At 37.9% G+C, this 72,089-nt stretch overlaps 1 long non-coding RNA gene across 1 annotated transcript; it reads right to left on the reverse strand.

Moving 5' to 3' along the window:
• Positions 1–6,357: 6,357 nt before the first annotated feature.
• Positions 6,358–51,545, reverse strand: LOC133277227 (uncharacterized). The gene is made up of 3 exons (XR_009746139.1): positions 51,412–51,545; positions 42,250–42,348; positions 6,358–6,546 (listed from the first exon to the last, which is right to left on the reverse strand). It is a non-coding gene; the product is annotated as an uncharacterized LOC133277227 (long non-coding RNA).
• Between the last annotated feature and the right edge of the window lie 20,544 nt (positions 51,546–72,089).

The raw sequence follows: 72,089 nt of genomic DNA on the forward strand, positions 1-72,089 counted from the left end.
TCAAACAGTGCCATGCTGGAGCAGGAAAGAGCAGGGCAACACTGCACACAAGCAAATATGACTTGAAAAGTTTGTATTTCTCTATTTCCCTCTGTGCTATGCCTGCAGTTCCTACTCTCTAAGGCACTCATCAAAACATTACATATATAAGAGTAACAAATAAATATCCATCCAAGATACCTGATGTGGTAGTACATAAACATTCATTCTGCTCTTCAAGATTCACATGGTTTTGGAGTTTACTCAAAACCAAATCAATTACTAGTTTACAGCACATGAAAAGTTCCAAGTAGTACACAGCTATTTATTCATGAAACAATTTATCAATTTTATACTGTAAAGTTACACATTTACACTTTGGAGTTAAATATTTCTAGAAAGATATGTTACAGAAAACTTTCCAGAGACTACAAGCCATTTGATTTATGTGTAGGAATGTAACTGGTAGAAGAGGAGCTGCTGGAAAGCTTCAGAAACCTTTAATGTGTATCCCTTCATTATTTTTCCCATTTTTGAAATCTTACTTACTAGAGTAAAATAGCGGCCAATTGTTTCCATCAATCTGACAGGCTGTAACTTTCTGAGCCTGCCTTGGTCACAGAGGGTTAGGAAAAACTGCCTTACATTGTCCTTCCCTTCTTGTTCCTCTGTTTCTCTCTTTTTTTATCTTTCTTTTGAATTTAGATAGCTTCACAATTCTAAACTCTCAAGCTTTCAAAGCATTTCACATGAGTTTAGCACATCTTGTTAGCTTAATATCTCACAGAGAAAACTTTCTTTTGGAAATATTCTAGGTCAGCCTTACCACTACTAGAAGAAGTAATTTTTCTAAGGTCTTGGTTCATTTAAGCACCAAGTATCCTCAAATACTGATATCAGAATGAGGTCCTTTGTGGTTTCCCACTGGAAGCTGATAAAAAGAAAAAGAAAAAAAAAAAAAAGAATTTTGGTCCATTCCCATCAACAGGAATGCTGCCAGAAGCTTCCCCTGTGTCCAATGGAGCCAATGCCAGGGGGCTTCAACGAGGAGCTCAGAGGAGGCTGTGACCTTTCTCCTGTGGGAAGCCTGCACTGGAGCAGGCTCCTGGCAGGACCGGTGACCCCATGGAGAGAAGAGCCAGTGCTGCAGCAGGTTTGCTATAGGACTTGTGACCCCACCAGGGACTCACACTGAAGCAGTCTGCTCCTGAAGGATTGCACCCTGCGGAAGGGACCCATGTTGGAGCAGTTTGTGAAGAACTGCAGCCTGTGGGAAGGACTCACATTGGAGAAGGGACACCACACTGGAGCAGGGGAAGAGTGTGGGGAATCCTCCTCCTGAGGAGGAAGGATCAGCAGAGACAACGTGTGATGAGCTGACCACAACCCTTGTTCCCCATGTTTTGTATTATTTTTACACTTACACATTATGAAGACAGAACAACTCACTAAAACCAGCTGGGGAGAAAACCAGAAATTGCAAACTTGAAGCAATCTGAAGATGTTCAGAATAGAATGTCAAAATAAACAGAAAAAAAGCAGGTTTTCCAAAAGAATGCTTCCTCTCCCCTTCCCTGTCCCCCAATTCCTCTGTCTCCTACAGAGCCAGCAGCAGATGTTTCAGAAACCATACATTGGGGAGATACACAGTATTATCTGTCCCTCCTTCCATAATAGTCTCATCCAAAGGGAACAATCTAGTTCAAAGAGCACTCTGGTAGCAGCAAGTAGCAAACCTTCTATTCTAAATAGGTCTTACCTTTGAAAATAATTTTTCATGGATTAGTTTGAAAATAATTTTTCATGGATTAGTTTGAAAATTTCAAATCCAGAAAACTGTATCACAACAGTAGAAGAAGCTAAAGGATATTCTTGTCATAAGAACATTCATCTTAAACCATTCACAAGCATGTAACCTGTGAACATGATTAATTTAGGTAAAATATTCTTTCTTCATTAAGATCACAACAAAATGACCACAGAATAAAATCCTTGTGAAGAAATAATATTTTTATAAATTTAAGAAACAAGTGAAATATTTCACTCCAAAAGATAAGTGTTTTACTCCAATCCAGGAAACATATGTTTTTCCAGTATGCAAATGCTTTCCAAAAATGCAAATTTCATTTCCTCAAATACCTGTACTGATAAACACTTAATGGTAAATAGAATTTTTTAAGGAAAAAAAAAAATTATGCATGATTAACAGTAACACTCAAGAGAATGGATTCAGACATTGAAATCAGCATGAATAATTACATATGGGTTTGTTTCAAAATAAAATTATAGGTGAAAGAGGTCCTTCCTTCTATGTGTAAATGTAACAGGCAATATTTTTGTCTCTGAGTTTGGCTGCTTTTTTGTTTCTAAAAGCAGTAACGTTAAAGATGGAGTTCGGATTCCTGGTGACAAGTGATCGGGTCACAAGCTAGGCTGGGGAGAAGAAGAGAGCAATGCCCCAGAGAGATAGCACTGAAGCAGGGCTGGGATAACAATCTGGGTTAGCAACCCCTACCTTGTCATTATAACTGCAGAGTTTAAAACACCTCTTAGGTTGCTTTAAAGTACGCAGACAGACAGCTCTGCCCCTGCCTGGCCCAGGATCAAAGGACTGGAAAGGTGGCTCAGTGCCACTGCTCTCTCTGGCTCTGCTCAGCCTCACGAAGGCCAAATTCAGCACAGCTGAGAATCCATCCCAGCACGTTAATCATACAGCTTGGGTGGAATTGCTGTCATACTGGAGTTTTCATTTCCTCCATCTCTTGGATCCTGACTTTTTCGAAAGGACACAAGGGATGCTTTCTCAATTAGCAGACAACTTAATTTTGAAATGAAGCATTTTGGATTGGAAACGTCCTGTTGCCTGTAATTCTAGAAAGCAACTGAAGCTTGTGGAAGTTGAAGCACGTATTACATACAGAATATTCATGAGAGGAAGAAGAGATCATGAACTTGTTTCAGATATCACATGACAGTGATGTGAACACACCACTGGGAAAAAGAGTCCTAACCAAGCTGCTAAAAGTGTTTTCATATCAAGAAAAATATACTGCAGTTAATACAGATTAGATCTGCCAAAAGTGCAAGCTCATTTAAGCAGTCACTCTGGCGGGTGCCAGAGGGGCTTCTACCAGTACACCCTGGCACCAAGGCCAGGTGGGTTTCTCTGTCTTTTCTTTCCTTCACACAAAGGGAGACAAAGGAGAAAAAAAAATTACAGCCATTTCAGTGTGATGAAATAAAGTCACAAGATGACTTGTACATTCACAATGAACAAGTGTAGACATGATACTGGCAAAATTTCTTAGCAGAACCAAACACATTTCACCATAGCAGAGAGATAATTCAAATCTTTACTGTAGTCCAGCTGCAGTGTTGAGTTCAAGATAATTAGGGGTTCTTTATTATACTTATTTTTTAAAGGACTAAAGAACAGAGACATACCACAGCTCTGTTGCTCCACAGCTCCATTTATTCTGGAAAATGCGACTCAATATTTAGCTGGAAACTGCTGTATAGCATTTATAATTAATATCAACATAATGTTACTTAATTCCAGAAGTTGTTCATGGGAGTTACTACAGACAGGGGCTACTGTCTTCCAGCCATGGGGTGGATTACAGTTACTGTGTACACCGTATTGTGAGGGGACCAAAGCCATATCTGAGGTCACAGAGATCAAGGAGACAAAAGAAAACTCCCTGTAAAATTATAAAATATTTCAAGCTAGAAAAAGTTAGCTGGATTATGGAAATACAGTCTTTCTGAATACTTTTTTTCCCCTTCAAATCCTAGCCATCTTTAAAAGCAAGGTGACAGCTCTCACAAGAGAAATTTTTCTTCTTCTCTGCTGTGAATTGATTTAGCTCTCCTTTCCAGTGACAGAGAGACTGCCAGATTGTGTAAAGCCCAGAGATCTTTTCAGCAGGCAGTCCACTAATGACTCAAAAGTTTGCATAAGATACAGAGAGAGGCATATACAGAGAGAAAAGGGGAGAGAGAGAGAATAGAGGAAGAGAGCATTAAGCATACTCTTCATTCACCCATCATACAGGGCTCCCAAACCCAGAGGCCTGAGCCTGCTGACACGGCAGGCAGCAGCATTACTCCAGCTGGGCTTCAGGTCTCCCCAGCTGGTCATCTATCCATATATCCCACTGCCACTCCATTGATAAGCCAGTACAAACCACATCTATTCAAAAAGTACAACATATGGAAACTAGGAGTGTTTTCAGTGATTTGTTTGAACGGCTTATAGTTTTGGTCTGCAAAGTTTGAAAACTTTTTCTTTTAATAGAATGTGTCTCTTTTTCTTTTTTCTTTTCAGTATCAGTTGTAAAACTACCTAAAGTCATAGTCACATGTCAAAATCCTGACGCCTACATTTAATGATTTCCATTTCCATTCCCACAGTCTCATCCACTTACTGCTGGGGTACTACTGCTCCAGCTTTCACATGTCTACATTTTATCAGTGTTCCATGGCTTTCAGTGGAATAACTGCATGGTCATACACATACTCTCATGCAACTGCCATCTTCATTATACTAAATGGACTTCACTCCTTTGGCAGCATTAGAAGCAAAGAGGCAGTTAAGTAATTGCATATAAAGTTATACTCAAGAAAAAAAGGATAAGCAAAAACAGAATTAAGAGAAATTGTTTCTTAGAGTTTTTTTATAAGTTTTAAAATACAGACTATGGAGCAAGAAAATGAGATAATGGCTTAGTCATAAAAGCAAATAACTGTCAGGACAGCAGAAAGAAATTATTTTCTTGTGAAAAGAAAGAAATTTTCTTGTGAAAATATACCTAAAACAACCTTACTCTATGGAAACAGAGTGCTGTAACCATACTCCACTGGGAAAATGAATCCTCACACCATTAAGATAAAGAGATTTACATACCATACTTTGACATACTTAGAAATATGGCCCCAGGAATCAGAAATGTAGAACAGGTGGGTACAGAGCAGAGCCAGGGGAAGAATCAAATTAAGTCTGCACATAAATCTCTTGATTTCACAAGTTCAGAAATATTTTAACACAAAAAGTGTGAGCATTCACAAGATTATGAAACTATGTAAGGTTGTAGAAGTCTTAATTAGCTTGGACTCATCTCATAGGTCACCCAAAGAGACAAAACTAATGCACAAAAATCAGCCACAGCAAAGAGCCTGAAGTCTTTGTCTCCACTTGAAAGTTCCCATCACAAGGGTACAGTGAAACATGTCTTATCTCATAAAGTATCTCAAAGAGGCCACAGGTAGGAAAACATGGAACAACCTAAAAAGCAAGGAGGAGACACAAATGAAACCAGCTGAAGAGAGAAGAAAGGAGAGATTAAATTCTCTATATACTTTTGTGGGTCTGCAAAAAGGCATTTCTTCACAGCAAGAGTTTTAAAGAATTCTTTCAAAAATTCCACATAGTCCTAAGGAGGGTGCTCCCTTTAAAGCTCTCAAAGGTTGGCTATTTTTCATTTTCCTTCAGCTATTTCCATTTTTATCATTCTGCCTTCTGGCTAGAAACATGTACTTGGAAGGATTTGTCAGTTCTTACAAACAGTGAACATGGGGACCGCCTTGTCCTCTACTATGGACACATTCACCAAGGGCTACTGAACATTCACCAGCAGAGGATGGTATGAGATATAAAATGAAACCTCAAGTTAAGTACTAATTCAAGCTAACTACAAACTACTACCATGTATACCACCAGTTAAGGAAGTATTGTTGTCATATATCCCCTAGTGTCCAGTGATAACAAAGGATGTGTAAGAGACTTGCATATAAATGTTATGATACCTTTACAACTTTCTCTTTTCTGCCCTAGGGAGACATAATCCTGAAGGCTAAAGGAAGACAGGAGGGAAAACACTGAGGCATAGACTCCTAACTGGAAGGTCCCTGCCAGGTTAAGTTCCCTTTGTTTGATTCCATGACATCATTCTGGCCACGGAATTCAACCAAGGAAACCCAAAAACAAAAAAAGGAAAGAAAAAATAAAGGATTAGCCATCTTTTCCTTCTGTTCAAATATTCTACGTGCCACAAAAAGCTGTTATTACTTTTATAGTTGTTTTAAAAGGCTAACTTTTCCACTTCCTTAATCTGGCTTCTTTTACTCTTCAGCCGTTGTATTAATGTTTAACCCTTTTTTCATCAGATCCTACAGCCATCAGACTCTGGTTAAAGACAAAAAAAATTCCTTCTCATATTTGATCTACCCTTTGAGAAGAGGAAAGATTATAGCAAGGGTTTTGTGCAGTACAATTAAAAAAAAAAATTTAAAAAAAGACAAAAAAGTAAGTTTGGTTTATTAGCACATTTATTAAAAGCACACTTTTATATTTATCTCAACATCTGAGGAAAAGTCTCTTCCATCCATTTGGACTCATCCCACTGCTCTCAAGATGAAAGCTATCATGCTACAGAGCAATAAGGTACCACCATATCTCCTTAACTGAGAACTGAAGAAAGATTTCAATGCTAACAGAATCTCCTATAGGCCCTGTCTGAAGCACCTGTCCATTGCATTAGGGAACTGTGCTGTAAACTTCGTACGTATCTACAGTATAAATGACATTAAGAAGTTCATGTTTAAGAAGGAAATTAATAACATAATTCTCATGTTTAAAAATGCTTAAATTAAAAATGCCTTTTACTTTTTTCCATTACTTTTCTTGGGATTTCACAGCTTTAAAGTACCATTCAACAGTACTTTTCATTTCTTTGTACTAAAGTTCTTTTTGTAACAATATGATAACCACTGATCTTTTCTAATAATGAAATAACAAATGTTGAAACACTCCTGGGAAAGAAAAAGGGTGGGAAAACAATTCCTGGATTATGAGATATCCCTTAGAAAATTTCAGCTGTATGTAAAAGGAGAGGAAAAAAAAGAAGAGTGGTGCCTTGTTTAAAAAACAATGGCTTTCCATCCAGAATTATGAGGATAAGAGCTAATAAACTGCCTGACAAGCAAATGTAGGTAAAAGCTTGAGTTTGTATAGCATTCTGAAAAGTCCTACTACAGTTTAAGTTTACACTTGGTAACTGCTCATTTTCCCTTGAAGTGTAGTACAGTCAGATTCAGATTAATATAAAACATGATCCATTTTAGAGAAATTATCGTATCTGATGTACAGAACAAAAAGGACCATATTGTTACTTCTCAGACACAGTCAATAATCTTTTTCTTTTTTTTCTTCTGAGGCTGACATAAAGTCACCAGATGGGTCATAATGGAAACAGTATCTTCCACCTCTTTGTATCTGAGTAAATTACTTCCTTTCAAGATGAATTCTCCAGAAAGAAAATTGAATTACCTGAGTGCTGATCCACTTCAAAGGATGTCCTTTATAGGAAGCATAATCAGATTCTGATGCTTTGATCAAGGGAATCTATGAACCTGCTTACTTGATCACAAACTCTACTATTTGCTGTGAAGAGATAACTAATCAATTACAGAACATACACCTGCTCTGAGTAACGTTATTGATGACTTGTGAGAAGGAATGCATAATTCAAAGAGCAAACCTCTTTGGAGAGCTGGCAGTGGCTGTAGACTGAAGAATTCAAATGAGACAGAGGGTGGCCAGCCTAGAAGTAAGTTGCTAATAATTAAATGCGAGTATCTGCTGCGCCTTCATTTGAAATGGAGCTTAACAGCAAAAGTAAGGGACTCTTGCTCAAATCTGGTTAGTAGTATGGTCTGCCAGCACAAACCCTGCCACCCTTCCCTGCCCTAGAGCAAGCCTGGTCAGCTTCACAGCAGAACCTGATCATTTCTGCCATATCAGAGTAAGGACTCACTGGTCCAGGGAAGCTTATACAAGGGCAGAGCTCATTTGCCCATCTTGTATGCCATGCACCAGCCTGTGTTTCCGTGCACCATCTTTTCTCAAAGGGCCAGGATCTTCTAGACTTTTCTCAAACATGTATGTGGATGCCTTGCTCCTTCATGACTCCAGGGCTTCCATAACTAGTATTTTAACATTTCAGTGAGAAGCAAATTTCATTCATTCCAAAAACATCCTATGTTTCTTACATTGAAGACATTGTAAATGAGAAATTAAAACTAGCCTGAATATTTCAAAATCCAACATAATAGTTCACAAGACCTATAGTACTGGACTGTAATCACAACAAAATTAACTGTAATAATTACATCTATGTGCTGAAGAGTCTTTATTGCACTACATGAACGTCTTGGAGTATCTTTACAATTCAGACATATAGGAAATCTGTGTCATTAACTATATCTGAGTAATTAAAACTTACTTATTGAGTGCCTTCCAACTCTTGATTGAGTTATGCCCAGACCCACAGGTGCCCTCCTTTTAAGCCCAAAACAAACAAAAAACCTCTGCAAAACACATACAACCTACAAGTGCTTTTCTTCAAATTTTAAAATAGGCTTGAGGTTAAAGTAGGAAAGAATCTAAGTAGAAGTTTTGAGTGCTTAAGAGTACTGAAAAAAGAGACTGCAAAGTCATCTTTGTAACCTTATCTACTCTAAAAAATCCAAAGATCAAAATGTTTGTCTATTCAAAACATTGTATTTTCCTATATCCATTTTTAAAAAAGCAGCTTTTTCTTTTTTTCATTAAACTCAGTTGAATTGGGTTAGACTTTAAGATTATATTTCATTACATGGTCTTTGCTTAATGCTTCAATGGTCAGTCATGAGCTGACTTTATCCATTGCAAGCAACACAAGAGCTGACCATGGAGAGCTGAATGTAGCCCTTAGAATACAGTCTTCTGCCATTTTGGCCTTGAACTGTAAGCATACACAGAAGATAGAAAAATAAAGTGTCTGAGGTCTGGACAAAATTTTGCTGAATCACTCAGGTGAGGACCTCAGCCAAACCTAAGACTCTCCTGCTGTGAAATACTGCAAAGCTTTTGAGGATGGGAGCCCTCAAAAAGCCATGTTACAGCAGCTAAAATTCAGTGGCAGCAGTAACTGGCCACAGGTTTCTAAACAATCCAGTGAAGCATGTGCATCCCTTAGTCCTTCTCGCATTTTGAATTTATGTGAAGATGTTTATTTTATTGCCTTTTATTTCCAAGACGAAGGAAATCTATAGTCCACGACCAGAATTAATAACATTAAAAGAAAGAGAGGAAAAAAAGGCATGAGTCATTTGAATTCAGTTTTTATGTAGCATGCCAAAATAGGCTGAAGTTAAAAGTGAACGCAGTGCACTGAAAGAATTGTAAGGTTTGTTTTTATCTTTCTTATTGAACAGATTCCTGCAGTTTACTTTTTTGAGCATCTTACGGCATCTTTGGATTAGGTAACAAAGAAATTCCTTTTTGACACAGCATGTGGTCAAATGAAGATTCTGTTCAAAGTGACATGAAATCAAAAATATTGGCTATATAACAGGTATTGTCTTTTTCTATACCTCTGTTCTTCATTGTCAGTAGCAGCCATAACTGAAGAGACACACTCACAAAGAAGTAAGAAATGTTCAAAGTGGGCAACAGATGCTTTATTAGAAGGCAAACCTTTCTCTTTTCTCTATTCATTTTATCCTAACACCAGCAGGTTTCCAAGGGGGAGCAAAAGCAGCTTTGAAGCTTTTTTTTTCTTCCAACTGCTGTACTTTTTTAAAGAGGTCCTAATTTCAAATGCTTTACTGAAGTCTGACTTAGTACTCTTATGCTACAGAATATTTAATGCTTTAAAAGTAGGATCACTACCAGTTCCCCTTTATATTTGCAATTTTTTTCTGGTTATTAATGGGACAGACAAGTCCCAGTTATTGGTACTTGCAGAATTCTCCACCTCCAGGACGAAAACAATACTCATCTTGGGTGGCAGGGAGCTACGGGGGACCTTTGACCTGAGTAGTCTGGGAACAGTTCATGGGTTTGTTCCAGTGTCCTATATGAAAACAGGTTTTACCTCCACATGCATAAGAAACTTCTGATGTTACTTACAACAACTAGTGCATACTCAGGCTAACTTCTTAATTGAAGTCAGTTGGAGTTTTGCTCAATCACTGAACACTGAATTGGATTGAAAACAGCAGCAGATACTAAGCTAGGGTAAACCAAGCTTGTTCCACAGAAACCCATCTGTATCCCACCTCAGAGTTCCAAATGCCAATGTCACATGTTCAACAAAAAGTCATCCCTGGAGCCCTATTTCACACATAAGTTTCATTACACTGTGTTGAAACTCGGAGTTGTTCAGTCTAATTATAACATGCAAAAAAAGTAGGACCAGCACATTCTTATATTCTATGCTGTCGTGGTTTAAACCCAGCCAGACAGATCGTTCACTCACTCCCAGTGAGTGGTGCCAGGCTGGAAGCAGTAGAGGCCCGCGTCCCTCCCCTCCCTGGGGGCTCTCCCCTTCCCTGCTCCCGGAGGGATGGGGAGGAGAATCGAAAGAATGCAAATCCCACGGGTTGAGACAAGAACAGTCCAGCACAACACAACACAAATCACCACTGCTACCACCACTAACAACAACAATGATAAGAGAAAATAACAAGGGAAGAGAATACAATACCACCCACCGAAAAACGAGTCCAATCCAGAAGACCCCGTGTCCTTCCGTGTAACTCTCAGTTACCCCCTCGGGCATGACGTGCTGTGGTATGGAATACCTCTTTGGCTAGCTTGGGTCAGGTGTCCTGTCTCTGCTTCCTCCTGGCTTCCCCTCCTCCCTGGCAGAGCATGAGCCTCACAAAGTCCTTGGTCACGGTAAACATCACTTAGCAACAACTGAAAACATCGGTGTTATCAGCACTGTTCCCAGGCTGAAAGTCAAAACACAGCACTGCTTCAGCTACCAAGAAGGAGAAAAATTGACTGCTACTGCTAAACCCAGGACACATGTCAATGAACAGGGATGAACAGACATAAATAGGGCTTAATGCCTATTTATGGGACTATGTAGGAGCCATGGGGACTGGATATATATATCAGCATTGTGTATATTCTCTCCATGGAAGCACACAAATGGCTATTCAGTGCAAAAGGTTTGTTTATACCAGCAAAAGTATCAAAGTAACAGTTCACTAACCAGGCCCCAGAGACATGAAAACAGATGACATGTTAATAAAAGACTGCAGTCACTAGAGGTACTGGAATATAATTATGTGTATCACATTCCATTTCATCTCACTTCAAAACTGCCTTGTGAATTAGTATTTTAATTAATACCTGGTCAGGTTATACATTCTGTTCAATAGCTGACCAACAGATCAGCCTCAGACATTGCTCTCCATGTGACTACCTTAACGTGGTCTAGAACATCAGAACAACAACAGAAGCAGATCAGCTTTGGTTCTAAGGTTACTTAACTCCTACAGGGAGCCGGAAGCAATGAGAAACCAGTCTGACAAATAAGTGATCTGTGTCAAGGCAATTCACTGATTCTGACTTCTGCCTTCTCCATGAGCGCCTAACCTTTACCTCAAAAGGTAATCACCTGTTCAAAATCTCTTGGGCATCTCTTTTTTTTCATTCCTGGTTCTCCATTTTCAGGGAATTGGACAAAGCAATCTTTGGTGGTTTTTTTAATGCATCTCAGGTAACAGCACAATTATCTGAGGTCAGCTTTTGCTACATCGTACTTACCATTCCCTCACCTAGCAAAAATATAACCAGGCAGAAGTTTTAGCTAGAAACTTCTACCTGGAGAAGAATTAACTTAATTCTAAGTGGTAACTTAGAAATCTGTATGACAAAAAGGCTCAGTAAGTCTGTGATTCCTTTTAAAATAAACACCTGATAAACTTTCAGACTATCCATCTGCACTGTTCTCAGTCTTCTAAATCCAAGTAGAAGGCATACTGTAATACAATAGTATCTGTCTTACACAGAGCTGTTTTGTTATCCAAAAGCTGAATTTCTTTTTGGCAAACAAGCTGTAAGAGTGACAATTTAAAAATTACAATATATAAAATATAGAAGTAATACTTTCACCTGACCATGGTCATTATTATATTTTTCCAAGGGTATATTCATAACACCTAAGAATCCATCTCAGAGGAGCAGAATTAATTTTATGCTATTTTTTTATGCTCATAAGAAATAAAGATGTTCAGTGTTTATTGCGGATTATTTATATTTTTTGTGTTAAGCTTTGTAAAAATGTATCTGAAGCAACAGAATGACAAAATGACTTTAAGAAGTAGCATGAAAGAAAGCAGACTGTTTACAGAATGGGACCATACATTTAACTATTGAATATATATATGTATTGAAAGGCATCTTTCTGAAGAAAGTGAATGAACTTACAAAAGTAAAATCAGGAAAGCAGGATTACATGAGGAAAACAAAAAAGGGGAGAAGGCCAGGAAAGATCAAAAGAGTACATGGGTAGATGAGCTGGATTAAATGAACCTGCAACATCAAGGTTCATACAAAATAGACAGTTAAAAAGTCATAATTTAAGAAGGCTTGAAGTGATCCAAATGTGAAGAAATTGCAGACATTACCTTATAAAGTAAGATATTGAAGCTCATATCTAAATAGGTAAACAGAGTCCAAGGTTCTACTAAACACTAAGCTCTGACTCTGTTTGCATGATTTAGGAGGGAACACAAGGCAGTTGTCAGAGGAGGTGGCTGCTGCAGATCCCAGTTCCTGTCTTTCTGAAAATTAAGTTCTGTTGCCTTTCTAGTCTCCACATTTCTAGTGATGCAAGATTTATTTAGAAAAGGTTTTCAATAGAGCAGATGATGATTCCCTGGCGGTACCCCATCCAAGTACTAACCGAGCCAGATGGTGATAACTGGAGAAAAGAGACTACATTTTTACTCACCTGTCACAGGTAGGTTCAGAAACCACCTGTTCTTATCCCAGTATTCAAAACAAGCTTGACAAACTACAGTAGTAGCTGTTGTCCAATCAGCAGGGGTAGTTTCTGATGCTACTACCCCAGAGAATACCACAAACAAAAAACTTGGCAAGTACTGATAAAAGAAGTGGGAGCTGGGTGGTAAGGAGGACAATATATCATAAGGCAGCCATTATTCAATACACTGTGAAACATGGTGAACTTACTGAGCTGCTCCTTCTAACAGCCTAATAATTTGTCCTGCTAAAGAAGAAATAACATAGAATAAATTTTGGAAAGCAAGTCTTGAGTGACAACAAAGAGAGAAATGATCAAGCTGCAAGAAAAGTATGCAGCAAGCAGAGAAAATAATTTAGCTGGAATTTGGAAAAAAAATATCTATTAAGGCCAATAAATTAAATCCTAGACCTAGTAAATGGAATGGTTTGGGAAGTGTTGGTTTTAGGTTTTTGTTTGCTTGGTTTGGTTGTTTGTTTTGTTGTCTGTGTTGCTTTAGGTTTTGTTGGTTTCAGGGTTATTTTGCAGGGGGGCTGTTTTTATTTTAATCAGCTTCAGGAAGGCCAGCATTTGACTAGTCTATTATTTATTCACAGCAAAGAAGCCAAAAAGTCTCTAATATATGGAAGAAGAATCTGCTTCTTGAATTGCTTCATTTTAGTATCGAGTGGGTTTCCAAAAGCATGCACAGGGCAAGAATTTACTCAGATAACGGGATGCTCACTTCAGAATTTGTCTTTCCCTAGAAGCTTCTCAATTAAAGAATATTTCTGTTCTCATCTCTAAATCCATGGGCAAAAGCTAGTTGCATATACATATATATGTATACTTGTGTCCTGGGTTCAGCAGTAGCAGTCATGTTTTTTTCCTTTGCGTTAACTGGTGCAGTGCTGTGTTTTGACTTCTAGTTTTGAGAACAGCGTTGGTGAAGCCGATGTTTTCGGTTGTTGCTAAGTGATGTTTACCCTGACCAAGGACTTTGTGAGGCTCATGCTCTGCCAGGGAGGAGGGGAAGCTGTGAGGAAGCAGAGACGGGGCGCCTGACCCGGGCTAGCCGGGGAGGTATTCCATACCACAGCACGTCATGCCCGGGGTGGGGGGTAACTGGGAGTTGCCCGGAAGGACAGGGGCTTCCGGGTGGAACTCGTTTTCTTGGCCGGTGGTATCGTATTCTCTTCCCTTGTTATTTTCCCTTATCATTGTTTTAGCTGATAGTAGCGGTGGTGATTTGTTGCTGGACTGTTCTTGTCTCAACCCGTAGGAGTTGCACTCTCTCGATCCTCCTCCCCGTTCCTCCGGGAGCGGGGAAGGGGAGAGCCCCGGTGCAGGGAGGGGGGGGGAGACGAACACGGACCTTGATTGTTGTCAGCTTGGCACCACTCACTGGGAGTGAGTGAACAAGTTACCTGACTGGGTTTAAACCACGACAGTTCTTTTTGGCGCCCAACGTGGGGCTCGAGGGGTTGAGATAAGAACAGATCTGACTGGATTGATAGTCACTCGTCACAATGCTGATTTATTGGCTCTCAAGGTTTTTCCTCTTGATCTCACAGTTTCAGTATACCATATCTTACGTCCATCCGGTATTGGCTGTATTAGTGTTTTTCAAGTGTGGGGCTTGGGCTAAGGTTTTTATCCCATTGTACTTTATGGTAATGACTTGTAATACAATAGAATCATTGATCATGAAACTGATCTGGTTTATGTTCCCAGTGTGGTCACCACCTTTATACTTTGGGAGGTATATGATGGAGGTGCTTAGCAATTACACATCTTTTTTCTCCTTCTCAGGTGCTCAACCTGTGAAGGAGACATCCTTTTACCCTCCTAGTCGTCCCCCCAGACCATTTACATTTGAGAGTTTTGAATTTTTTAAATGGCCTTTTAATGCTCTTGAGACTTGTTTGCTGATGGTGATGGGAATCACCATGCTAACACGCATACAGAGTGTGTTTTGCCCACTACTGATTTCAAGAGTTAAGCAGAGTCAGGTTTGGGTCTTGTCTGGGGTCAAACGACGATGTAGGAGGACCGAGAGATTTTCCCAGAGGCTGGACAGCCATGAGTGGCAGGGTGTGTGGGATAGTATGGGCAAGTATCTAGGTCAGTGGGCCCCTCCAGTATTTTGGAATTTCACTACCGAACAACTGCAAAATCCAGAAGAATTAGTAAAACACTTAAATGAGGTGTGTGGTCATTCTGGCCATACCAGAGATGGACAAATCACGGCAACGTGCTGGGGCTTGGCCTATGCTTACAGGGCCTTGTTCAACACTATTCAGCACCTTCAAAAGGAAAAGAATGTCGGCGGATTTGAGGGCAAAGTGACAGTCGCTACTCAAACTTTGGCTGCAATGAACTGCGCAGCTACCCCAGTGGCAAGTACAGCAGCTGCTCAAACTTCAACTGCAACAGACAGCGCGGTTACCCCAGCTCCAAGCACGGTAGCTACACCACCCCCAGCAACAAGTACAGTCGCTACTCAAACCACAGTGATAATCACTGCAGCCAAACCAGAGGACCAAGTCGTACCAATATCAGTTGCCCCTGTACGCAAGAGAACAAGCAAAAAGGAGGCAAAAAGGGTGAAGCGGGATGAAGAACCAATGAATTCACCACCCGGTCCAGAATCTGATCAGGAGTCATCCTCACATGACGAAGAAGAAGAAGAAGAGGTAACTTCTCGACCTCGGACCTCAACCGAGCTGCGGAATATGCGAAAAGATTTTACCCGTCAACCAGGGGAGCACATCATCACCTGGTTACTCCGATGCTGGGACAATGGGGCCGATGGTCACGAACTAGAAGGTACAGAAGCCAAGCAGCTGGGATCACTTGCTAGAGAAGGGGGAATTGACAAAGCAATTGCAAGAGAGAAAAAGTCCCTCAGCCTTTGGAGGAGGCTCTTGGCAGCTGTGAAAGAAAGGTTTCCGTACAAGGACGATGTTACGAGTCGTTCGGCCAAGTGGACTACTATAGACAAAGGCATCCAGTCTCTGAGGGAATCGGCCATCGTAGAGATGATCTATCACATCAAGCCGAATAACGGGGATACACCTATAGATCCAGATGAAGTTGAATGTACACGACCCATGTGGCGAAAACTTACACGGAATGCACCGTCATCATATGCCCATTCATTGGCAACAGTGACCTGGAATGACATAGTACCACTAACAGTGGATGAAATGGTTCATAAACTCCGAGAGTTCGAAGACAATCTCACTCCTTCCATCATCTCAGCTGTGAAAAAACTGTCCCAGGACCTCGACAAATTGAGGGACGATGTATCTGATTTATCCAGCTCCTCACGTGTACCAACACGCGTCTCAGCTATTAACAAAAGACGTCCTATTGTTCAAGAGAGGAGATACAGAAGGTATACGCCACGGGGTACCCTATGGTTTTACCTGCTGGATCACGGAGAAGACATGACAAAGTGGGATGGAAAACCTACTTCAGCTTTGGAGGAACGGGTGAGTGAACTGGAGAGGGGAGCAAGGGCCAAGACTGATCGTCCCATGAGAGCTACGGCTTCAGTCTCTGGTGAGCAGTTTCCCAGATGGAGTGGAAGAGCTGATTTTACTCCAGCTCCTGTGATAACGAAGAATAATCCCTTTCAACACGACTTAAGTGTCCAATGCTGTGACGACCATTAGAGGGGCCCTGCCTCCAGCCAGGTGGAGGTAGGGGACAATCGGATTTACTGGACTGTGTGGATCAGATGGCCTGGCACATCAGTCCCACAGAAGTATAAGGCTCTAGTAGATACCGGTGCACAGTGTACCCTGATGCCATCAAGCTGTCAAGGGGTGGAACCCATCTATATTTCTGGAGTAACAGGAGGATCCCAAGAGTTGACTGTGCTGGAGGCTGAAATCAGCCTGACTGGGAGGGAGTGGCAAAAGCACCCTATTGTGACTGGTCCAGAGGCTCCATGCATCCTCGGCATAGACTACCTCAAGAGAGGGTACTTCAAAGACCCAAAAGGGTACCGGTGGGCTTTTGGTATTGCTGCTTTGGAGACTGAGGAAATTGAGCAGCTGTCCACCTTGCCTGGTCTCTCAGAAGATCCCTCTGCTGTGGGGTTGCTGAAAGTTGAAGAACAACAAGTGCCAATTGCGACCACAACAGTGCACCGGCGGCAATATCGCACCAACCGAGACTCCCTGATTCCCATCCATCAGCTGATCCGTAGACTGGAGAGTCAGGGGGTGATCAGCAGGACCCGCTCACCCTTCAATAGCCCCATATGGCCAGTGCGAAAGTCTAATGGAGAATGGAGACTAACAGTAGACTATCGTGGCCTGAATGAAGTCACACCACCATTGAGTGCTGCCGTACCGGACATGCTAGAACTTCAGTATGAACTAGAGTCAAAAGCAGCCAAGCGGTTAAAGCCTCTTTGGTATGGAGGACGATGGTTGAAGTATAAATATGGGGAGGCCTGGCAGATTGACTATATCACACTGCCACCAACCCGCCAAGGCAAGCGCCATGTGCTTACCATGGTGGAAGCAACCACCGGGTGGCTGGAAACATACGCTGTGCCCCATGCCACTGCCCGGAACACCATCCTGGGCCTTGAGAAACAGATTTTGTGGCGACATGGCACCCCAGAGAGAATTGAGTCAGACAATGGGACTCATTTCCGGAATAACCTTATAGATATTTGGGCCAAAGAGCATGGCATTGAGTGGGTATATCACATCCCCTACCATGCACCAGCCTCTGGGAAAATCGAACGGTACAATGGGCTGTTAAAAACTACACTGAGAGCGATGGGTGGGGGAACTTTCAAGCATTGGGATACACATTTACCAAAGGCCACCTGGTTGGTCAACACCAGAGGATCTGCCAACAGGGCTGGCCCAGCCCAGTCAGAACTTTTACATATTGTAGAGGGGGACAGAGTTCCCGTGGTGCATATGAAGAATTTGCTGGGGAAGACAGTCTGGGTTATTCCTGCTTCAGGTAAAGGCAAACCCACTCGTGGGATTGCTTTTGCTCAGGGACCTGGATATACTTGGTGGGTAATGCGGGAAGATGGGGAAGTCCGATGTATACCTCAAGGGGATTTGATATTAGGGGAAAACAGCCAGTGAACTCAATTGTATGCTGTTGCCTGCTGTGTAATGCTTTTATAGCCCATCAACTAGATGTCTCCAGGTCACCAGCGACTGGCCCTGACTTCCCTCCAGCCATCATCCCAACAGAGAATGAACTTGGAACATCATGGACCGAATGGACTCGGCAGCATTATAGGGATTGGTCCATGCACTAAGAAAATGATTTTTTTTCCTCTTGGTCTGTATGTATATGGATGTATATATGTGGGAGAGCAATGGTGTATTGAAAATGTGGGATCTGAGCACGACGTGAATGGTATGGAATAAGGGGTGGATAATGTCCTGGGTTCAGCAGTAGCAGTCATGTTTTTTCCTTTGTGTTAACTGGTGCAGTGCTGTGTTTTGACTTCTAGTTTTGAGAACAGCGTTGGTGAAGCCGATGTTTTCGGTTGTTGCTAAGTGATGTTTACCCTGACCAAGGACTTTGTGAGGCTCATGCTCTGCCAGGGAGGAGGGGAAGCTGTGAGGAAGCAGAGACGGGGCGCCTGACCCGGGCTAGCCGGGGAGGTATTCCATACCACAGCACGTCATGCCCGGGGTGGGGGGTAACTGGGAGTTGCCCGGAAGGACAGGGGCTTCCGGGTGGAACTCGTTTTCTTGGCCGGTGGTATCGTATTCTCTTCCCTTGTTATTTTCCCTTATCATTGTTTTAGCTGATAGTAGCGGTGGTGATTTGTTGCTGGACTGTTCTTGTCTCAACCCGTAGGAGTTGCACTCTCTCGATCCTCCTCCCCGTTCCTCCGGGAGCGGGGAAGGGGAGAGCCCCGGTGCAGGGAGGGGGGGGGAGACGAACACGGACCTTGATTGTTGTCAGCTTGGCACCACTCACTGGGAGTGAGTGAACAAGTTACCTGACTGGGTTTAAACCACGACAACTTGCATATACATATATATATATGTATCTGAGAGAGAAGGGGCACAGACTACTATAGATATCACGACTGATGAAGTTCAGCCCCCAGGCAACTACTTCATAATAGAAGATGTCCTCGTAGGATTGCCCAGGGTACTATACAACCTCTTATAGTTTTATCTGAAGGCTAGCATTTGGAGGCACCCAAGTAGTAAAGCATTAGCCCTGAAATGCTAAAACTTCCAGCGAAATAGCATTTGAAGGAGGACGTGGTACTGTCATCTCCTATCCACTGCTGAGAGCAAGCTTTTAGCTCAGTGCTGAGGTCTAAGATCCTGAGAAAGATAGGCCCTTGCACTTACATGACCATCACCTATATCAAATAACTCAAACAAAAAAAGAACATCTCTCATGTAAATCTCTTTAGAAAATGAATAGAAAGACCTGAAAAGGTTAAAGGCTACAGCTTTTAGAGCTTTTATTGATACCAAGGAAGAAAAGGAGACAGTGTTCAAAAGTTTTATTCTTAGGCCATTTTCAACAATTCCCTTTTAAAAATCCTACTTCTATGAGAACACTCTTACCTTATTCAGAAAGTTCACAAAGAGTTTCTTTTTCTTTACCTGTATATGAGTGTGTGTGTCTAAGAATGACAGTGAAAGTATAAATCTTTTCCTTGTTCATTATGTACTCCCCTACAGCAAATACCATCTGAAGAGCCAGGGGGTCTACATAAGGTCTGTTATGTTTCAAACTTAAAACCTTCTCAGACATCCCCTCTCAATTAGATTGTTGCTTCAAGTATTAGAATAATTGTTACAAGACCTTTAGATACCTCTGGCAACTATATATGTATTTTTAAACACATAACACAAACACACACAATATCACACATGCATATATATCTCTCTGATGAAAATACATATAAACACCTAATCAAATAGTCCAGACACCTCTTCTGTACCTGAAAATGTTTACATACCTACACTAAGCCACATTTTCAGTTGTATCCTCAATCTTCTTCAGTGAAGTGCTGCTCTGAGAATATATATTTCAGCAGAGCTTTTTTAAAAAAAGTAATCTAGATAACTCGAGAGGAATGAAAAAGGCACCTTCCAAGAACACCCACCAAGAAGTTGCTCATTTTTGCAGATTCCCCTTTTTCTGATATTATTGGCACTTTAGAATCCTTGCCACTACCAGGGCCCTTTGATCCCTATGACCTGGCGCCACAATATTTGCACCCTGTGTGTTGTGAGAACTTAAAAAGGATTATTTAAGGGGGGCAGCTTGTGTAATAGCACATTAGCAAATGATTACCGCTTTCTTGACATCAGAATGATGGTTTATTAGCAGTATTTTAAAGTTTTTAGGTGAGGGAGAATGCAATTCCTCTCTGAATGGAAACAACAGTTGAATCTATAGTGAAGATGAGGAAAAGGTGGGTTCACTACAGCATTACTTCAGTCAGAGATTATTCCTTATGGGATTTACGCAGTGGTTAAATACTCATTCCCTCCTTTTCTATCCGACACCTTCTTTTGTTATTGCACCAATACAGACACTGAGTCTTTCCCACACTGAGAACTCAGTGACAGGAAAATTTAGAAATTACAACACAAATACCATCTAAGAAATAATAATAATAATCCTGCTATTATGACAAAGCCTGCTATGTTCATTAAAACAAACAAAAAAACAAAACAAACAAAACCAAAAAAACAAAAAAACCTTCCAAATCAGTAATTCTCAAAAATTATATTAACTAATGCTAATATGCATAACAATTTTTAAAAGAAAGTATTTGTGACAAATAACGTGTCTACTGGGCCTCTATGGAGAAGAGGGAATTTCTCTTTTGGAGTTAAAAGATCAATAGCTCCCTAAATTCCTATCACATCATAGACTTGAGGGGCTATAACAAGAGTCCTGCCCATCGTGTATGGTGGCTGTCTGAAGGTACAGCTCATCTAGCTTTCTTTTACTGCCTGCTGAGTGCTCATATAATCCTTGGTTTTACCTTTTATCGTTTTCTCCTCCATTACAGATATCAATCTTGCTTATTCTTTTCCTCTTTGTTAATATTCTGATCCTTCTACTAAAGCTGTAACTTCATGGGAAATGTAAAATTGGAAGGAAGATCTTTTTTTCTTACTTTCCTTTAAATTTTGGTACCTAGCAAGCTTTCTGCAAAGTATTTCCAAAAATCCCACAATAGCATGGACTTTTAAAATTACACATATAAAATACTGTGGTGCCTGAAAGCCAAAATACTTTTAGGCATTTTGTCCAGAGTATCTTGGACAACCTATCCACATGGATAATACATGTTGTGTCACTCTAGCAGAATACAACTACTGCTAATGATGTTTCAAATGCTACCTGGCCAGTCTTTGCACACTGAGATGAACAAAATCAATCAAATTATGCACAACTTCAGTCTGTTGGATACTTCACACAGACAATTTCAGTCTGCCATGTTCTCAAAACAGAAAAAAAAGAAAAGTTTAAATTTCTTTGCAGTAAGGTAGTAAATTATTTTTCTCACTCCAGACCTGGGTATTCTTCAGTAATTAATTTCCATAACAATTGAACTGGAAAGAATCAGAACTCAGATATCAGTTGACTGAAGAGTTTTTCCCTATTCCCTTGAACATAACTTAAAGAGGAACATTTGATCACTACCAAATTTCTAAAGGGAATACCATTTCAATATTAAGACTAATGAGACTAGTTTAATCTCATCCCTATAAACAAATCAGCTTAAGCCTAATGAAATCTTATTTTTGTAAATTAATGCACAAAGGAAACAGTTCAGTGTAAACAGACTTGTAGTATACATTGTTTAGGGACTATTGACTTTCGAATTAGTCTGCTTTTCAAACATTACACGTCAAAAACATAGTCAAAATGCAAATGTAGCATAAACGGCTCTATAATAAATGCTCATTCAACATTTATTCTTTCTCAAATCATCTTTTAAAGCTCTTTCATGCTAATGTGTAGAAGATGTGACATTAGAAAAATTGCTTTGACATGCTAAGGGGCTCTAAGATTAACAAAAAGAGAAAGAGCAAGATAAAGCCTTCAAAAGACTTATTTCAGAGGAATTATTACTTCCTTTGAAAGTCTTCCAAGGTTGCAGTGCATTTAAGCTTGTTGGCATACATGTAAATGAAGAACTACAAAAGTATTCAACTAAATACAACTTGAATTAAACCTTCAGGCTAATGTTAAGGAATGAGGATAAAGGCCAGACCCTAGGCTGGCAACAACTCATTTAAAATGAGTTCTTTATTTGAGGACATAAGTAAAGAATTATTATTATTTAAAAAAAAAAAATCAATACAAGAGCAAATGTAATTAATGTAATTCACATACAAAATGGCTTGAACTGATGGAATTTTCTGATTGATAAACTAGCACTCTAAAGGGGTATATTAATGTACCATGAGTTGTGCTCTAGAGCAGAAATAGTCTCAACATCTAACTTACTCTCCTTTCTCAAAACCTCCTCCACTACAAAGTCTTGATTCCATAGTAACTACAAGACAATAGGGATGTGGTTCTCATGAAAACAATGATTTTGACTTGTAAGCCTTAAGCTGTGATTTAGCCTTCTTGTCCTTTGACATCAAAGGGAAAGTTATACGCAGTTACAACTTACTCTTCAGTGTTCATTGGGAAAACATGACAGAACAAAGTCCACTCAGCTGCAAAGGCGACCCACTTGCACAAGTGGTAATGTTGTGTGCTTCTGCTCTCTTTGCCTTGCCTTGCATTCTCTCACATGTCCATATTAATTCACTGATTTCTATTAAAGCTATAATTTCCCAGAATATAAAAACACATGTCCTGAAAGCAGACTAGGGCAGATCAAAGAAAGGCCAGGCAAGGAAGAATAGGTCTGGTACTCTCTGGGGTTCCTCACCAAAATCTGTCCTGTAGCGAAGAAAAAGACACAGATTAGACCAGCTTTACTGTGAAAACACAGACAGGTGTCTGGTCCTATACAGATAGTAAAATACTACTTAATATCTCCGTTAAATGGCATACTACATTAACAGGCGCTTTTGCACCTACGTTTTCTCTTAGACTGAAGTTTGTGCTATCATAATTTTTATGGCAGATGTAGTATTGCCTCAAAAGAACCACATCACAGCAATAGCTGTTTTAAGAGATCATGTGTGAGACATCCTTCTCATAAGGATCACAGCTCTGTTTAAGCAGGCTGCTTTGGAAAAATAGCTTATTAACATTCTAACTTTATATGAATGTTGGTAATAATTTTAGGTCAACAACATATGGCAGAATTTTTAGTGATGTATTTCCAGGAAAATATGATTTAAGAGAAACAAGAAGTAGAGAACACCATCCTTATACATTTTCTTTTTCTGAAGTGTCTCCAAAGTATATGCCACTTTCATAATGCCAATCAGCTGCAAAATCTCTCCAGTCAGCACATATAGTTTCTACAGCTGCGCAGTCATGACCTTATTATATACCTGCTGGTGTGAAATTTGAGTTTGGGCGGAGTTTTTCAGGAAGCTCACTGTCTCACTATTCACAAAAGAGGATTCATTACTAACTTAATTTGTTACTACAATGAGTACTAGATGAACTTCAGATCATGCAAATTCCTATCACTAAAGTCAGAAATAGCAGTATGCATGCAGAAACCCAAGCAGGCATGAAATCGGTGATCAGCTAGGTTGCCACATGCCTTAAGCTGCTACGAGATCTCAGTGCACATATGCAATTAAGTGCCTAATTTTAAAAATAAATAAAGAAAGAAGAAAATCTATCTCAAGTATTGTAATTGAAATTTTGAAATATTGATCATTGAAAATGTTATTGTAGCTTAAAAATGGAGTAATTCTTGCATACAAAATGATGTGTTAATATTGTCTGGCAGACACCTTAAAACAGGCACAAGAGAACAGAAAGAAAATCTGCCTCATTTTAGCCTTACAGTTTTTAATTCCCCCCAGAAATATCACTTGATATAATTAGGGAATTTTAGATGCAACTCTATAGATTCCTTTTTCTTAGCTCACTGCCTCCCAAGGGGAGGGAGGAAAGGTGCCTCAGATGAATGTAAGGCTGACAGCATTTGCTTTGGTTGCACTCATATTCCACCTGAACACTGAACCTTAAAAAAAAAGGAATCTCTTTGATGCAGTCTTCCATTCATCTGCCTGTAACACAAAATGTCTGGAGCAAAACATCTTCTAAGCAGCTAGTTTCCTATACTGGTAGTTCACTTGAGACTTTGCTGAGCAGGGAATTAAAAGAGATCTTCTCCACAAAAACCTGCTTTGGATAGTGGCTTTGATGGGCTCAATGAATTTTGTAATAGCAATTTTTATTAAAGAGTGGCCTCCTTATTCCTGAGATTTCATGCATAGTGATAAAATTACAAGGGAGCACTTTAGAATACATCACATTATGCTATTCACTCACTGCACAGATGCAGAAACAACTTTCATAGAACCATAGAATAGCTAGGGTTGGAAAGGACCTTAAGATCATCTAGTTCCAACTGCACCCCCCCCCCAGGGGCAGGGACACCTCATCCTAAACCATGTCATCCAAGGCTCTGTCCAACCTGGCCTTGAACACTGGCAGTGATGGAGCATTCACAGCTTCCTGGGCAACCCATTCCAGTGCCTCACCACCCTAACAGGAAAGAATTTCCTCCTTATATCCAATCTAAACTTCCCCTGTTTAAGTTTTAACCTGTTACCCCTTGGCCTATCACTACAGTCCCTAATGAAGAATCCCTCCAAGCATCCCTATAGGCCCCCTTCAGATACTGGAAGGCTGCTATGAGTTCTCCCCACAGCCTTCTCTTCTCCAGGCTAAACAGCCCCGACTTTCTCAGCCTGTCTTTATATGGGAGGTGCTCCATTCCTCTGATCATCCTTTGCTGATATAAATAATCATATATTATTATGATATAAATAAGAGGGGCTGACTGATGCACAATATGCTGAGTGGACATGGGAGTGGTCCTGGAAGAGGTAACCGAATGCAGTGCAACTAAAATGTTCAGTAATTTACCAGCTGTATGACAAGGTTTCTGACAGCTACTGCTGTTCAGGGGTAAGCCCCCACAGAGTATAAATGATGCCAAAAAAATCATGCTCTCTGTATTGCATAATCTCTTCCCACACTGCATTCACCAGGCTGGTATTCCAGAACATCCCAGTAAAACAGCAGTCCTTTTTCACTTGCTTAATCTGGCTCTTATATTTTTACACTGACTCTACACATCTTTAGGAGCAATCCTGTCACTTCGTCATGCAGCTGTATCTGCCCTACATCCCATTAGCTCTGTATTGTACACTCAGAGTTTGTCTGAGGCTTGGTAAACTGCAGCTTTGCATTTTGCTTTGTTTCCCCTTACACTTTTCCAAAAGGCCTTAGCCCTGCACTAAATATTTTAGCCCAAGAAGAAAATACAAGGACAGGAACTCAGCCTTACTATCAAACTGGAGTTTGCAGTTGGATGCAAAGATATGCACAGTTCAAACAGAATTTATGAACTGCATATACTTAGAAACTAGAAGTTAGCAAAGTCTAAATTAATTCTGGCCATGACTCCTGCTGCATACTTTCAATCTAGAGCATCCTTTCTGCAACTACCATTAAAAAAAAAGCAATGCAACACACGTTTTTATATGCCACCAGCACACATAGTTAACACCATTGTCACTACTCATTGTATTCACAACTGCAGCACCTTATGCTTCTCTGCTCCTGTGCCACAAACTCTCACCTGCACTCTGGGGACCCAGGTGTTGCATTTCCACATGACAACACATTCTTGTGGCTATTACAGGTCATCAGAAGACACTTCTTCCACACACATAGCTGTGTTATTCTTTCCCAAATCAAACAGTCCCTCAGAGATCTGGTATGGTCAGCTACTCTTTACATGCCACAAAGAAAAGTCTTGGGGATCAGAGCATTAGAAAAGTGCCCAAACCACTACCCTTGCAGCAATAAAATGCCCCTGAAATCGTACTTATGTCGAGCCAAATTAAAAGGACAGCAAATACAACTAATTATTTACAAACATCAGAACAATTGACAATGCAGTCACATCACTGCTAAAAACCTAGACAAACGTCCTGACAGAAAGAAAGAAAAATCATGCTTAACTAGAAGGAAAGAAAACTCCTTGCCTCCTCTGCATCCAGCTGACAAATCAGAGGTGCTTACCTGCCCCGCCATCACTGTTCTGGTCAAGCTTTGTTTTAGGAGTGTGAAGGTCTTTTTAATTTGTACTTTTTACAAACTGCCTTTCTCTCTGTTCCAATTTAGCAAGAGTTGATGTGTCTGTTAACTTTAACAGGTATCCTCAAATAATGATTGTAATTGTCCAACATATTATGATACCATGAATTCGATATCATTTGACTGTAAAATAAGTTTGCATTTGTGAGTGTTAAGATAAAAATACCCCACAAAATGGTTGGGGATATCAATCTTTTAAATGGAAATTAATCAATTAAAATTTGCAAATAAATATACTCTGCATTACGATTAGAGAAATTATCCTTTCACACTTCTGAATTCTGTTTCCTAGATGCACGAACAAGATTGTGAGGGACAAACATCTAGATGCTTAGTATGAAGTATGCTACAATTGTGTCTTTCTTTCTAAGACTGACGGATATGGTGCTTTCATCTGTGGGCACTATCTATTTTTCCTAATTAGCAGTTTGAAAGAGAATGCCAGAGTTTTGTAATGTAGAGGGAACGCTTTCTTCTCATCTCAGTCATTCCAAATGTCCTGTTGACTAGCAGGAATCTTTGAAGTCAGTCTGTGACTCTATCCCCTGAATCACAATTGTGTATAAATGTTGTTACCCATTCTTACATTTGGCTTGTGTTTTCCCTGCTTCCCGAAGTAGGCAGATACTTGCCCATTATAAAATATTGCTTGTCCATCCTTCACAATAATCACAAAAAATTGAAACCTGAGCACTTCTTATTTAACTATAAAATATAATTAGGCTGTATGCAGTATAAAACCTCCTTACATCTATAAAGAAGCAATATCATCTTAAGCAAAGCGTCTAAGAGAATGGCACCCTTCTGATTCAGTAGCACAAGTACACTAGTCAGTGCAATAGACCTCCTCCTGCAGGACAGTGCAGTTCCCCATCTCCCAGCATTTGTGCACATATCTTGCATTTACCTGTCCCTTGTTTACAGAATCAGCAAACAGCCCAGGTCAGAAAGGACCCTGAAAGGTCACCTGCTCCAACATTTATCTGCATAGCTGCAATTTCTTCTCAATAGACAGCACTTTCTTTTAGACTTTCTTGCTGGTACAAGCAAGTATGGTCTAGACAAGGGAACGATGACATTAATTAGAAGCAGCAAAGTGTTACTAAATGCAGAGATTCCCCTTCCATTAGCCAGTGATCAGGCTTCACTTGGTGGCTGCTCATGTAGAGCAGAAGTTGCAATGCCTGTTGAAAGTCTGGAAGGATTAGCACCTCAGACTTGGCTGACAGTCTGTTCAAAACAAAGTGAATCCCTCAGTTACCCATTTCAGTGGACAGGTGTATCTGTCAACTGTACAACTCTTCCAAACATCTTAGAGAAGATACTAATAAGTAGTTTCATTAGTTAGAGAACTTTTAAATTCACCTTTCCTCTTGGAGTCCCAGATGAGGAATGGCAAAAATTCACCCTGCTGCACTGTGCACTAGAATTTGCAGCCCATATGCTCAGTCTGGCAGGTATCACAGATTCTAGTAAACGCTTCCAGTGGCCCACCTAGAGACACTGTTTAAGCAGACTTCCCATGTTATACCTTCCGACAACTGGCGCAGAATTCTCATTTTCTAGTAAAATTTAAATATGGCTTTTGCCTACCTCAAATATTTTTCTGACTAAAGCTTCTTCCTCAGGCAACTGTAATATTTTAGTCCTAACTAAAAATATGGTAGACCCTTAGGAACTGAAAACTGTTTTACTGTTTAAGGCTTGGAACTGATAACTCTACTGCCCACAACAGTTCAACTCTACACAGTTTATAGCCCTGGCTAGAGTTGTTTATACTATTTTGTGACTAAGACAAAATGAACTGGGCAGAAAAGCATAAACTACTTCAGTCTTAGAGTAGGCAGTTATGCACTGGTGTCTTGTTTGCATGAAATCATTATTCTGTCTTTTTACAATACACAGTATTATAAATCACAAGCAACACAATATGCTAGCTCTGAGAAAGCTGCACCCAACTTCCCTCACTAGACTAATAGCTTCATTTTAAAGCATTACTGGAATAAGGTTTATCTAGTTTGCACACGAGGAAGAACTAATAAACAAATGAATACAGAAATGTATGTGCTATGAAAAAAATATATGTGGACCACTTTTTCTAACAGTTTTAAAAGAAAAATTGGGATGGTATGAGCTCAGTGAGAAAAAAAAATAGAGAAAACTGCAGTTTCCATTGGTACATATTAAGTAGACTTGTCATTACTGTAATGCCTGTAAGTCTTTAAAATCCTGAATTAAATGTCAGTGTCAGAGGGAAATCTTGAAGATTTTGTAATTAGAAATATTATATTAGAATAGCGGTACTTTTTTTTCCCCACCCTGCAATGCCCACGCCACAGTCTGTTGAAGTGAAAGATCATGTATTGCACATAACTCTTCCTGGAAGAAGAAGAACTCCATTTGTTGAGAACCACTCAGACTTGTCACAAAGCACTACCATGTACCCTTCAGTCTTCTAAATAAACATTTTCCCTTCATTCTGCAACCACTTATGGTATAATTAAACAGCTCTTTTCTCTTGTCCAAACATCCATTGAAAGACTTCAAACAGCAAGAGGGTAAGTTGACTATATGAGAGTGACAAGGTGTAATAACAGAAGAACAAAATCTTCTTTCTTGCTCCTGACAGCACAGGAGTTCCTAGAGAATTGTCATTCTGCTCCTTTAGTCCTAGATAACAGCTAATCTTCCAGTTTGATCAACCATGTCTTGCAACAGTGAAGAAAAAACAAACCAACTTTTTTTTCCCCCAGCAATGTTCTTATTGTAGTGGGAAAGCATCTGTGGGCCTAACAGCAATCACAGAAAAGCAGTCTTTTGAATCCTGGTGTTCTGATGCCATTGCTAGTTCCTCAACTTTGCATTACCATTTTGTCATGCGAGTGAAGCCCCAAAATGTTGCTCCAGAAACTGCAAAAAATCTGTTAAATCCCATCTTCAGACACATCCTATGTTGTAGATGCATCTCTGCAAAGTCAGACTAAGTGCCAAGCTAAACCAGTTCCATTGTTTAACTCCAGCTGCATGCACACTATGTTGTTCATGCTCTGCAGCAGATTCCACATGCTAAAAAAGGTTGACGCTCTACAGCAGGTTCCAACTGCTCCAAAACACAGAGAATTGCGTGATGTTAAATGGAATCGTAAATGTTTGTTAATGCCATGGTTTAAGCCCAGTCAGCAACTAAGTACCATGCAACCACTTGCTCACTTCCCCCTGGCTGGTGGAAAGGGGAAGAGAGTCAGAAAAATGGTAAAATCCATAGACTGAGATAAGAACAGTTTAATAATTGACATAAAGTAAAATATAGTAACAATGTAATATATAATAACAATAAAAGCAAACATAAGAGACAGAGGAAGAAGCCCCAAGAAAGACAACTGATGCACAATACAGTTGCTCAACACACATCGACCAATGTCCAGCCTGTCCCTGAGCAGTGATCAGACACACCCAGCCAACTCCCCCCTGTTGCTATATGGAGCATAATGCTCTGTGATATGCAATATTTCTTTGCCCAGTTTGCGTCAGGTGTCCTGTCTCTGCTCCCTCTTGGCTTCTTGTGCCTCTCCTCACTGGCAGAGCAGGAGAGACTGAAAAGCCCTTGACTTAGAGTACTACTTAGCAACAACAAAAACATCAGTGTATTATTGTTATCAGACTAAAGCCAAAATACAGCACTGCACCAGCTACTAGGAAAAATCAAATCTATCCCAGCCAGGACCAGGACAGTTAAGCTGGACCATACTTCTCAAGTAGCATTGACATCCCACAATGTACAGCAGTAAAAATTCCCATATCTGTAGTGGAGGACAAGAGCACCATGTACAAGCACATTTATCTGGAACATTTCATAGCTAATTTAAACAACTGCAGTGCTGTCCGAAAACCCTAGACACCTGAGTAAACTTGGCAAAGCAGCATCAATACGCTTTCTATCATAGGCTGCTGAGCAAAACATAAAGCAAACTAATCTGATGGAGCATCCCTACCTAGACAAATGCTTGCATGTACATAGCGGAGGCATTCAGTGCTCCTAAACCAGCATAGGTGGAAAAAAAAGGAAAGAGTAAATCCATGGCCCTCAACAGTGCTAATCTTTTGTCAAATAAGCAAGACATTCAGAAATTAAGTTCTAAGCATTACTTTTTCTGCCTTTTCTACATTGAAAAAAAAGTAAGGCAAGCAAAAGTTGCTCTATGAGCATCTAAGAATTCTTGAAGTGGCTTGACCTCATGATGTGTCTGATACTTACAACATTCTACTTATATTATTTATTACTCATTTATTATACTGAGATAATCCGTGTAATATTTATAGATTTAGTCAACAGATTCCAAGTAAAACACAGACCATTTATGGATCACTTGTTTAGACTAAGATGAAAATATGCTTGGGTCCTTTACCCAATCACTTTTATCTTGCAAACCATAAATACCTCTCAAACATGGCCATCGATGACTGGAACACTAGAATTCTTTCACAAGCCAATTGTTCATGTGACAAAGGAAGAATGTGGTCTCTGGCCCTATCATTATTACATAAATTTTATTGGTGTCTTTTTCTGGCACAAAAGAAATTACTCTTTTAATTTGCAAAAGCTTGACAAAAGGAAAATATCAGTAGAAATTCAAAGAATTCATCTGAAATACATTATCCAAACAACAGACACTGCAGCAATAGGTCATGTCAAAATCTTACTGAGATGGACTTCTTGTGATGGCAGAGAAATCAGGGATATTTCTTCATTGTCCCTAAGTAAAAGTACTCTGCATAATTTCCTTAATTTGTAAATGCAATTATACAGTACAATTACAAATTTGTTTCTTATAAAATGTGGTCTGGGGGCACTTTGTCTTCTTGCAAAAAACAAGCAAACAAACAAAACCAAACAAACAAACAAAACCCCCAAAACAAACAAATGAACGAACGAAAATCAAATGCAAACAAAAACCAACCCACTTTTCTTACCTTTTTTTTAGGACAGTGGTCACTGTAGTCACTCATTTTTCATTTAAACATCAGTTGTTGGTGCATTCCATAAAATGCTTCAACCATAACAAACTCGTGGTCCAGTTATGCCCTACTGATCTTTCATCCATGTTGATAAGGATTTAACCATGGGAGTAATCCCCCTGGTTTATTTGAATGACTTTCATTAACTGGATCTTAAATGTGTAAATATGAGCATCTAAATATCATAAGTTTTCAGTATGATGGCATAATTTGACTTATTCTCTGAATTTTCTTTTGAATTATGAATTCATTTCCAGTATGGTATTACTTTTCCCTCATTTTTGCTATGCCAGACTAAGAGAAAGCCTTAAAAGAGCAAAAAAGATGGTAAGCAAAGGGAAACAAAAACTTGCTCACATCAGGTGATACACTGGAGAGTTCAAAAATGCATGCACAAAACAAAGAAGGAAGGAAGCAACATATAGTAGTTTAAAACTGAAAAATTAAGTAAGCTAGAAGAAATTTTAACATGAGAAAAAAATAAAGGCATTGTACTGTAAAGCTTAGCAAAAATAGAATTTTGTATAATGGATTTGTGAACAGCTAAGGGTTGGGAGCCGTTGCTTTTTGTTGTGCATGTTTTGCTGGCACCTGCCAATTTTGAGAAAATAGAACACTAAGAAGAGAATTTAAGAATTCAGACAATGCATGGTCAAATGCACTATGCTCATTTGGACGGTTTGATGTACAAAGTGGCTCATGATTTAAATATCACTGTTAGTGATATTTAGTAGGTACTTCATATGACATGTTAATCGGATTGGTGTCCAAATGACCATTTTTGTAAACAGGATTGAATGAAAGCCAGACTACATGGAATGACAACTAGAATCAAGTTATTTAATGGAGTGCCTAAGCCAAAGATTTTGATGTAATTCTGTTATGTAAATGTTAATATATGAGAAGCATTAGCTAATGACTTTTATGGCAGAGTGGTATTTCTATTCATACTACAAGATTATTCACAATACTGCAAATAGCAGCTGAAAAAGCTCATTTAGTACAAGCTATTCAAGAGCTGTACTTTTGTATCCTAAAGCTCCAGCCATATGCCACTGCAAAGAGACAAAGTACTTTTCCTTAGAACATTATAGTAATGAACAGCTATTCTTATGTCAGTATGGAATTATGTTTATCTTATGTTTGGGCACTGTACAGAAAAATAACTCATTTCCATGAGAATAAAATAGTACTAAACATATCATATCTATATCAGCAGCCGTTGATCTGAATCTCTTTAACTGTCATACCAATTTAAGCCGCAAAACACAGCTCTCCTTTAACTACAGTAATTCTGTGAAGCAAATGGAGAATCTTAGTCACAAAAAATGATGAAGTGATGATTATCTTTTTCACTCAAGAAAATAAGTTAAATAACTTCCCAGTCCTTGCCTTTTGTGAATAAAAATAACAATCATCAGTAGCTATGAGTAAAATATCCTAATTCCCTACCATTCCTACCTATAAGCAAAGGGACAAAATAATGAGAAAGCAAAGCAGACATTTTTGTGGTAGGAAGATATAAGACAATTTGCAATCCCATACAGTAACACGGCTGATAAATTACTATCATACTGTAGTCCTTTGAGTAATTTTCTTTAGGATGACAAGTACTGCTGCTGAATTCACAAAAAGGTAGTTTGTCCACTGAATGCAGATATACCATTTAAAATGACAGAATAAGCTACACATAAAGGTCTGTAAATACTATTTGAGGGAGAGTTTTGTGGAGATTTGAATTTCTAGTTTCAGCAAATGAAGTGATTGCAAATAATAGCATCTTTTCTAGTGCAGCACATGTGCTTGGGTCTTTGAATTAATTGCTTTACCTTTGTGAATGCTAGGGCACATTAAGTGGTATGACCAAGACAAACAATTGTTCCATAAGGGAGGAAGAAAGCAGTCAGAAATCACTAGCTAGAAATCACTCTTATACCATGCAGGAATAGACAGTGGGATGTTAAGTTAAAAGGTGATGAGCAAAGCAGATAAGGTAAGAAAAGCAGTGCGGTATTCAGGAAAAAACACTGCAAACAGAAAGTACGTAAGCAGGCATCTCCTTTGTCAGCTGAAGGCTGAGCTTACATAATTATATAGCCCTCTCCCTGTTCACACTCTGTATTCATTTCCTACCTAATATTGCTGAGAGGAGAGGTATACAAGAAGCTCAAGATTTCTAATAATACAGAGCCCTCAGCTGCTTGTTTAATTTCATCTGAGTTTTGTGTCAGTCACTGTATGCACTTACCCTAAATCAAATGCTCCTGCTGTGCACAGTGCCAGCACTTACAAGATCAAAGCCTTACAATAGATGATGTGAGTTAGTAAACTTCTAAAAGATTAAAATTGAAATGGGACACATTTTTAGCGACCTCAGAATCTCAAAAGTAAGCTTTCTGAGTACCATCTACATCCATAAAACCCCTGCATTCATGCATAATGATGTTCCAGGTCTTCCATTACATTATATTATGTCAGTGTTACTCTGGCTAAAATCTGATGGTAAAACACTGTAAATCCACTGTTCCAGGGATTACTGTTTTATCCATCCTACCAAAATGAAAGAGTTCTTACACACATTGCCAAATGTATTTCAGGGTATATTTCCAGGATAGCCACAACACTGTGTGCTTCCATCACTGAATGCGAGTGTGACAGCTCAGCCAATACACTATTTCTGCTTGGATTATCTTATGCTTTGCCTTTACTTTTGCTTTGGTGTATCATGCTACAAGATAGGCTTATATAAATAAGTAATTAATTCGGAGTTGAACTCGATGATCCATGTGGGTCCCCTACAAATCAGAATATCCTGTGAAGAGATAACTTTTAGCAGTCTTCTCTCAAAACACCTGTGGGGAAAAAGGCTTTTCTAGTGTACAATAGTGTACAGATATGTATATTAAACAAGTTGGCTGTGTTGCACCACAATGTAAAAGTTTCTCATTTTATTCTTTCTTTTTTTTAAGTCTGTGAAACATACCTGAGTTTTCTATTGAAAGATTTGAACAGCCTTTGATTAAAGTGTGAAAATCAATTGTAGGCATAGAGAAACACCCTTCCCAGGAAGGTGAAACTAGATGTTTGGTCAGTAGCTTGATTTAATAAAACAGCAGCAAAATAGTGGAACCAAGAGGAACTGACATAACTAATCTTTTAATCCTGTCTTCTTCTTCTATGCATTTGTGTATAGAACAAAGGAGGCGAACAATAAGCCATAAAAATGTATATGTTGCCCAGCAGGGCTTCCATTTGGGCCAGTCTTATATGCTATGGCATTGAGATTTTCTCATTTTACAATCTGCAAGTAGTAGAGCTGTTCGATTTATTTCATATGAGCTGTAGCTCTCTCCATCATAGCTCACTGTTGGTATATGAACAAAAGGCAAAGAAATTGAGAGCCTAAAAGGAACAGGTGGAAAGAAAGAATGCAGAAGCATCTCAAACACCAACCCAAACACAAACGAGGGTGCATTGGCACCTCTATCAAAGATTGCCAAAGTTACCTGGATAAATCTGAACTATTTTAAAATACAAGTAAAATTTTTATAGACTTGATAATAGTAAAAATTTAGGTCAGTTAATCCTTGACTATTATGAAGAATACTTTATAAATACCTATCCATAGATACTTTACAGAAATAGCCTTTCTGACTCAGTTAAAAACTATACAAGACAGTCTTCATAAAATCCAGGAGCCTGATTCTCTTACTGATTTTATCTCTAAATCATTACTATTATCTCCATTACAGCATCACTGTACTAACTGTGGCTTATTTTTCATTAGCTACCAAGTTTATGCTCTCTTTTCTTTTTTTTTCTAAACAGATTGCTCTATGGAATAATTTTGCTCAGGTGATCACCTTTGATGACACACATTTGCTATTGCTTGAATCCTAAAAACTGGTACATACACATAAGCAAAGTAATTGCAGCATTGACCTTATCTTCAGTTCTGCAAACAGTTAGGCAGGTGGTTCACAGAACTAATATATAATTAGTCAATCTGTTTTTACCATTTGTCATTTTTCATGTGGTTGTAGATGAAGTAAGTAAGCAACTGTCTTGATGATGTTTCTTGTCTCAATATTTGCAGACAGAACTGTGCTCATCTTCAAGGAATTCTGCTCTAAACATGTAGATCCAGTTCCCAAGAAAGCTCTTTCCCTTGAAATTCTCATTTTTTTCCCCTCTCTCAGAAGTAGCAGCTGCTTTTGGTGACAATTTTATATCTGTGAAATTACTGATGAAACAACTAGCAGCTTTCCCCAGTAAAACAGGAAATTTTTTAATAACAGATCTATATTTGCTGTTATAAACTCTGGGTGTTGTCAGCAGAGCAGAAGTAGTTTCAGTAGTATTAAATCTGATTTCAGTTTGCTAAAAGAGGAGATAGCTCTGATCTGGAAAAAAATGGTATGAAATATAAAAAAGGCACCTTCTTACTCAAAAAAAAAAAAAAAAAAAAGAAAAAAAAGAAAAAAAAGCTATCCTGCCACAGAGATTACAAGGATCTTTAGCTACTTTGGCTATTTTATCTAATTCCAAGAACTCATTTCTGCTGCACTTGAGCCTGCAGAACTGTGTGGCTAACACTATGTAAACAGGACATTAAGCAAACAGAATTGCTACTGATTTTTTTTCCTTGCAATAGTACCCAATACAATGACTTTGCACAACTGCTTCTATAAGCACAATATTGAGACAATGAGTTTGTATAGGTGTGCGTGAAATCAAATGATGAGGAGATATTATTAAAACTGTGCACATGTCAGGAAGATTCCCAGTAACAACAGAAAGGTGTTTTATAATGTGACCGCTTCATATCATTAGGTGAGGTAAAATGGGATAGCTGAAATTAGTGGAGGATCTTGTCCACGGGAGGATGTCAATATTTAGTTTGCAATCAAGACAAATCTTTTTATATAGCAATTTCCAGATACTTCTAGTTATGTTACAGATATGAGTAACTGCCAGTATTTTCTAAAGACAGCTTATCATAATTTACCATTATATTACACCAACACTTCTGGTTCATTATTATGCTGTAGAAACATAATAAAAGTAGTAATAAAAGTTATTATTATACATAATTTCCTAGTTTGCTTTCCAGAAATACTTCAGTTTCTTTTCCAGATCCACACAGATCATCACCACAAACATGACAAAAACGTAAACTGAAAATTAAAAAGACTGGTTCAGATCCTCAGCCAATGTAAGACAGCGTAGTTTGATTCAGTTAAAACAGACTACAATCAAGTTAAAGTAATTTATATCATCTATATAGATTTGCCTCAGAAGGATACACAGCTCATGGGATATTTTATTGCTCTGCAAACATCTGTTTCATTTCCATTTCAGCTCCCCTTAATAAGTTGTTCTTCTGTTCATTAATTTATTCTCCATTCAAGGGCTGTGGAAGTCACCAATGATTTGGGGCAGTCCAACACCAAACACTTTAAAAGACACTCTAAAAGACACTCATTCAGTGGGAGTTAGATATGTAATGCCTATCAACAAAACAATCTCATCCTGATGCTACAGACCACTTTTGAGCAGCTCTGGAAGATTTATCACTGTCTGATTTAACTGCTGTTTGCAGTAATATCTTAAGGAAAGGATTATATTTCTGCTACAGTTCAAGGCAAGCATATACATTCAGAGCTCCCAAAAATTATCCAGAAACCATGCACTAGACAATCCAAGTTTTAAATCCACATGTACCAATTACTAATTAACCCAGTCTCATTTTCATCTTATTATTGTTACTTGGGGTGAGGAAAACAGCTTACATCTACACATTTGTAGAACCCAGGTTCAAAAGCAGAAGTCCATGGATGGGCTTTCAATTACACATACAGGGCTCTTGCTTCCTCTTTAAAAGCCTTCAAATGTATAAACAATCAGCAAAAAGAAAAAGAATTCTTTGATACAGCAGCACAGAGGAAATGTATTCAGAAGAAAGAAGAGAAAGGCAAGTCAATGAGAACAGAAGAAACAATTTCAAAAGGATTGTAAAAAAAGCGCTTGGATTTAAGCTTTGAAATATGTTATCATTTTGTGAGACTTAGAAGGCTGATAACATGAGGCTAAAATTAAAAGGTTTTCCCCAAATAAAACATTTTAAAATTGTTTAAAAGTGGCAATACAAAGTTTCAAAATCTAGAAATTGAAAAATACATCAGCTAAACTCATGTTTCATGATTATAATGTTCAATACAGCTGCTCACTTACAAAAACCAGAAAAAGATAAAGTTTATGAATATTCATTATCCAGCTCTAACACTGTATATAACACTCCCTTCCTCTTATTAAATCAAGTTAATTATGTTTTGTCTGTTCATTTGTATGTTTGCATGTATGCCCATACATACACATTTATAAATACATTTAAAGAGATTGAGCATTAAAAAGCCTTACATTAAGTTGAAAACTTAAAATGGGGACTATCAAACACAGGTTTGTGTGTACAACCGTAATTCCAACAGCTAATGAATATGTACATATTTTTTTCCTAGCTCTCCCATCTGCATCCCAGGCTATTACTCTTGCAACGTGCTGCTTCCGGCCCAGGTCAGGTAGGGGGAGAAGAGATGTATTATTTCAAGTGCAAGAAAAATATCCTCCCTTGCTCCTGCTGTCTGGGTACAAGCATTCAGACACCAACACTGCCTGGCCCTCAGCACTCCAGAACTGAAATTACAAAGGAAGTGCAAATCCAGGTAATATTAAATGGAAGCCCCTGCCTGGCTCCGCAAAATAAGCAGGTTTCACACATGCATCTACACTTGCCAGATCTTAGTGACTGTCCACAGTGATAAATAAAGAGCAGGTCACTAAAACAAAACGTTATTCTCCCCTTCAAATTTCTCATCCTGGATAAGCATCTTGGACTCAGACAATTTTTTAAGGTCAGGATTATGTTTTTTCACTATTTGCAAAGATCACTCTCTTGCCCCTTGTTCCCAAAGCAGCACACCCTCTTTGGCTGATAAAACTGGATATCTGACAGGAAGTTTTCAAACCAAGCTATTGAATTTTGTGAAAGTTGTCAGCAGCAGTTAAGTATTTTCTAATTTCAAACAAGCTTCACTACAAGTAGCACTATTAGCATTGCCTAAAGAAGACATGTGTTTGCAAAATATTACTGCAAATGCCACATCTGACTGTCTATAATGTTAAAATGCAAACTGGGCTGAAGACTTTGGAGAGCAGCTGATGACAGATTTCATCCAAACTTAAAGAGTATTTATTTAACATTTGACACCATACTTCCCACCTTTATAAATATACTGGAAATTGTCCTGCATGAATCTAAGACAATAGGTTGCGGTCAGAAAGGTCAGTAGTCAACTAGCAAACAGAAGTGGAGAACCCACAGGTTCATAGTGCAGCATCCGAGGCACATAGCCAGGGACCAGTGGAACTAACTCCCCTTCTGATGCTTTTTTCCTACATCCTCCTACATGAAGACACTTCAAGACTGCAGCTTAGGTCTGAAGTATAAAATGAAATTGAAATGAAGACAAATATAACAACCTCATTCCTATATGCACAGCCCCTTGACAGTATGCTTCCTAGAACACTTTCCTGAAAAAAAAAAAACAAACCAAACACAGCTTCAAAATTCACCCAAGATGGACTTATTGGCTCTAAATCTTTTTCAGGAGAACAATACCACTCACACCTGAATAGGAAACAATTCTTGTGGCTGGTGGTTAGCTGCTTGGGATAGAAAATTTCACATCTCCCAACTAAATAACAACTGCTTTTAAATGTTGCTATTTAAAGCTGATAAACTTTGTTAAAACACATGTGTTTCACAGGCTGCCAGGACTGGAATTTTAGTTCCCACATTACTACCCCAATCCATATTTTATTGTGCATATCTTATGTTTTTCTGTGTGGTGTCATTAATCTGCTCCCTGGCTGTGCAGAATAATACCCCACAAGAGTAGGCTGCTTTTTGAATATTTTATTATCTCTCATTGTATTTCCAAACTAATATATATTTACAAATTCAACCTCCTACAGGCAGAACTATATTGTTTTCCCCCTGTGTTTGAGAACCAAGGTGTAGATACTGAATTTAAATAGCAAAAATCTATCTACAGTCATTTGTGTTGAAAGAGAGAACCAATCACATATCAAGCTGTGCAAGAAAGGGGAAAAAAAAAGAAAAAAAAAAAAAAGAAAATATTTGCATACTGCAAGAGAAGACAGAGGGGGAGGGAGGCACACAAACAGGCTATGTTCTTGACGAAAGACATCTTTCAGTGCTGCTGAAGGACAACTCATTTAATCAGAGATTTTCCCCTGGTGTCTTTATTGACACAGATAATTTCTTTCCTTTTACCTGTAGCATTTTGGCAGTAAGAAGAGCGAGAATACCCTCCCTTGCTCCCCTCTTTACTGCTACACTAGTAGCCAATGTTGGCCCTAAAACACCAAATTACCAATGGTTCCTCTACTGCAGGAAACTCCTCTTAGGCCACAGACCTAAGATTAATCTTTCCTAGTTTCTGAACAAGGCAAAGCTAAGCTTGAAGTTGACACTGTCCAGGAATATACACTGAAATATCTACTTGGTCCCCACCACCTGATGTTGGAAGAGTGAAAATCCTCTTACAAATGGAAGGGGAGACATTCTTTTATGGGTTTTGCACATTTGAAATAAAAAAAAATTGCTCATTATGATGAAGGCCCAAAATTTGGTTTTCTAGACAAGAATTTTAGCCTTAATTTTTAAAACACTTTAAATATGAAATATAAAAATACTATATACACTATCCACAGCATTTGCAAATCCGTTTCCTTTTTAAAGGGCTTTGTTGCCATTCTTAAGTTGAACCAGAACCATCCAACTGTGTATGAGTATCCCAAGACTCTTCCCTAAACTATGGAAGTAAAGCATGCCATAAATAGGTAACCTGATATTTAGAGACATTTATATCCCTGTATGTGAAATTATCATGTATATACCAGACTTTCTGCTTTTTTGATCCAAAAAAAGATTTCAATCTGGTTTTAACCAGCTATTGGTTTCCACTATAAGTACCACCCATTTGAATACTGCTTTAAACATCACTGTTATACTCAAAATGAAAATGTGAGGACACATGATTAAACATACATGGTCAAAACTAACAAGCCCAAAACTTGATGCATCCTACACCACAGCAACTATGCTTATTTTATTTTCTATTTTAAAAAAGCCATATATGTTATCTTTTTCCTCATTCAAGTTTACTAACATGACAGCTACTCAGGAGCCTGCAATTACATGCAATTACTAGAGGTAGCAATTTTTCAGAATAATAGGGGAAGGGTACACAGTCGTACAAACAGTAATACTCAATGAGCAGTTTCCTTTCTTACAAAAAATAATTCACAATATCCTTTTACGTAATTATTAGTTACCCTGTGAGATTCTGCCTGTCTGCAACATTATTTAAAATGAACAAGTATGATGGTTGTTCCCTTTGTTTACCTTGTTTATCTATTTTCTTTTTAATTCTATGAATTCTATGCAAGGACAGATTATTTGACTCAGTTTCGTTTGTACTTTGTAGTCAATGATCCTGATCTAGGAGACTTTGAGACCACTGGAAAGTTCTTTTTTGAATCCAGATAGATTTTGGATCACCTTAACACCATCATTATCTCAGGAATACTATTATAAGAAACACAGGGTTACTGGAACAACCTCAATGTTCTAAAAAGAATTGTCTGTCATCACACCTTTTGTAGTTCCATGATTGAAATCTAATACAGTTAAGAACTCCTAATTGATTGATCTTTACTTTTTTTTCTCCCCGAAAGTGCAATCACTTTTAGCACTTTATTCATATTTATTTTGAGCATTTTCGTCAATAACATTTTATCTGTGGAGTTTCTAGCACTGAGTTACTAACTGCACCTAGTTGACAGGAACAACAGTCTCCTCATGACTTTTCTATTACTTTTTAAACAAGCTACCTACCCTGACTTCTTCTCCTATTCTACTTGCTGTATTGTATATTTGAAGGGATACATTTTCAGAAAAGGGCTATAAGTTACTACAGATAACCTGCACAATCCCACATTGCCAAGTCTACACACAACTAATATTTATATGTACAAATAGTGACAGATACTTGCCTACTTTCTTGGAAAATTTGGATACTTTTCTTGGAAAATTACTTTTGTTTTACAGCATAATCTACTGCCTAGTTTATACTACTTTGTTAAGTTCAAATCAAAACAAAAGTATGAAATTATATTTAGTAAATTCTGCAGAATATAGTAATTAAAGTCCTTACTGACTTTATTTATAAGGCACACCAGTAGTATATTGAAGGAATCTGAAGTAATCTGAACTCCTGTAGAATTTTTTTTAAAGTAAAAAAAGGATGCAGAAAGAAGTGTATCTGTTCAGTTTGAATATCATTACAGACAGGTAGAAAAATATAAATATGTGGTGAATAAGACTAAGTTAAAAAAAGAACAAAAAAAAAGTGTTTCCTAAGTTTGAAATGAAAGAAAACGAAAATGAATAATAGCATGCAATATTTAAAGAAAACTAGCATTAGTGTGTTACAGAATGGTAGGCAGAATCTACTATTCTACAAGGACTTTAGTAGGCAAAGATCCTAATTAAAAGTACATTTTAAGAATTTCCTATCTCATGACTGTAGATACTTTCCTTAAAATTTTAGGTTTTAGAATCATCTTATGATCAAACAGACTTCCACTTTCTTTTCTAACAAATTTCTAGCCTCTGTGCTTGGAGAGCATGGTTTAAAAATATGAAACTTTCAGGTGAAAAACAAAGTTGCCCCCTTAAATTTCTCCTTAAACTTACTTCTTTCATGACACATCCAGCAAACATCATTCCTTGGAGACTGTCTTTAACCTGTTTTTCAAAGTTAGGGACCCAATATATTAAAGCAAGTGACTTGCCAAAGATCACCCAAAAGCACCGTAAGAGAGCTAAGAACTAATTCTCTGAATCACAAAAATCTTCACCATATGACCAGCAATTCTATTAGAATTAAGACAGATATTGCATGCTTAATTATGTGGATTAGCAAAGGTCAAGGAACAATGTCATTTGTAATTGAAATTAATATTGTGATGCCTTGGTTTCCTCACCAGGAAAACATACCCGAAAGTCATGCAGTGGCATCCTTCCAGATACAGTTTCAGACATGAGGAGATCACATTCTTCTCAGTAACCAAAGATGAGAGAGGCTCTGGACATTTTCTGGAAATCAGAAGCATGCAGATTGATAAGGAGGGAGGACATGTAAGCTCTGACACTTTCTATTTCTTATAAGCATTTCTTTCAGCTCTACAGGGTGAAGTACAGGAAAGGTCACAAATCAAGTCCAAAAAGTAAAAGACAGTTGTTGCAGCTCAGAAAGCAAAGGATAGTGTTTGGATCGAAGTACCTAGGTCAGCATTCAAATGAAGCTGTTCTGCTAGATTTAATAACAACAGATGCCTTATTTCTCTTTCTTTTCAGATAAATGAACCACTCTAAATTGATGTCAAGTTCACCAAAAGGTATGTGACTGAAAAAGCAGAATAACTAACTTACTTTCCTTATGGAAAAATGAAACCTCCTAGTCCAAGGAACTTAAAGGACCTGGGAACTAGAAGCAATCAGGTCAATTCAACACCCACCGACAGTATTTTCTTTTTGTAATAAATTGGTCTCAAGTGCAAAAGACCTTGACAAACTTACTTTTTCTAACACTTCCCCATTACACATGCTAATGCTCTTATCTAATTAATAAAACTCCCTTTAATTCTGCTTTCTACCAACACAGTATTTGACAAAATAATGAATATATGCTTCTATTTAGTTAAGAAGTTTCATTCCCTTTACACTAATGTAACTAAATACAAAGTCTAAGTATACATTTATCTATATAAGCATTTAATTACACATGCAACAACACAGTACCAATCAATCACTCTTTATTTCATGAAACAGATAAAAACATAGAGAATAACATTGTAATCAATTATTTCAATCAATTTTTTCTTTTTGCAGAATCAATAGTTTAGTTCTTACATGTTTATTTAAAAGTAATGCACCCACTTTTATGAGAAATGAAAAATGGGCACTTTGTAGGCAACATAAACCTTCAATTTAATTATCTGTGCACCAAAACTTACGAGAGGGGTTTAATAAGGAGTAGTATGCATAACACTAGTGACACTGAATAAGAATTAAACAAGAAATGCTTATCCAGAATGCAAGAATAAAATCCTCACACTCATGCCTACACATTCATGCTTTGTCCAGAGTCTATTCTTGCTCACGTACTGAACACATACAGTATTTTAAATGGTCTGTTCATCCAGTGCAAAATGAGTATGATTAATGGCTAATTGCTCTTTCTTGTTTGCTATCCTTCTCATGCTATGATATCAGAGTTCCACAAGGGCAACTGTAGTGGGCTGGCCAAAAAGCCTGGAGGGGAAAATTAAATCCTCTTCTTAAGTAGCAGACTAGCAGTCTCCTCCAACAAAGGCTTTCCTTCCCTTGGTGGTAATGTGATTCATTTTCCTATAAAGAAGAAGGCTGGTATTTCAATGCGTAAAGACAGCCATTACTGTGACATTTAACAAGCCTGAAACCTCTGGCTTTCTTGCTAACCTAGATCTGCCTTAAGGCTATCAGAGACAAAAGAGGCCTTCTCCTCCAGCAAGCATCAAAGACCTAATAAAAAGCCAAGAACGACTAGGCAGTCAGCTTCCCTGTCAGAAATGCAAAATAAAAATATAATATATGCAAATTTGAGGCATGCAAAAAAAATAATCATGGAATATTGCTTGTGTGTACAGTTGTACTCATAAAACCTGTAATGCACTTTTTGAATTATTCAGCAAGAAGAGGCTGAAAAGCAGCAAAGAAGCTTATTATGTTTGCTTTGCTTCATAGACTATTAGGTGGACAAAAAGAAAAAGGAATTTAGTTACGCTTGCTTATCTCCTAACCTTATAAACTTGGGATTAACAGATCAAAGAAGGATTTGGTTCAGTTGATAGAAAATGGAGCTCTTTTATAGCTGTTTGGTCTCCCTGTCCCTTATGATCAAATAAGCTTAAGCAATTGATAAAATAAATGGGGGTTTGAATTCATGTGTTTTAGTATATACATTTAATATTTGTTGTATCACATTGTACATATGTATGCAGAATTAAGTAACAAGTAAAAGAAGATTGAACAGTGCACATCAGATGTTTTTTGTATTTTGCACATGCCCTAATACTGGAGTCCAAAGTACAAACACAAGGTACTGTACTGATATAATTTAAGTCGCTTCATGATTTTGCGAGGTATGTGGGGCATCCCACATACTACATGCATACAGTATTTCTGATGCTTCATTCTCTGATCTTGCCATCAGTCTGAAAATTAACCCACAACTTACCTCCACCTCGTGGCGCTGTACAACACTGGGACGCAGAGATGGATACACCTTGCATCACTGTGGTGTGGGCGCACGATGCTGGCAGGGCATGATGCTCGCAGGGCATAATGCTACATGTTTTCTCTCCAGCATTTCAAATTACAATTGCAATACACCAACAAGTGACTTTATTATGACAAAGATGACATGCTTCTTTTATTCCTTCATCAACAGCTCTGTTATTTTGCACAGGTCTGGAGATGGCTGTATTTCTGTGCCAAGATCTGGATAACTTCAAAAGAGTCTCACCTTTTAAAGAACCGTAAAGAACCGTATATGTTCATTGTGAATCAAAATTAAATTACACATTCTTTTGAAAGCTGAGGTCAGCCCATTTAGCTATGAATTACCAAAAGATGAAGATATGTATCATTTATTTAAAGAAGATACCATACCATCCACATGTAAAATTGTTTTTTCATATCAACTAGGCCATGCGATTTCCATTTACAAATTATCACCTATAAAAACGAATTAAACGACATGACTTACTTCTTTTTCTGTAAGGTTTTGACTGTAACTTTTGCACAAAGTTTATCTCCATTACTACAAACTGCCATCTAATAGGATATTTGGATGCAAATTGCATGAACTAACCCCCAGTACATTTAGTTAATGTAATACCTCATGGGACTTCCTAGTTGCAAACTGAGGATTGTTAATAAAACAGCAATAAAATATGGAATACCAGTGTCTTATTTATCTCTTCAACACCAACTATCATTTCTGTGTTTCTACTCTAATAACACTTCTGTTCAGAGAAGCCAGAACCATTTGAAAACTAGCACAGGAAGAACCTCCAAGAGATTTTCTAAGATTACATTTGTTCTGGCATTAAGTTTCTTAAATAAAGATTTACCAAAGTCATTTAATAACACGTAGGGGAAAGAAGGCAGATGAAGCTCTTTACATGGTGGGAAATGAACCAAGTATCAAGAACAGATAAAGCAGAAATTCTGTGACTGACCCTTCCATGGTTAGCTCTTCATAATTAATGGAGATGCTCTCATCATAGATGAGTTAGTTAGTGGCTGACTTAGATTGAGATTCATTCCAAGTAACAGCTAAACCAGTCACCGAGGAGAGAATAGCCACCATGTCCTAAGGAGGCCAGAGACCAACAAGTGGAAGGAGAGTGGTGGAAAACTACTGAGTTGACAGATACATGTAACAGCTCAGACACTGAGATTGGAATGAAAACCTTCCTAGGTCCTTTGTATATATGTACATTTGGAACATCTTCACCTTCCCACAGCTTAGTTCAACACTCACAAAATCAAAGGAAAAAATGAAAACTTCTGGAATAAAAACCTGCCAGAGGTAGCAGATTCAAAATCTGTGGATCTGATGACATCTAGATCAGATTTATTTTCCGTGTATGGCTTTTGATTGGCAAATATTACAGTTTGTTTATGTAACATAATTTTGCACTGCATGTTTGCTGGCATCATTTGCTCAGCATCTCAAGAGAAAAGGAGAAGAAAGGAGAAGGATACTAGATGATCTTAAGGTCCTTTCCAACCCTAACTATCCTATGATTCTATGATTCTGTAAAAGGAGAAAAGGAGTGGGGGAACAAAAGGAGAAAGCTTAGCAATGCATAAAAAAAGGCAATATCTATTATGCTAGAGTACCAGAAAGCCAAGAATGTTTTTCCTATGTTACAGGAAAAAAAGGTTACATCCTAAACCATAATATTTTTTTTAGAAATTATATATTCCTTTTCCATACAGGTCTTACATTAGGAAGAACAAATAAACAATATGAGTCAGCTAGTGATTGTGTCATTTCATTCAAATGACAGAACATGATTTGGTTTTGTTGGAAATATAACAAATGACAGCCAAGCAACACAATATTCTCTGGCTACAACATAGATCTATGTACAATTTTGCTAAATAAATTAAACAGACACTGGGGGGAATAGAACACTATGTTAGTGTATTGTATTACAAACGTAAATCTTAACACTTGCAAATTTGTTTGGCCCAAGAAGATATGCAAAATGTATTGCAAAAATATCTTCAGGATAACTGGTCTCAAAAGTTACTCTACAAAACCTTGGTGGTTGTGATCTAAGACAGAAAACAGAAATAATTTTATTTTAGCAACAATATTGGGTAACACCTAAACATATCAAAGACCAGCAAAGGACTAGATTTCACTTTCTGAATGGTTTAAAAGAAATACAGAAGGTAAATATATAGTTAGTTTCTGTACCATCTCACAGTGTCTCTAAACTCAAGAAGTTCTTATTTAACATTACAGGAACTTTTTTAAGTTCTTTATTTCAATTTACTACTATTTAATTCATGTTAAAACCCAAGCAATCTATAAGAAACAAATGCTGATGGAGTTGAAGCAATATAGACCCATGACTGCACAGTACCTTATCTGTCATATCACAATTCTATGATGTAGTTGTAATGTTACTGTAGCCGTGCTGTTCAAAAATACTAGTGAGGCAAAATTAATGAGGAGAGGTAATGCATGTTACTAAAGTGATACAGGTGAAGGGGAAGTTCTACGGAGAGAAATATTTCTCCTCAGGTTTTTGTTGGTGCATTAATGAAAGCAAATGATAATCTGCCACCTGATAGGAAGGTCACCTTAAATACATGGTATGGATTAGTTTATGTAAAGCATACCTAAATGGGTAAGAAAGACAATTACCTGATAGCTTGTACTGCTGAAACAGAGTTCATATTGATCTAAATAAAAAATAAAAAATAAAAAAATACCAAAAACCAGTCACAGATTTCTACCAATCTCCTTCAAAAATATCAGTCCTTTTGAATAATTTAAACTTTGATTGGAACTCTTATTGTTCTCTGGATATCCTTCACTATATTCTGCACAGGCTCTGACGTGCAGCACCTCTGTTGCTTGGGGTTTTTTTTGGTTTACAGGAAAAAATAAATTTAAAAGAAAAATCAGTAAAATTGTTTCTTGCCTTTCCTTGGTGAATCTTGGTGCATATAGCATCACAATTAAGGCATTCATATAACATCATGATATGATCCTTTTGCTACTCTGTCTTTCAACTGGTGTTGCTTCCAAATCATTTAACACATGCCATTGCTATCATTTAGCCTTCCCAGGTAAAGGTTGGGAGCACCTAATGCAGAACAGCCCTGCCATTGCCCTTGTATCTGTATCTTTCTCCATCACAGTGCCTGCTGCTTCACCTTGTCTTTAAATACTGTGTGAGACTTTTTGTTATCTAGAAGTTTCAGGTAGAAAGCTTTGGGAGGTCCCATTGTTATAATCAAACACTGGTGTGGTATAGAGTCCTATTATTACTTGTGGTGTAGGGTCTTAAATTGAAAATTTGTGCACTGAGAAAGTTTTGACAACTTTTGCTATATAATTACAGTGTAATTCTGTAGGTACATAAAAAACTGCTGGTACTAGTTTACCTTCAAATCCAAAAGGTCTAACTATGGTTTCAGAAAACCTCCATTTCCCTCTGCTGGTGGACCTTCATATAATATTGGGTTGGGTTCTTTGCTAAGTGCATTTCCCTTTGCCACTTAGGTTTATGGAAGGTTGAGATTTAAGACCTCAGGTGTGGAATAAATGTATGCTTGGAAGGCATTATCATTGCCATTTTACAGACCAGTAAGCTGATTTAGAGGAACCATATGATGAATCCATGGACAACAAAAATATATGACTGAAGTAGAAACACCAGCTTATTCACACAGGCATCCTTTTATTGTGTTATACACAAATTTCGTCCAACACAGACTCTTATAAAGTTACTACATAAACATTTCCTGAAGTAGTGCTTATTTGGTTGTTACAGCAAACATGACAGTTCAGTAGACGGAAGCATACAGTATCAATATGTAACAATCTAAAACTTTATAAGAAGTTTCAACTGGACTTGGGTACCCTTTGAATGGTTACACAACAGCTAATTGCTTCATAACAGAATATATAGAATTTTACTGTAATGAAAGAACTGCAAACCTTGGGTGAAAAAGCACATACATAGCATAAATGATACCTATTTTCTTAATATCTCATTTTCATTCTAAAATTATTGCCAAGAACAGACACACACCACACACTCTATATCCTACAGTTAAAAGTTCTTAGAAGTATTACTAGTTGCTTTCTTTGGCAATGCAACAAAATATACCTCCAATGTTCAGGTAATTGGATATGACATTAGTCAAACCAATTTGCTGAACACAGGCTTTTGTGCTCCAAATATGCTACAAAACTCCACTGCATCACTAATAAATACTATAGCTAAAAGCCATCACAGAAAGAAAGGGAGAGTCTGCATACGTGGGAGTAAGTAAAAGAGGAAGTCTGGTTTTATTTTTAAATTCTCCATGTGCAGAAAAATCTTCACATTCAAGGATTTCAATCAAAAAATTATGGTTTAATCACAAAAAAAAAAAATGTTACTCAACTAAAGACTTACAAACACCCCTCTGTGAATGCCTTCAGGAAAGACTGAATATCATTCTCTTGTGAATAGTTTCACTCACATACAAAGTAAGGCAGGAAACAATAACTAGAAGGAAGGAAAATTGAGCAAAACCACTTTACTGCTTGTTATCAGAATGTAGTGTAAAAGGACTGCAAGAGTAAGGGGATCTTGAGAATTAAGTTATTTGAATGAGTTCCCATAAAATTCCGTGGCAAAAAGGTCACTTGTGCAGGTGGAGCCTGTTTGTTCTCTTCCTCTGCAGAATTCAGTCCTTGCCAGGTCCCCACCAGATCTTCTCTCACTGATTTCATCTACTTTTGCTTCAGATGTTCAGTTCCCTCACTGCAGACTGGAGAAATACTTTGCCTCAGAGTGATTTTCTCTCACTTCCTTTGGACAAATGCAGTCTTTCCTTTAAATATCCACTACTTTCTAAATTAATTTTTCACCCGAATTACCCATTAATAATGGGTCAGAATGATCTGTTTTCTACCCTTCAAAGAACAATAACTAAGTAACAAGTTGTATAGGTACAAGGTCACCCCAGCAGTGCAATTGCTATTTCCTGTTAGGGATAAGAAAAGTTATTAGGAGCATACAAGTGGGGTTGCAGAAGACACTGACACTAACAGAGGAGTTTCTTCTTTGACAACTAAGATGGTGGCAGCAGTATCATCAGAAAAATCTATTAGTGCAGCAGTGTTCAAAGAATCAAACAGAAGTACTTAGGGCAGTGTTTGCAACTGAAGGACTGTACTGCTGATTATTTACCTGTAACAGCTTTGCTTATGACCAGATTCAGGTCCCTCCTACTGACTCTGCATCTTTTGAACTCAGTGATATTTATTCACAGCAAAGTTGAGGGCTACAGCTACACGTCTGAACCAACACTAAATGAAAGGCATAGAGCTGCAGACAAGATCTGATGTAGGAATACTATGACCAAAAGCTATTTACCATCAACAGCTTGTCAATCCAAAGTATACCCTGAACTCTAGCTTCTACTTTAACTATTTTCAATGAACTTGCAAGATAGGAGGAAAAAAAAAAAAGGCACGGAAACAAAAATTACAGAAAATGCCAAGCCACTGTATCAAGCACTTTGGAAAGAAGAGTTAGAATCTAAACTGATAAAGTGAAAGTCTAAAATCAACAACCTGAAATTCAGCAGAGCTGTCATCAATATACATAAGGAAAAGAACTACTAGATAGATAGAAAATAGGTACAAGGCAACACAGGAGAGGAGTAACCAAGTAGGAGTGCATCACTAAATCACTTCAGCAGTAAATATTCTGTATCTCATCACCAAGGGGTCTTTAATAGCTACAGTTACCTCAGCCACTCAGTCCTCCTCCATCATTAAGTTTCAGAGCTTTATGATTATTTATTACCATTAGCAACTAGGAGAATGAGGGCAGAGGAATGTTACTCCTAATTGAATTGATAAAGCCTACAGATAAGCAACTGAAGTCACTCTGCATCTGAAGTTTTACAGTCCACTAACTACTAAAGAAGCTGGAGAGGCAAATGGATATGAAATACATACATATATAGACATACAGAAAAAAAATAATTCCCGTAAAGCATCCCAAACCCAAGTATTTAGGACTTGAGGCAACTCTCTTCTCAGAGATGAAGAGCCATATTGAATGCAAGAAGAAATGAGGAATAATTCTTAGTCAAGAAAGAATCCTAGCATTTGGATCCTAGCATTGAGTGTGAAAAAGCTGCATACCAGAGTTCAGCACTTATACACATAAATGACGGTTCAGAACTTAATTTTTTTTCTGAGCATTAGACTTGCTGCTCCTGTGAACTATGCACCTGAGAGTTGCAATGAAAACTTACCACCTACTAAGCATCCACTTCAGAAAGCACACATATTTTAATAAGACCAATTAGGAAAGCATCTACGTAAAAGGTCTTTTCCAACTTAATTGATTCTATGATTCTAACTGCTGTCATTTATAGGATTTTCTGTGTATATGAAGTTCAGCTATAGACCTAGGTTAGCAAAGTCTCAAAATATTATTTGTGCTATTTATTTACATTTTTAAAACATAGTTCATACAATTAAGATGTTGATATCATTATTACCAGCAAAAAGAAAGCTCCTCCATTACTGTTAGCATATTACAAATCTCAGGGGTGTTTTTACAGAAAACAAAGATGTTTTTGCTTAAGAGCTGGCCATGAAAGATGCTTTTCCCAGGCAATTCTGGGACACAAGAGACAAACTACGCTAGAAAGTGTAACGTTCATTTGAGATTCAATCAGACATTTCCTGTGATTGTATTCAAAAGACAGATTGTAATATTACCTAATCAATGGGAAACAGCCTTACAGCTAAATGAAACAGCACAGAATATACTAAAATTAAACATTGATACTTACTTCGGGACATAAGGTCTCAAAACCATTCAGTTGATAAACTTGGTTTATGCAAAAATTATGGAGACAAGATTTCAGTTCCTCTGTAAGACCCCAGTGATTTCCAAAGAGAAGAATCAGAAGCTCTGTTTAAGACATTACTTTCGGTTCCCCTCGGGAAAGAAAATAAAAAAATAAAAGAAAAAGCTGGAGTTTGTCAAAAGTTGGTTTTCCTGAAAACAGCTCCCGATGAACAAGCTTATGTAATACCAATTGATTTTTATCTACCAGAAAAACATTTTGATATATAATATCTAATTTTAAGGTGCATCCCTTCAGCACACACATTAAGTGTTCTCACAAAAAGCAACAAAAAAATAAATCTATCTTGAACACAAGAATTATTTCTGCACTCCATCCTGCTTTTTATCCCCAAATTATCTATACAGTGCTTAGTTATTAATAACAGTTTTAAAGGATGCACAGCTAATACCATTCATATATCACATTCTAGCAGGCTGTACTAGAAAACAGGGAGCACTGTTCAATTTTTTTAACCTACACTCTCTTATCCCCTCTTTATACAATATTTGATAACTTTCTACTAAGCAAACTCCTACTACTGAAGGAAGGAAATCTAAACTAGATATAAATATATTAATATAGATGGGATTTTTTCTGTTTTCAGAGTCTTAGCCAAAACCATAATTGTGTGCATTTCTCTCACACAGCAATATATTAAAATATTGTATCTAGTATTTACATTTGAGAAAAAAATCATCCCAGTAATAAAAGTTCTAAAGAACTGAATATCAGTAAGAGAGCATCAATATGTATGATTTTATGATTTACAAAGAGCAAAGTTAATCAATACACATCTATTGGCAGGTGTACACAACTACTTAAGAAGCTGTATTTACAAAGGAAAACCTGCAAGTAGGATATGAAAGAAGAATTTTTACTATCATCATATATTCTTGCTGTGGAAAATACTCATTCAGTGACAGTTTTTTCAAATTTGTATAAGTTTGGTTGAAAGTCATCCCAAAAGTAACTTTTGAAAAGGGAACATGTAAATTCACTTTTTAAAGTCTTAATTGAAAAAAAAAAATGTTACTTCCATTATTGTTGTTGTTATTAGCAGTATGGTCAGAGATGTTGAAAGTGAAACATTTCTTCATAGAGACTCACTCAGTGATTCATTCACTATGATTTTTTTCTTCTAATTTTTTCCACAATCTCTGGCCAGTCTGAAAGTAAAATAAAATCTGTAAATGATTATATGTTCTAATAAGACCAAAAGATACATCTAAGGTGTACATCTGGCAACTGCTTTCATGTACATATTACTGAAGATGGTAAGTCAACAGCTGAACATAACAGTAGCCCTTTTCAAAGCATACTGAGCTTCTAAGTAGATTTCCATCAGATTTTCATAAGTACCCAATCAAACTCTTTCTAGTTTACATTAGTTTCAATGTATTTCCACATGAATTATGTAGCTAACCACCCAGACTACTTGGTCTGGTCCTTGGTCTTCTATTTATAACCTTAAATACCACCTTTGAAAATGTAGTCCTTACTGCCTTTAGAAATAGAGGCTTTGCCTGTTCAATATCTTCTATATAAGTGAAATAGTAAGCGATCCCAAAGCTCAGGTAAATATTCAGACAAAGATTATTTAATGCCGCATTAAGTATGCAGCATCAGCCTCATACCTAACATTAACTTCATTGACTTTCAGTAACTTTCAGATATAAAAAACAGATTCTCCATAAATTAGCCGCTCCAGCAACTCTTCATTTTTCTGCTTTCAACATGTTCTATACCAGACGGATGCAGGACTGGCCTGCCTACCATTGCTGTGAGGATTCACTCTCACGGCTGAAAATAACGGCTGGGTCATTGAAAATAATCTAAAGAACTTGAAGACTGCCTAAGACAGTTTTCATTTTAGTGGGATTTAAGCACTTCAGTCCTCTGAGTTTCTGTGAAATGTCTGTTCACTGATGCTCCCAATGAAGAAAACTGCATCCTGATTGAATAGGTGAATCTGTATCATAACCACTTCGCCTAAGAATCCAGCTTGGTACACTTCTGAGGGAGTTTGTTATCTCATATCAACTCAAAATCAGTAATAAACTGTCACATTAATTACGACACATTTATTTAGCAATTATATCATCCTTATGCTGAAATCTTACAGGGAATTACTGCAAAAACAACCAGTTGCAAAAAAAGGTAATTATCATAAAGGATCAAGACAATAATAAGTAAAGCAAGCAAGTAAGCTTGGAACACGGACATTGTCAGGACAAACAAGTTCTACATGCAATAATAATAACTAGGCCCTTTTGCTAATATAATAGTAAACAAATGTTTGGGGATGGGGGTTGTGTCTCCCCCTTTCTTTTTACTTGTTTGCACAGTTCATTCATTGTCCAATGAACAGACTTACAAGTAAATGATAACACAGAGCAAAGGCACTATAAATGGAAACGTACTTAAGATTTGAACTGGTTAACTGCATCAAGACAATGCAGGACTTCAGTCCTGTTGTGGTATAAACAGGGGTTCACTACACAAGTTCATTTTACATCATTCCACCCTCAAATGTATATGTAGTGTACTCATTGAAGCCAGAAACTGGAAGAACAAAATGAAATCCTTTAATAAAATTCCTGTATATCAAAATATATTAGAATCTAGGCTGAGAAGAAAATGAAAACAAACCACATAAAGAAATATGGTGGCATTTTTTTTAAATCAGTGGCTTAGAAAGTTTTGGAGACCACCGACAAACATGTCACTTATAAAACAAAAATGACTGCTACAACCTAGTTATAAAGATATTCCAAATCATCACATCTGGATACATGCATGCTCATAAAAAACAACAGCTATGGCCCATGGCCAGTGAGTTGACATCCTGAAATTTTCTAAACCTTTTGTCAGTCAGAGATCTCTGCCCCACACTTTTAGTAGTCCCACTTTAATTGCTGCAACTGGAAATGGTATTGTTTTCCCGTACACAGGATTATTCTGCTTGTTCTGAAAGACCGTCAAAGATTTATATAAAAAAACACTCAAAGCAAATAGTAAATTAGTCTGTGATTTATGCTTAACATCATGAAATGATCAAAGTCAGAAACACATTCTGAAATGTGCAGGGGACCAGAAAATGTACCAGACCCTGCTAATATATGGAATTATCAAAGACCTCCCAAATGACTTAAGTTAATTCAAGCTCCTTGTTCACAATTAGACTCTTATCATGAAATCTGCCATTTGGTTTCATACTATCAAATCTATGCAGAGAAAGTAGCACATGCTGGAAAAGAGGCAGATTACTAAACCCCTACATCTTCGTTTCCCTGTAAAAAAAAAAAATATCTGTTTAAAGAAATGTATTTTCTTTCATGTGAACTTGATGCTGTCTAATTTAATTCTTGATGTTTCTTCCATTGTACAGCGAGGTATCCTTTGAGGAAGGAAAAACAGCTTGTGTTTTGATAACAAACACCCAAAAAAATAGTTGCATCTCTGCTTTCAAAGAGACAAGCTGCTTTTATTCCTCGGCAGAAACTCATTACAATATGATGGACAAAATGTCATAAATAAATAAATAAGAACAAAAGGTGATTTTTTTTTTTTTAATTATTTTTGACAGCAATATCAACTATTGGAAATAGTGCTGGTTTTATGCAGGCCTCTCATCTCCTCTCTACCTAGATTCTCGGACACTTGACTTGAATTTGTTATGAAATAAATTAGAAGAAAAGAAAACTAAGGGGAGAAAGTAACATACCATATGAAAATACCATTAACATTTTCTTAGTGAAAGGTAAGTTAAGAGCTTGCTGTTAGACACAGTTGCATGTTCACATGCATACACATAGAAAATCAAACTGCACTTCACAGGAGGACCAGAGCTCTCTGTGAAGCTCAAAAGCCTTTGGACTTTTCTCATTTCATATTGAAGGAGGTCGTGCTTTCCCCCACCCCAAGGTCAGTGTTGTAAACATCAGTCCATCAAGATAAGAAACTTAAGTCAGACGATATTAATTACCTGTCCTTTCATGTCATCCCTGTCTCACATCTGGTTTCCTCTTTGTAACATTCATTTAGGCCAATAAAAGCCGGGGGGGGGGGGGGAGAACGAAAAACCACTTCAGCAGCTTTCTTCTTTCCCAGGCTGAAAATGGCACACGAGTGCTTCGTTTACTGCATACACACACTCACTCACACATGGGCACACACGTACACACATATGGTACATTTAGTAATCTTCAGTGCAAAACAGTTAGCTGGTATCCTGCAAACTAAAGTCTATCTTAAAATTGTGAGGTTAGCTCAAGCCATACCAAGATACAGGCAGAAATTTATTCTATGTATTTTACTACTTTTCATATAAACTGTAGGCAGCAACTGGACTTTTCAGGTATATTGTAGATGTTTTTCCCAAAGCCTGATATTGGGGCTCTTAAATAGGTCAAATATTAGTGCTTTAGTAATTCAACAGTATTAATAGACCCCACTGTTCAGACATCTTCCTTTGCTTGTGTTTTATTTTTATATATAATCTGTCATGAAGAACAAATGGCCATTCTTTTTTCCTCATATCACTACCTGTAATAAAATAGTCATTTAGCCAAATCGTACAAGCTTATTTTCACCTTTTTTCCAAGTGATATAGTCATTTTTGCTGCTATTGAAACTAAGCCTTTATCACACTAGTTTTGAACAGGAATACTGCTGGTTCAAATTTTAGGCTTTGTTGTTTCTAATAAACATCACGGAAAATTAAGAATTTTAGGGTAATCCACAAGATAGATAAATATTACTTCATATTACTTTTTAATGGAATGTATCTTCAAATTTTCCAAAGTTCTCTGACAATCTCAACCATTCTGAAGTATATTTTAAAGAGCAGGCAGAAAAACAAAAAAATATTTACTACACAGATGATAGGCTCTCACTAGTGCAGGCAGTCTATATTAGTTTCAGTTCATAATTTGAAGTGAAAAGCACAATACCTAATCCCTATTCCTTAATCTATCCTGTCTATACATTTCTATTTGCTTTCGAAGTCTCAAAGTGTTATCTTCTGTAACTTGTTTCCTCTTATTTTTGCAACCGCAAAGCTATTTTAACATATGTCATACAATTGAATCTAAGGGTCCATTATCTACAGCACATGCACTTGTAAATCTAATGCTGAAGAGCTGCATCTCTGTACTAAAGGAAAAGATATATACACAAGCTTTTATTTACTAAATGAAAGGATCTGCAATTCCTCTGAACTCCTTTCATTTTGGTGCCAAGGACAGACCAGATAAATACTGTAGTGAGATATGTTTATTGATTAATTTAATTATAGTTATTATCTACAAAGAACACTATACGATAGTAATTCCAAGTCAGATACACAGACATGCAAACAATGTTAACTTCAGCATTGTTTCAATTCAGTTACTTTATGCATATCAATTTTCATGCTGTACTTAATTACATGCTCACTATTATGCTTTTTCCACAAGACTACTGCCTAATTTAGCGGACATTATTTTGTTAAAACCTGGTTTACACTGTGGCTTTGTGTTTGACAAGCTTATTTCCTGTGTAATTCCTGAACTGATATGTTTCTTTCAAGTGTTCATTAAAGAACAAATAAAAAAAAAATAACAAAACCCTTAGCTTTCAAAGAACATTCCGTGTTATTGGGAAAATAGTGGTGTCCTTCGCACCTGAACCAGCTAATGAATCCCAGCAATAAAAGGTATCCTTTCATCCCTGTTAGTGCAATGATACAGCAATAAAGCATATGAGGTAATATAGGACATTAATTTGGAGCAACACAGCCCACAGTAACTGAACATCAGACACGCATACACAGTATTTACATGAAACAGTGCAATGCTATTAGCTCCAGAGCAGCTAGAGCAGATTTAACATTCTGTCTCATCCTAATCGGTTGTGGGGCCTGAGTTGTCCCATTTAGAGCATGCACAGGTATCACCACACACATGGCAAACAGCACAGCAGACACGCCCTTTGATCCATGTCTGCCACAAATTTCTGATGCAGCCTTTAGCAAGACAGTGCTGCTGTTCTTTTCCTGTCAGTAAACCTGTGACAATAATATTTGTCTCCCTCTGGCACCTAAGAATGTGATGCAGAAACTAATCAGTTTGCAAAATATTTTGAACACGGAAGCATGTAAAAACCAGATCTAGGCTATTATATAAAAAAAAGCAACTGCAATTACATTTGTGCATCCCTGATCTAGACTAGTTAAGAGATTGAAATATTCAGGCCACAGTTCATGAATGTTCCAAAGATTCTGATTTAACACTGAAATAACTATGAGCCACAACCAAACCAACCAGCAGTGTGACTGCAGTGTATGCCTGTTCTTATCTCTTAGGACTTCATGTGATAATTAAGCTAACAGATCCTTAGGAAGTAACACAATAAAATACCAGTCATGCAATTCTGAGCTTTTGCTTAGCTTCAAAGATTCAGTACACAGTAAAAGCTCGATCTGATTATTCAGTTCTATAGCTCAGGTGGTAACAGGTATTACAGCAATGGTACACCATCCCTAAACAATACTCCTAGGATTCTCTACCATACACACAGATGGTGCCTGCTGGTGCTTAACCACTTAAGAGTATGCAACAGTTTCCTTACTCTTATCTGACAGTATGCAAAAATTATGACTTAGAATTTAATTCTCTAATCATAAAAACCCATCACGTAATCCTTATACATTGTATTTCAGCCAAAGATCTCTCAAAATAGCATCCTTGCTCGTCACATCTTTCAGAATTTTAAAGGTCTGACTACACAGTCCACCAAGTTGTACACTAGCTGTAGCCTGAGGAAGCACTTCCCAAGTTCACTGCCTTTGGTTGTGCCACAACAGTCCAAGTTTCCTACACACTGGTGTGCAAGAAAAACTAATTCCTGAAACTTTTTCTTCAGTGATAAGTATGTGAGATATCCTGTTACTGTAATCTAAGTTCGCCCATTGATTCAGTAAATTATATTAACAACTTTGGATTATAATTATCAGGCCTTAAATCAATTAAATATTTACAGCATAAAATGAAGATAGCACAGTCTTACACAGGTGAACAGCAGGTGTGCCTCTACCATGGCAATGAACATTGATTTATGTGTTTTGTCTCTCTAAACCAGCATATATATCCATTTGAACAGTTTATGTACATTGGTAGATAAAACTTTCATTTTTATTCTGACTCAATCCTGGCTTTGAATTACCTGATTTGACTTCAGCATATTTGTGGAGTAAGTATTTTGAGGATTATTCTGAGGAATTATTAGGGTAAAATCAAAAAATAAAATAAGCAATTTTAGGTTTTGACAATGTTTTAAAAAAAACAACAGAGGAATTTAGCTGATGTCAAGCCCTACTTTTATGAAAGAATAAGAAGGCATGAAAGTTAAAGCAATGGATTACATTTAAGGAATGTTTCTCTCCAGGACACTGCTCACACACGCTGGATTTCTTGTGTTTATAATGAAAGATGCAGGTTAGCCCTTTATCTACAGCAAATCACCCAATGAAGAATGACTTTGCATCTGTAGCATGCCTTCAAATGTCTAGCTAGCAAATGTCAGAACTATTTGATCTGGTTTCATAAAATGAACTTTCAAGACTTTGAAAGATAGTTTATGCTTTGAAAAAGATTAAAAACTTCTGTCTTGATCTCAAATAACAGAAAAAGAATACTCACATGCTTGAGGGAAAAGGAGGTGCACTGCAGTACAAACATAAAACCAAGCAAGTGGTCTAATGTTTTCTGGGTATGCTTTCCAGCACAAATTTAAGACAGACCTGGGCAACATAAATCCTGCTTAGTATCTCTTGCTTAGCAACAAGGAATGTTTGATAACACATGGGATATTTAACACTAAGAGCCATGCACCCAGACTGGCACAGAAATGAAGAAGGAATAAAAACACTGTCTCTGTTTCGTCTTAGAAAGAGACAGCATTATCAGCTTGCTTATATGATTAAAGTTTGTGAGCACCCTTTAAAATTAATTTAGGCTGAGCTTTCAGCATAGCTTCAGAACTTATGTGCACAAACCTTCTGCAAAATCACTTCTATCTATTCACCAAATAAAGCAGTTCTGTCTTAGTCCAGTGCACCAAAATCCTTGCTGAAAGATGATCCTTGTATGAATTGTACCGCAGTAGCTACCAGTGCACAATCACTCACAGCAGGCACTACTGTCTTTGAGAGCAGTAGTAATAGGATGCCAGCAGTAGGAACTAACACTAGCAGCAAGCTTGGATTTATAAGCATTCAGTGAAAGAAATAAAGTAGAAATAAACATTTATATTTCAGATGAGTAGTTTCTACCTAGATAAGCTGCCAAAGTATGTGCAACTTTCAACCTTGCCAAATTATTGCATCTCTACTGCAAGCAGCAGTACAATTCCTGGCTTTCCAGTGCACTACCACCAGCAATTTACTCTGAGAAACAACTTCAAGCTTAATAACAAAAGGTGAAAGAGTAGAGACAGCCTGCAACCACTCTTCTATATCTATTCTGCATTTACCCAAAGAAATCATCTGGGCCTACAACTACAAGGTGATTCATGTAGCTAAGGACTTTAAACCTGTACATCTTGTACCTATTGTGTACAGTAGGTACAGACAGGTACACTGTGTCTGCACTAGCAAGACACTGGGACTTACAGAGGATGAATTTAAAAAATCATGTAGCATACTGCTTGAATATTAAATGAACAAAATAGCTCCATAATACACAATAGCTAAGAAGGAAAGAAACAGATAATGAAACAAAATGTTTCCATTTGAATTAGCTGAGATTTACAAAATGAGCAGCCAAGGCCAGACACCTACATGATGCCACTTAATAGCTTTCTTAGCTATGCTGGTTAAGCATGTAAAGACCTAATGCTTCTCTACATAAATATAGATAAATATCTGTACATATTTTCCAAGTAGCTACTGAAAGGACATCAGACTAATATTAGCACATTCATTAAGAAAAAGTTTACTTATCAGTTAAAGTTATTATCCCAACAAAATTACGTTCAGACTGAAGGGCTATGTGAATTTATTCCACATTTGACATAAACGTCTGTTTATTACTATATAGACTAAGAGATAACACCATATTTAGTCAATTGATGTATTCTATTCCCATTGAAAAGCAAATATGGATAGCTGAAGACTCTATACACTTCCTATTGTTAACGTTCTCCAAAATAAAGATATGCTGTAACAGCTTAGAAATTCCTAGAAATTTTTTCAATCCAGTAATTCCTAGAAGACACAAAGATTCCTGGAAAGTGCTTTAAAAATCCTCGAAGTTCACAAAAATATCCCACCTCACAGTAAAAGCACCGACTTTCAGGAATTCCTAGAAAGCATGGAAAAATGCCTAAAAAGACTCTCAATCCAGGAATTCCCAGAAAGCCCTCAGGTTTCTAGAAATAACTCAGAAATTCCTAGAATGCTTCTATATCCAGAAATTTCTAGCATGCACTGAAAATTCCTGTGAACTAGGAATTCCTATGTCATGTCACAGGGTACACCAAAAGCTGGGAACATTCTTGCAAGTCTCCATGTGGCAGAAAAGTACATGCCACAGAAGATGCACAAGAAACCTTGAGAGTCAGTATCCACCACTTCAAATAGGACAACCAATAGGGCTCTTTGGTTTGGTTACTTCTTGTGAAGCTTGATGAGCTTTCATAAATAGCCACATTTGGGGAGCACAAATTAATTGGAAAATGCTGTACCTAATACTTTGCTTTCCATGAAAACCAAATTCTGTATTAATTTGTCTAATTGGGAGTATATTAAGAAAAAATCCTTTCATACCTGGAGTTTATATTGTCTTTGCAATGAAGTGATGCAATTGTACAACCACAAGAAAATACACCTTCAAAGAAACACAAATTAATTAAAAATACAAAACAAAAACTAACAGAAGCCACTTATGCATGTTTGTATGTGCGTGTGTGTGTTAAAGCAGTATAAGGCTCTAGTAGATACAGATGCACAGTGTACCCTGACACCATCAAGCTATCAAAGGCTGGAACCCATTTGTCTTTCTGGAGTGACAGGAGGATCCCAAGAGTTGATAGTACTGGAGGCTGAAATCAGCCTGACTGGGAGGGAATGGCAAAAGCACCCCATTGTGACTGGTCCAGAGGCTCCATGCGTCCTTGGCATAGACTACCTCAGGAGAGGGTACTTCAAAGACCCAAAAGGGTATCGATGGGCTTTTGGTATTGCTGCTTTGGAGACAGAGGAAATTGAGCAGCTGTGCACCTTGCCTGGTCTCTCAGAGGATCTTTCTGTTGTGGGGTTGCCGAAGGTTGAAGAACAAGTGCCAATTGTGACCACAACAGTGCACCGGCGGCAATATCGCACCAACCGAGACTCCCTGATTCCCATCCATCAGCTGTTCCGTAGACTGGAGAGCCAAGGGGTGATCAGTAGGACCCGCTCACCCTTTAATAGCCCCATATGGCCAGTGCAAAAGTCTAATGGAGAGTGGAGACTAACAGCAGACTATTGTGGCCTGAATAAAGTCACACCACCATTGAGTGCTGCCGTATCGGACATACTAGAACTTCAGTATGAACTAGAGTCAAAGGCAGCCAAGTGGTATGCCACAATTGATACTGCCAATGCATTTTTCTCAATTCCTTTTGCAGCAGAGTGCAGGCCACAGTTTGCTTTTATTCGGGGAAGGGGGGGGGGGGGCGTTCAGTACACTTGGAGCCGACTGCCCCAGGGCTGGAAGCAACCACTGGATGGCTGAAGTACAAATATAGGAGGACCAGGAAATTTTCCCCAAAGCTGGACAGTCATGAGTAGCAGGGTGTGTGGAATAGTATGGGCAAGTATCTAGGCCAGTGGGCCCCTCCAGTGCTTTGGAACTTCACCACTGAGCAAGTACAAAATCCATAAAAATTAGTAAAACACTTACACGAGGTGTGCTGTAGTCCTGGTCATACCAGAGAGGGACAAATCATGGCAACATGCTGGGGCTTGGCCTATCCTTGCAGAGCCCTGTTCAACACTATCCAGCACCTTCAAAGGGAAAAAAATGTTTCTCTGAGGGCAAAGCAACAGACAGTGCAGCTATGCCAGCTCCAAGCACACCAGCTACACCAGCCTCAGCAACAAGTACAGCAGCACTCAAACTCCAACCACAACAGACAGTGCAGCTACTCTAGCTCCAAGTACAGCAGCTACACCAGCCCCAGTGACAAGTACAGCAGCTACCCAAACTTCAAACGCAGCAGACAGTGCAGCTAATCCAACTCCAAGTACAGCAGTTACACCAGAGAACCAATATCAGTTGCCCCTGTACGCAAGGGGAAAAGCAAAAAAGAGGCAAGAAAGATGAAGCAAGATGAGGAAACAACGTACTCACCACCCGGGACAGCATCTGACCAGGAGTTATTAGTATGTGAATCAGAGGAAGAAGAGGAAGAAGAGATGACTTCTCAAGCCTGACCTCAACCAAGCTACAGAATATCTGAAAAGATTTTACCCATCATCCAGGGGAGCACATCATCACCTGGTTGCTCCAATGCTGGGACAACGGGGACAACAGTCACGAACTAGAAGGTAGGGAGGCCAAGCAGCTGGGATCACTTGCTAGGGAAGGGGGAATTGACAAAGTAATTGCAAGAGAGAAAAAGTCCCTCAGCCTTTGGAAGCAGCTCTTGGCAGCTGTGAAAGAAAGGTTTCCATACAAGGACAATGTTATGAGTCATTCAGCCAAGTGGACTACTCTAGAGAAAGGTTTCCAGTCTCTGAGGGAATCAGCCATTGTAGAGATGATCTATCACATCAAGCTGAATAACGGAGATGTACCCACAGATCATTGCTTGGTCAGGCTGGGTATCAGTCAGCAAGTGGTGAGCGGTTGTATTCTCTTCCTTTGCTATTTCCCTTATCATCATTATTATTGGTGGTAGCAGTAGTGGTTTTGTGTTATACCTTAGTTACTGGACTGTTCCAATCTCAGCCTGTGGGAGTTATATTCTTTCAATTCTCCTCCCCATCCCTCCAGGAGCTGGGGGGAGAAAGGGGAGGAGTGAGAGACTGCATGGCTAAGTTTAAACCACGGCAACATGCTTGTATGTGTGTGTGTGCGTTAGAGCACTATAAATTAAATTTAATTGGTAAAATCCAACAAATAGACTGTCATAACTGCACCCATAAATTTCTGTGTGTTTATCGTATATATTATACATAGAAAAGAAAGACACCATCTTCATCCCTACAACAGGGTACACCTTTAAAAGGTTGTGGGTTTTTTATTCTTTTTGAAGCAACATTTATTCTATGGATATTGTTAAAATAATGTTGTGACTAGATCATCAGCATACAACACAAAGTTTAGGGTCCAGTTCCAAGCTTTATCCCACACTTTTTGTGTACTGGGAAAAGCACTCAATGCCTATGTTTCGATTTCTTTTTCAGAAGTATGCACTGTATTTCACTGTCACCATAGCACTGGTCAGTTCATTCTTGAGCCCAGTCTCTTTCTTCCCCACCCAGGTCTGTGGGATGAGCCAAGCTTAATAGGAGTAACACAGGACAAGGACTTTTGCAACCACATCCATCTATTATTAACTCCTAATTTAAGGTGCACTGCTACTGTAATGTCAGCCATTAGAACCCAGACATAGAAAACACATGATGTAGAAAAAAATGATGTCTAAGCTAAACTGAAAAAACATTTAGGTCTCATTCCAACTGCAAAGAAGGCACTTACCAACCCTAAATATTCTTTGTTAGGAGGGCCATTGAACAAAAAAGGAAAAGGAGCTGTTACAGTATGTTACATGGTGCAAATGAGAGCACTGATAAGAGGATACAGCAATGCTAATGACTACCAATAATTAATATTTAGCATTTCTAAAGCCTTTTCATCTGTAGGCCTAAAAATCTCGTCTTAAAAGCATGCAACTGTTACTCTCTCTATCTAATAGATGAAGGCAAAGAGTCTCTTCAATTTATTTGTATTAAAAAAGTGTACACTGATAGTGCCTAGGGACCTGCCAAGTACAAGTCCTGTTCTTCCAGATTCTGTGCCAAGATCTTGTAATAAAATAGCTGCTGTCTCTAACAGTTTACAGCTGAAATAGGCAGGACAATGAAAAGACAGGGAGGAAGGTTTAACATGAACATGGCATAAACATACAGCCCTTTTGGTAAGGGTTATTTTTGGGGGGGAGAAGGAGAACAGGTGGATTGAAAGAGATGCTAAAAGAAACATAAGCAAAAAGGGACACTGAAGGAAGAAAATGCTGGGCTAGATATTGTTTAAAAGAATTATAAGGAGAAATGTTGAATGTTTGCAAGATTATTAGAGGGGGAAAAAAGCTGGTAAATCATAAGGCAGACTAAGTTCACCAAAATGGACAACTCTTTGCTGTTATTACATGAACAGAAGCTCCATATTTGATGTCTCCTAGCCAAATAAATGAAATAATTTTGCTGGCTCATCTCTGCAGATACTTACCCCAAAGCTGCATGATAACAAATACCCTAGCAACTCTATAAGACTGGTCTAGCAATTATGATGGCTATCTCCACTCAGTGTTCCAGGGAAATATTTCCTAAACTATACATTCAGCTAGGGAAACTAATTTGCTGGAGCAATTAGGAAGTGAATTAGACTAGACATAGAGAAATATTTCCGTTTCTTTGTATATGCATTTGTGTGCATGACTGCCCTCAAGTACAGGGGCCCTTTGATTCTCCACACTAGCGGATGTTGCACTAACCTGACAGCTTAAGAAGGCCTACTCAACTGGAAGAGGACAGTTTGATTAGACAAAGCCAATTTCTGAAGAGCTGTGGCAACAGTCAAATGCCAGTTTGGAAAATGCACAAATATCCAGGATGTTAACAAAATCCCTAAAAATTATTATTCACATTACAGCAGTTTTTAAGACACCCCATACCACTTGACACTTTACAGGTACATGTTGTAAAAAGTCTTGCCTCATACAGTGTCATCTAAACAGATATGAAAAATGGGGAAGAATGAAAAATAGAGCAACCCAGCAACTTGCTCAACTTGCTCAAGTCACCTAGAAAGCTGATGCCCAAGAGACAGAAAAAAAAACCTTTAAAGTGATGGTATATTAGCTAGACAACCGGAAACAATGAAGTAGAAAAGTTTAAGAAGCTAATGTTTGCTACTGAGACATAAGTTTTAGGCCATGCAATGTATTTCTGTCCAAACTGAGCCAACTTAAACTACAACTGCAACTGAGAAAGTGAAACTACAACTTAGTTGCGAGATGAAGTCAAAACACCTCTAGAAATCCAAACTGACACTAATGGTCAAATACTGTGTATGTGACACAATACAGACTGCTTGAATACTACAGAAAAGCATGAGTGTTTTCACATAGTGACACTGTCTGCTAAAACAGAGGTGTAACGTATAGAACTAATCATCTACATAAAACTCTTCAACATGAATCCAAAATGGCAGCATAAACTACTGTATACGTTCCATGAAGGCACACTTCTTTTTCCTCCTTTTTTGGACAACAGATACAAAATAAAACCCCCACACCATTCCTTCCAGTAAGACTAGCAGTAAAATGGCATAGTCAGAAGGTTACAGACAGGACAAACTTTTTTCTGGAAGTCTTTGAGGAAGTTAGACTGACTGGTCATTTGACAGGGAAGGTACATTATAGATCCTCATGGAGCATGTTACTTTTGTGTTCAAAATTGTTGGAATCTGCTGAAATACTGTGTCTGATACTAACATCTACGATACAGGCAGGTCACAGACAGTTCAGAGAGAGCTATTAATAAAATGGTGACTCACAAGGAAATAGCTGTGGAACTCAAACTACCTGGGCTAACACGGAAGATATCAGCTTGTTACATTCTGTGATCACCTAATGGGAAACAAATGTTTGACAGTAGTTACTTCAGCACAGTAGAAAAAGACATTGCAAAAAGAAAGGGTGGGATGTTAGAACCAGGTAAGTTCAAATCAGAATTCTGTTACCAGAAGAGCAGCCACTTGCTGAAGCCACTATTAAGTAAAGCCCATTATCTAAGGTATAAGATATAATCTCCAAACCCACATATGTAGAAAGGAAGATACAGGCTTATCTAAAGGATAAGCTTCAATTCAGAGAAAAATCCATTCAGTAGGATTCTCTGGTTTATGAGTGCATGTTACACTGAAGACAGGAAAATGTTCAAGCTTTACAAGCTACCACAAAAGTACAAAATCTTCTGTATTTGATGGTAAAACAGAAAAATAAATCATGCCTGGACTCTAATGTGGGCCCTTGCAGAGTAAATCATATCCCTAGCATCCCAGCATATATAACATGGTTTTGCATTTCTCTACTTTGAGGCCAAATTTTCAAAGCCATGAGTGGGAGGTACATGCACAAATTCTGTTACTTGTTAACAGTGTTTCTACACATACCTTACATGACCCGCTTTGGAAATCTAGCATGTAATCTCCACTTGTGTAACGTGTCTGCTGTAGGTGCAGACATGACTGACGTAAAACATTACTTCCTATCTCTTCAATTACACCAAGTAGTTTTTCATTTTCTTTTCTTGTATTAAGGTCTGTATAGTAGTTCTGCTTGTCAAGATATAAGACCTTCTACATTCCATGCTCTGATTTCCAAGGCTGTGTACGTAGAAGGGGGCTGAGGACAGCGGAAAGAATCACTTTTCCAATTATTTCACTCATACCAAAAATTGCTGCATGATGATGCCTGCTTACCAACCAAAAAAAAAATCACTTTTATATCACACTTCATTATACAAAGTACATAGCTTTTCAATCTAAAGGAGGCATTAGGAGTTAAAAATGGGAGCAGTTTTCTTCTCTTTCTACATAATGTATATACAAAGAGGAAAAAAATAGATTGAAAATTTGGGGAAACAAAAATAGCAAGCCTAGCAAAGCCACATAATTGGATTAATTCAATCACTATGACATTACAGGAATAGGCTTTCTGTTTTCAATGAATTGCAACAAGAAGTGTGTCAGGGATCATTCCTCATGTTATAATGTTTACCACAAAGTGGAAGCTTAACAGCTATTGTAATTTCACTTCACATTTTTATGTTGAGAATCCAGCAAAAGTGAAGTTTCAGTTGTTGAGTTACTTTGCCTTTTTCCCCTCTTCTGGAAAATGTATTTTTAAGCTGTCAAAGCTAGAGTCAGCTGCCTCAAGAGACGCCCTTGAAAAAGTCATAGGTCATCCTACCGGTACATAAATGTTCCACAATACAAATAGAATGTAATGATGTATTATTTAATAATAGTTGTCACATCTTTGGTTAGACAAATAGCTGTGCAAACTGAATATCCAAAACACGTCAAAGCTAGAGCTGGCTGAAAAATTTGTAGTGCAATACTTTTATTCCATTGCAAACTGATGGTTTTCCAAAAATCCACTGTTGTGGAAATACCTTTATTTTAACAAATTTTTTATCAAGGAAGATTTTTCATTTCTTCCATGGAATTTCTGACAAAAATCTGTATCCCATGATTCGTTATGCTGGGTCATGCCAAGTTTTTTTCCAGTCAGCTATACCATTGAGAGGAGAATCTGACTCCATTTTTAGTAGAAGAACTGAAGGTCCATCGACATTCAAAGGGTATTTAAGGCCAGATTCCAGTCCAGTTCTCATATATAGTCTATAACCCAGGCTGTTCAAGGCAGTACAGAATCACAACACAAGCAACTACATGCTTGCTCTGAGAATAACATGCAGAGTTCTGTGCATGACATGCAGAATAATAGTTATTAGAACAAAGGCTAAAAATGTAATACAGCTACGGACTTAGGTTTGAAAGCTCATGAGAAGAGAGGTTTACCATGTTTGCATTTATCAGTCAATCAAATAATCCAACTATAAGCATAAATAGACAATGACAACACCTAAAACTACTGTAGTGTTTTTCTCTTGAAATCTGTTAAACAATAAATTCTCAAAACAACTTTGTTAAGAAATAAATTATTATTTCATTCATTTCACAGATGAATAAGGGCCTGGTAAAGAAACAATCAAACTGAGATATTTCTCAGGGCAAAATCTGGAGCATTAGGTACATATTTGAAAGAGACCTTCATCAGTGGTCTCTTTCAAATGAAGTACTTCTCACCATAAATCCTATAAAAAACTTGTAGGAAAACAACATTCACATAAATAAGTGAAGATATTTCACAACTTACTCATTTTATGGCTTAATCCTTAGAAGTAAACAATACAGTTTAGGAAATAAATATAGTGCCATATGGATAGGGAGAGATAAAAGACTGTCAGGAATATTGCCAAGATTGGCGTTTCTCTACAAAGCATATAGTATGTACAATGTTGCCAAAATAAAACATGGACAACTGAGGACAGAAAAACATCTGGGCAGACTGCAGCAAAACAAGAAAAAAATATACTATACTGAGCAAAGATAAAAGAGAGTAAAGAATGAATCCAATAATCACAACCCAATAAATTCTCTGTTATTAATTTTTATATTTGAAAATTAACATTCAATATCCAAAGCTGCCTTAGAAGTATAAATTTTGGTTCTCTATGTGCCACCATTTCTATAACGTGATCAACAAAAAAATATTTTTGCAAAACACCTTTTGTAAGCGTTTGGTCAATGAGTGTTCCTTTCAAGCTTTTGACAATGGTAATAGTGTTTCCACACTTGGATTCAGTACAGGATCATTGTTAGTCTTGAGGGTAAAGAGTCACTATAGCTTTCTGTATGATTTGTATCTATGCATACTCCTCCTTGTTTATATGAAAACTCTTTGGTAGAATGGCTTAAAATTACTCAACTGAACAACCAAAACCAGCTAGCCTAAACAAAGACCATCATCCAAAAAAAAAGAAAGACTGCTTCAGCGTCTGTACAATTATTAGCCATCAACTCAACAGGGCTGTAAGTACAAATGGGTGTCCAGCTCATATGCTCATCACAGCTCTTCAAGACATTCACCAGCTGTTACACGACAGGGAAAGTTCTCCCTCCCCCTACAATTGAAATTACAGTTGTTGTGTGGCTATTGACAACTAGTAGCCATAAACTTACAGATTTGTGCTATTACGTTACATATGGTTTGCCAATAATTACATGAAAAAGTTGAAACATGGATGCTTATAACTGAATTGTTGTAGTCCATATTGAGATGCCCAAATAAGTAACAAGGAATTCAAACAGTTAAGGACCTAAATGTTCCCATTTTCATTAGTAAAACACTTGACCATTGGAAGAAACACATGCAATGCTGTTTCTTGCACTTCATATCTTGAGGCGTGTTGCTGTCAGCATATCAAAGTGCTTTATTTCATATTGACATCGACTTTGTATTACAAAGAAAGAAACTACTCCCTTCCTCCTTCCTCTGCCCCAGCCCCTCTCAAAACTAACAACATATGCCAGAGGTTCTGGAATAAAGCAAAAACTCAAATGCCACTTCATGGTCTAGAAAATATAGTCAAACTATTTCTTAATAACTCATTATAGATGAGGGAATTAGCCTGCACCATGCCTTTGTGCATGTCAGCATTTCCTATGCTTACTCAAATATACAGATCATGCGATATGGGCTGCTGAGGAAAAGGAAGTATCATTGCAGCTTATAGGTAAAACCATGTTTGTCAAGGGCTGCTATGTTATACCTGCTTGTACAAATCAATTAGAGAGAAAGTCTCATCCCTTAAGTCTCTAAGTATGCAATGAATGCCTCCTTCAAAGTGCTGAGCACTGTCAGTTTGTGAACTTAGGATACATGGTACCTTCCATCACCTGTAGTAAGTTTGTTTGCAATGCCAACTCAATTTGCAAATGGTTATTACTGTCTAAGAAACTGCTGATCCCAGTTTCTTCTTAGGACATCTCTGCCAGCAGAATGAGACATACATGTCCTCTTCATCCACTTTAGTACATCAAGTCAATTTTAAGCACTCAGGAAGAGAATTTACCTAAGCTGATTTACTTTACACTAAACCAGATGATGACCACACACATTCTGTTCCACCTGCAGGAATTCTAGCACAGAAACCTCCAACAGAGAGACAGCTGGAGAGAAAGCATGGGGAGTGAAAGGGGAAGAGACAAAAATGACAGGAAGGTCTTCAACCTCTCCATCTAGAAGTAAGCATCTGGCTATGCCCTTAGGTTCTCAGAAAAAAAAAAACAACCAATTTTTCAGTCATTGCACAAGGCAGAATGACTTAGCATATAACACTTCAAATGCTTACAAAAAGAGTGAGAAAATTACTCTAAATCTTTCTTAATACAGCTTACAAAAGATAAACATAATGAACCACTTAATTACATTCCTTATTCTCATCGATTTAGCGCTGAACTTGGAAAATCCTGCCTAAATCCTGCATCCACATAAAGAAAATAGGGATCAGATTAATTAAACTCACTGTTGTGGCCAGTTGCTGTTTCACAGATTCTTGTTTAAAGGTTTTTCAGTTTTGGTTTTGGAAGACTTTTTTTTTTTTTTTTTGGGGGGGGGGGTAGCTGTACAAATAAAAAGCCTTGCTTAGAATTTTCCCTGAAATATCAGAATATCTTTGTCTTAAGAATCTGCTGGAGTTAAGCATTTGGGTTCTGAGCATTTCCAGCATTATCAGGTTAGAACAGAACAAACAGACGAAAGTCTGACATCAGCACACTTCCCAGCAGGATACACTACATTTTCATTAGAATCTTTGAGCTTGAGATCAGACACAGGGAAAGATTAAAACAAATATGAATTTAATCAAGGGATTCTACTTTCCTGGTGTGGGAACAGGAACATGCTGACATAAATAGAGGACGAAGCACTAGGGCGTCTGAAACAAATCAAAGACAGCTTGCTTACCACTAACTGCTCAGATGATCCATATCATAACAACAAAAAGAAAAACAATTATTTATTCTTTTTGATGTTGCTGCTCAGAAGTAACTTCCTTTTTGAAGACAGCAGGGTCAAAGCCAAGTTATTGTTTTTGCTTGAAACTTTGTCAGTGAGGGACTAAAAGTTATTAGGTATAACTTACTTCAGGGATTTATGTGGGAAAGTTAGAGATGTTCATTTCTTGTGGGTAATAACTTGGGGAAAAAAAAACTAATTGTAAAATGAACTAAAATTTCATTGTTGTTATGGAAAATCAGACCATTAAAGAAAAAAATACAGCAGATAATGCATTGAAGCCTCCTAAAATAGATGGTACACAGCCAGCTCTCAGCCAGCACTAATGGCCAAATGAAGCCTAGATACTGTATAATGCTGAGAAGATCCTGTGGTTAGAGATAAGTATGCTCAGCATTTGCAAATGAGTGGGTGCACACAAAACTCAGAGATATTTTCTAGAGAGCTGCAGATTAATATATGGTCATCAAAGGGGTTTTTTATCTAATAGTCACTGCAACTAATAAATCTAATTAGAAGGACAAAGCTAAATGAGATAGGCAAAATAAACTATCTGGAAGATGACAGATCTGGTGATTTGAAAGAGTGTTTTCTAATTTTTAAGATCCATTAAGACTCTGTCCTCAACCTTATAAAAGACACAAAGACAAATCCTGCCCTGAAGAGTATATATGTTAAATTTCTACTCAGGAACAGAAGAGTTCAGATTTGCACAACATACG

This window comes from Pezoporus flaviventris, unplaced genomic scaffold, assembly GCF_033815535.1.
Source record: "Pezoporus flaviventris isolate CSIRO_AGI_PZ_B2104156 unplaced genomic scaffold, CSIRO_AGI_Pfla_v1 ptg000054l, whole genome shotgun sequence".
Taxonomy (NCBI): Eukaryota; Metazoa; Chordata; class Aves; order Psittaciformes; family Psittacidae; genus Pezoporus; species Pezoporus flaviventris.